Genomic DNA, 72,089 nt, shown 5'->3' with positions numbered 1-72,089 from the left:
CAGGACCCTTTTATTTTATTAATATAAAATTGTTTCTCAATTATTACTATATAATAATTAAGATTTTTGGTGCCGCAAAGGCACCGATTGGGCCACATGGCGGCCAACAATTGGGCCACATTAAATTTTGGTTTTTTGTTTTCTTTAATCATATGTTTTACTTTTGATAAATTATCTAACACAATCGAAATTGACAGAAATTGCGTTAACTCACTGCTTTAACGTTCGGAACCAATAACGCTCATGTTTTACCCACTGATCATTGCAAAACTCGAGACCGACAATGCTCGGGTTTCACCAACGTACGAGTTTTATTGATCGAATAAACACCGGTTTAAATATTTTGTATTATAATATGTTAATCTTTCTATATTTTAAATCGCCGAATTTATATTTTGGGTTTTAACACTTTGATTTTACCAACGTTGTTTATACGGTACAGTAATGAGCGTAACCGAAACCAAAGAAATTTGGGTCGGCTACCTCTGTGACACCCGGAACCGACAATGCACGGGTTTTACCAACTCACCGCTAAGGGTGTTCATCGGATCGGATAACAGATTATTCGGTTTATTCGGTTCGGATTTGAAATTTTTAGGACTCTATCCGAAATCTAATCCAATCTGAATTAGGGGTATTCCTATCCGATCCGAATCCGATGATTTCAGATCAGATTATGATAATCCGAAAGAATCCGAATAACCTGAAATAAATCAAACATTTAAACAAATATCTAATTAAATAAAAATAGAAAGCCGGGAAATAAAATAAAACACACACAAAGAAAAGTCAAACTTCAAACAAAAGTCGAATTTAATCCATAATCCATCATTATTCCAAAAATCAAAACATATACGAATGAAGCCAAACTTCAAAATAATTAAATCACATGTTATTTATTCGGATTATTCGGATATCCGAATAATCCGAACTTTCCAATTATTTTGTAAAATCTCTATCCGAATCCAATCCGAATTAGTTATTCAGAATATTAGGATCGGATTATTTGGGTTTCGGTTTCGGTACACATTTCGGTTATTTTGGGGCTTAGGATTTCATTAACACCCCTACTCATCGTTGCAAGCCCAAACTTAACCAATACTTGGTTTTGCCGATCGAATAAACATTATTCTAAATAGTTTATTTGTTTATATGTTAACACTATTATTATAATAAGTATAACATGTAACTTTGGTGAAACAAAGATATGATTAGGCCAAGTGGCGGTCCTCCATTAGGCCACTTGACTTTTTTTTTGTTTCGATATCCTAACAAATGATAACTTTGTTTTTGTTTCGAACTCGCGTATGTGGCAGATACTGATCGAACTCGCGTAAACTCACTTCGTTTTGTTTTAATTCCGGTATTGTAACAAACTAACGAAAAACCGACCGAATGCCAATTTTTGTTTTTGTATTTTTTGACTTAGTTTTGGTTACGTACTGAACATGACAAATACCGACTGAATTTGCGTAGACTCGCCTTCATAAGGCTCCATGATCGACAACGCTCGTGTTTTACCAACACGCCCCGGCGCAACTCGCCGGGCAAAATATACTAGTTATTCATATAAAATATATGGTGAGATTAATTTTTAATTTAATGAGATGTTAGAACCCATTTAAGGGCTATTTGGGTTTGGTAAGACCCATACACGTGAATTTGGGTCAAATGCATTAGAAGATTCTATTTACAAATAAAGCAATCTGGTGGCTTGAAAAAATGTATGAAGCAACCAGAGAAATTTTAATGGTTTTGTAAATATATATATATATATATGATGAGTATCATTACATAACTCTTAAATTATTTAAGAACTTGAATAGATGAGATAGTTCATGCGAGAAGTGATATTATAACGAGAAGTGCGAGAAATGAATCTGGAGCATTGATTAATGGTCTACAATAGAAATGACATTATCGTATTTAAAAACACATATTTATGACATAAATTTAATTAAAAAATATAGACATGTCTTTGATGTAGGCCTCATTAAACAAAATATTAATGTATTCATCGGTTATTTTTTCTTATGCATAATCAATGCTCATAATATGATTAATACTATTTAATTTTTCTCTTTAAAATTTTGTAAATAAAGTACATATATATATATATATATATATATTGGAATTTATGGTTGTGTAACTGTTTATTTGTTTTTAGAATTTATTCATAAAGCACATAATTTTTTCAACATTATGTTTTATGTTATGAATTTTTTTTCATATAGTACCTACGTAGAAAAATTAGAAACATAAAATTATGAGTAGGGGTTTTGGGTAAGTGTAATAACCTATAGTTGTCGAATTGTGTTATATATAGTTCTCCTTTCTTTGTCATCCGGCTACATGCACTCTAGTAACCTGTAACATCCTGTTTTCGATAATATTAATAAAGAAAATTTCGTTTGTTATTAACGTGTCGTGGATCAGTTTAGCTAAATAGACTATAAGAGAGTGGGCTTAGACATTAAAAGATGTAATAAGTGTTGGTAGTGGGCCTTAGGTCCATGGGCTTAAGGGAGTATAAGTACTCCTTAAACCCTAATCCTTTCCATTTTTATCTATCTCTGCACCATAGCCGACACCTTCAAAAACACTTTCCTTTATCCCGAACCAAGAACCGGAGGAAAAGACCCGAACACGTTGGTTCTAGAACATTGTGACGATCCAAACCAACATCAAGACTTGATCGTGTTCGTAGATCGACTCGTTTAAAGGTACGTTTATAACGAAACACTTGTCGGCTCGTTTAGTAATCCTAGATCTATGTATAAATGGTAAAATCGAATCAAACGCAATGATTTTCAATTAAATTCGTTAACGATTGATGAAATTATTGTTAGCTTGAAGAGCCGTATGCATATATCAATCAACCGCACCATATAAACATAATGATTCGATATTTAGTGGGTTACGTTTGTAGGCGACGTGTATACTAGCATATTGGTACCAAAATCGTGTTGTTTCGTTGTGATTTGAAGGATAATTGCAAATCTGATACGTGTTGGCCAATTGTGTTCTTGACGATTTTGACTTTGACATCTGAGTCAAAGTTTTGGATAAGACTGATACACATTCGTCATGACTGAACAAATCGTGGGACATTCGTTAGACATCCATAGTGAATGGGACACATTCGTGTGTCTTGATAACGAATGAACCCCTCATTCTACCTATAGGTAGAGATGATCATTCAAACCGGTTCCTGGAACCGAACCGGTAGACCCGAACCGGAACCGAACCGGTTCCTACCCGTTTTTTGTAGGAATCGGACCCTATCTGATTCAACCCGATGATCCGTGACCGGTTCTTGCGTTTCTGAGTGGGGGCGGGTAGGAACCGGAACCAAACCGGAACCGGTTCCTAACCGGTTCTAGCCGTTGGATCGAGTATAGCCGTTGGAAATCGTTTTTTTGGCCGTTTTTTGACCGTTGGGGTCAAAAATAGCCGTTTTTTGGCTCCCCCAAGCACCCCACTACTAGTATAAATAGGTATTTGGTGTCATGGGTTCATCACAACACTCAAAACGCAAATCCGAATGCAAAAAATACAAAAAAACGCTATTACAACGTTTTGAGTTCTCTAATCTCTTGTTTTCTCTTCTTCTATGTTCATATTTGTTGTTATGGCTGCCTCACAATCATCGGTTGGTCAAGGTTCCAACGCCGAACCAAGTTTCGTTCGTATTGTACCTCATAATCGTAATCAAGAGATTTGGTGCAATTGGGATTTGGTTGAATTGAGTGACCATTCATTGAAGGCTCGGTGCAAGTTTTGTGGGGTTTATTTAAACCCACTTTCGAATTCAAATTTGAAGAAACACATCGAAAAACCGTATTGCAAGGCGTTGAAAAAGAACGTCGATTCGCAACAAACGCAAATGGATAGTGAAGGCGGAATATTTACATACCAAATTGATCGAGTTCAAGATCGTATGGCGAAGTTTGTGATTCAAGAAGCTTTGCCGTTTAGCCACTTCGACAACCCTCGCTTAACCGCCATGATTCGAGATACGCTTCAACCACAATACACTCACGTAAGTCGTCATACTCTTAAACGTTATTGTTTAAAATTGTGGAAGAAGGCCAAAGAGGTACTAATTGCATATTTTGAAAATATAAATACGGGAATAAACTTTACTAGTGATGTTTGGTCGGCTCCACATGGTCTACCCGAATCTTATCTTTGTGTCACCGCTCAATAGGTAGACCCGTCATCGTGGGAAATGATGAAACGCACCATTGCTTTCGAACTCTTTGAGTATCCACATACGGGAGATAATTTGTTTGAAATTTTAGATTATGTTATAAGAACTTATAAACTAGAAAATAAAATATTTTCAATGGCATTTGATAACGCGTCGAATAATACATCGGCGGTTGATAAATTAAAATTAAAATATACGTCGATTTGCAATGGTGTATTTTTTCACTCAAGGTGTGTTGCACATATCATTAATTTAATCGTGCAAGACGGACTTGCTTCGGATGAGGTTACATCGGTTATAAACGATTTTAGACTAATGATACATGAAGTTTTTAAAAAAAGTAAAAAAAGACAAATGGATTATAGAAAATTTTGTAAAGATACGGGAAGAAAAGCTTTGGGAGCTAATTGGGATGTACCTCATCGATGGAATTCCACTTGCATAATGTTTCAAAGTGCTTTGAAACAAAGAGAAACTTTACAAATGTTTCATTCTAGTCTTGCCGAGAATGATTTGGCAATCCCCTTTTCAAATGAGAAATGGGAAATTATCAATGACTTATCGACTTTTCTTGAAGTTTTTAAAACATCAACTACGAAACTATCGGGAACGTATTATCCGACAAGTCCCTTGGTTCTTTCGGAGTTATTTTTAATGGTTAACAATCTTAAAGAATTTGAATATAAAAGTCCAATGTTTTCAAACATCATATTACCAATGAAGTTTAAATTAAAAAAATACTTTCTTGAATTGCCACCGGTTTTTACTTGCACCGCCGCTTTAAACCCAATGTTAAATGTTACGGGGGTTGAATGTGTGATAGATGAAATTTTTTCAGCCTTAGATATGCATGAAGTTGACCCAAACTTTTCAACAGAGGCAAAAAATTATTTTAACTTGAATTTTAAATTTATGTATGACTTTTATTTAAATAAATATGGGTCAAACATACACATGCCTATGCCGGGGGGGTCTTCATCAAGTTCAAGTGCTACTAGAGTACGAGATCCCATGATTAGCCTTATGAACACCGTTCGCAACGTAACGGCTAAAAAACAAAGGGGTAACACCCCTTCAAGCGAACTAGGAAGGTATAGTGCAAATGATTACTCTACAGGTTTATCCGAAGAGGAATATGGCACTTTTGATGTTTTGGCTTGGTGGAAGGTAAAGGAAACCGAGTTTCCGATTCTTGCCACCATGGCCCGTGATTTACTAACCGTCCAAGCTTCTACGGTAGCTTCGGAATCCGCTTTTTCTCTTAGTGGCAGGGTAATATCGGTGAGAAGAACAAGACTAAATTCGGAGTTGGTGGAGATGTGCATTTGCTTAAAGGATCATTTGGACTCAATCGATCGTATTCAACACGTAACCACTCTCGAAGATGAAACACCACTTGATGTTCGAGTGCACGACGAACAAGAAGGCATTTCTACAAGTAATTCCGAGGAAGAAGTCGCCGCTCAATAATTACGACGAACAAGAAGGCTTTTCTAGAAATAATATGTCACAACTTTATATTTATAAGTTTAATGTTTTGTTAGTTTGTTTTTGAAGATTTTAAAACATGTAACCTTTTTTTTTGAACTTCTTAAAGTAAATAAAATGAATTTTATGTTAATTGTTTTTTTTTATTTTTCATGTTATACAAATACGAATCGTAGTTTAGAATCCAAATCGCAAACGAAAAACGAAAAAAAAAAAAATTTTTACACTGTAACCGGTTAGTACAGGAACCGGTTTAAGAACCGGTTAGATAGGTTAGGGGTCCGAGGGTGGGAGAACCGGTTCGGTTCCCTAACCGGTTCGAGCCTGGAACCGGTTTATAATGGGGTTTTGAATATAGGAACCGGTTAGGAACCGGTTCCGGTTCCTAGTCCCAAACCGTTTTGAACATCTCTACCTATAGGAATCACGAATGACCTTATTAATTCGTGATCCGTTCATTCGTCATGAGGAGACAACGAATGGAGCCATTCGTTATGGGTAACTTGGCGTGCTCCTGTAACGAATGAGCCTTACATTCATCTCAATGAAAGCACGAATGACTTAGCCATTTGTTATACTCAGATAACGCCATTCGCCTTAACGAATGGGACCATTCTTCATAGCGAATGGCACTTAGACCAGAATGAAGATTTCTTAACGAATCAGACCATTCGTTATAACGAATGAAGTCATTCATCATAGCAAATGAGTTAGCGAATGTCATAGCGAATGAGTTATCGAATGTCATAGTGAATGAGTTAGCAATAAAATATTATTAAAGAGTTCTAATGGAAATTTTGTTAACCCTAGCCAGGGGCTTTGCCCCTTGGACCCCTCTAGGGGCTGCCGCCCCAATAACCCCGCTGCCAGGGGCGCTGCCCCCGGAACCCCGATCGTTGAGGGTTAACTAGAAATATGATATGGGTAGTGATAGTTAATTGATACGTGTTATTGTTATACAGTTATTCGTGCATAGTTAAAGAAAGGAGTTACCATTAACTTTGAAAGGAACCGAATTCAGGTGAGTTTCTTGTAACATCCTACTTTTGGTTATAATAATAAAATAAATTTCGTCTATTTTATAGTGGGTCGTTATCGGTTTAGATAAATAGAATATGAGTTGGGCTTGTGTTGGTTAAATGGATAGGAGTTATGGACTAGGGTTAGAAGGAAAGACCATGGGCTTAAGCCCATGATCCATAAATATATAAACGATAATCACCATTTAATCCTTCATTCACATATTCCATACACCATCCAAAACACACACTTAAGCTTTCTCTCTAGTTTCTTCCTTTTTCTAAACAGAAACCAAGAAGGAGACCGAGCATCGACCCGAGGTAATGATAGTATGATATTGTACAAACTCAAACCGTTAGATTTAGTCACGAAACGACGAGCCGACACCTTTAAACCGTTAAAGTCACGAGATCCGGGCGGAATCGGGTATAAACAGAACCTAAGATGAGCTTAGGGGTTACCCTAGCTCAGATCTGGATCAAACGGGACGAAAAACGAGTAAGATCTTGTTTTTCCGGCGAATTCCCGATTTTCTGGAAATGGCGGCACCGGAAAAGTGGTACGAGGTTAAGAGATGTCAAAGAATGTTCTGACATTCTCTGACCTAACCCTAATTCGCTAACGGAGGATTAACGAACTAGAGGCAATTCGCCAGCTGATTCGCTAAGGAAAGAATAACGAACTAGCCTTAGTTCGTATCCTGATTCGTTAAGGAAAAGATAACGAATTCGCTATGACCCTTCGTTAACAGAGATAACGAATTAGAAGGTCCAATTCGTTACAGGGACTGATTCGTTATATGGACTGGTTCGTTATATGGACTGATTCGTCAAAGGACCAGTTCGTTAGAGGGTTCAACTCGTTACAAGGACCAGTTTGTTATAACAAACCAATTCGTTAAAGAACCAAGTAACGAACTAGAAGTTTAATGAAATGACATGGCAGTCCCTGGACTTAGAAAAGAATGATTTAATTACAAAGAAGCCCTTGAACTTTTAAGTTAGCAAATTAATTAATGATTTAAAATTCTAATGGAAAATGTGTTACGACAGTTAATGGAAATAAAATTTTTCCAAGCTGACCTGGCAGCTCGAACCCAGCCAGGGGCTCTACCCCTTGGACCCCTCTAGGGGCTCCCGCCCCTAGAACCCGCTGCCAGGGCGATGCCCCCGGACCCCCGTTCATTGTGGGTTATATAAAGATAGAAATACGATATGAGTAGCAATAGTTAATTAATACATGTAATCATTATACAGTTAGCCACGCGCAACTCAAGAAAGGAATAACTATTAACGGTGAACGTAACCGCATTCAGGTGAGTTTCTAGCCCCGCTTCCTTGTTATGTTTCCGGGGCTGTGTGCATACTCGATGTGATTAGTTAATACACTTACCTTAAATAGTAAGTGTATGTCTTATATGATTTATGTATGAATGAATGCTTGATGATGCACGAACAATCTTCGGATATTGCATGTACCGTCAAGGGATAGTTTAAAGATATGATTGATATATATATATATATATGTATGTATGTATGTATGTATGTATGTATGTATCTATGTATGTATGTATGTATGTATGTATGTATGTATGTATGTATGTATGTATGTATGTATGTATGTATGTATGATATACAAATGATGTATGTGCTATAGAAGTTATAATTAAGAATGTATAGAAAGGTATAGAAGGTATGGTTAGAGAGGGAACGGACCCTAATAATATCCGCGAATGAAGGGAATGGACCCTAATAATATCCGCGAACGTAGGGAACAGACCCTAATAATATCCGCGAATGCAGGGAACAGACCCTAATAATATCTGCGAATGTTTTAGAATGAGGTATATGTATACGTGTATGTGTGAAAGGAAAGAAAGAAGGTATGATATTATGAACGTACGAAGGAAGGTAGAGAACTATGTAAGTATATGTACCTTCGGGTGCGTATATATGAATGTGTATGGACGTATTGTATGTTACTTGATTAACTAGAACTCACTCAGCGTAGCTGACTTTTAATATGCACGCAAGTGAGTAGAATGAGACAGTTGGCTTGAGCGAAGGCACATGGCAGAAGAATAAGAGTCTGGCATCTGAAGACTTAAGATGTTTATGTTTAATGTTATGATATTTTGAAAGACACGAATGTTTATTTTAAGACAAGTTATGGATTTATATGTAATGTTTTATGAATGTTTTAGTGTTCCGCGAATGTTTTAATTTACTCTGATTTTCTAAACTGTGTTTATGAGTAAATCCAACGTCCAATGTAGGGCACCGGTAACGGGGCCTTACATATCTAGCCCCATTCCTTGTTATGTTTTCGGGGCTTTTTGCATACTCAATGTGAATGTTAATACACTTACCTTAAATGGTAAGTGTATGCTATGATGATTGATGTGATAATATGGTATGAATGTCATGAATGAATGCCTTTCGGTGCGTGAACGATCTTCGGATATTGCACGCATCGTCAGGGAAAGTAATGTGTAGTATATCTAATATGAGATAAGTATGTATGAAAGTATGTAATGAAATGAGTATGTACGAAAGTGTGTTTACATAAGGAAAGGTATATATGGTTATCGGATGGATGGAATGTATGGTTAAACTGGGAACAGACCCTAATAATATATGTGAATGTAGTGAACAGACCCTAATAATATCTGTGAATGTAGGGAACAGATTCTAATAATAATTGCGAATGTAGGGAACAGACCCTAATAATATCTGCGAATGTAGGGAACAGACCCTAGTAATATATGCGAATGTATGGAACAGACCCTAAAAAATATATGCGAAGGTTATAGGGCGAAATGCTCTTTAAAACGTATATGTATGGATGAAAGTATGTATGTATGAAAGAAAGGTAATAGGCTAAATATGAATATGTATCTTCGGATACGTATATATATGTAAGCATGTGAATGTATTGTATGTTGCATGATTAACTAGAACTCACTCAGCTAGCTGACTTTTAGTATGCACGCAGGTGAATAGGTTAAGGCAGTTAGCTTGATCGAAGACGCATGGCATTGGACTGAAGACACTGGCATCTTGAAAAAATGTTATGATGTTATTATGATTTGTGTTTTATTTTGAAAGACAAAAGATGTTTAATTTGGAAATATTTGAATGTTTTTGTAATATATGTTTGAAATTTATTATTCCGCGACAAGTTTTAATTAACTATGATATTTAGAACTGTGTTTATTTGTAAATACAACGTCAAAGTAGGCCACCGGGTCCGGGGCCTTACATAACCATCTTTTCAATCTTCTTCTTCGTATACAATACCCAAATTGTCAAATTGTTATTTCGATTTTGAGGTTGGATACTTCAGATTGGTCGATTAGGGGGTTATTTGATCCTATTGTTAGGATTTCTCACGTTATGGATTGTGACTGGACACCGACCATCGGTGGAGGCAGTGTTTCGGCTTCGTCTTTGTGGTATAAACCCTAAATCGCCTGTTTGTTTTACTTTTTCCAACCCGCCGCGTTTCATTGTCGGGTTCTGGTTCGAAACCCTTGTGATGGTTTGGAACCGTCTGTGAAGGTTGTGTTTCACTTGTCTGTTACTGCTGCTCAGGACCCTGATGTATGCATATGCATATGCTAATTCGTCTATTACTCTGTGGTGTATAAATGTATACCATTGTTTATTAATATTATTAGGTTTTGATATGTTTTATAGGTCGGTAGGAACTTCGTTAGACATTAATATCAGGTGCTGCAGTCGCAACCTCTGAACGTTGTCTATTATTGACTAGGCCGCAAGTTACGGCTTTATGTTTGTTTGGTCGGTCGGTTTGATTTGGTTGCTAACAACTATGATGAATGATGATCATGTAACTACGCCTATAATGATTATTGCCAGTCGTTGCCAGGTTCCAATTCAGAAGCGTTGGCAGTGAGGAAGTCATGATGGTTGTTTGTGATATATATATATATATATATATATATATATATATATATATATATATATATATATATATATATTATGTTGTTGAACAAATGTAGCCTACATTTGTTTATTAAATCCTCCCTACATGTTTCTACTTTATTTGTAGAGATTACTTCGAGTTGGTTTGGTTGATAAACGCTATGTGACATTCGTCATTTTCAAAACCCAAAAACCCGACCCATTTTAAACTTTGTTATACCTCGGATCCTTTAAAAGAATGTTCTTCATGTTAAAATCATGTCCCATACTTGTTATGTTGCTTTAACATTTTTAACGTTGTTTAATTCGTTTATTTTATGCTCGAACCAACACAAACCAAAGTACAAGGACCATTTTTGCCAAAAATCAAACTTTTCCTCAACATCTAAATCATATTTTATTTAGCTAATTATTTTATTTATTTAATTTATTTTAAAAACCAACCAACCACATTGAATGCAAAAGTGGTTGTAAGATGATTTAATGTCCAACCACACATGCAAACTTGTCCCATCCTCCTTGCCTATAATTACCAACACTTCTCAACATTTTCCAATTTCTCATCTCTTCCTTTCTCTCTAATTTTTGGATTTGTGGAAGCAAATTAAAGTGTTCTTGCCTAAGTTGACTTTAAAAGTTAAACATAACAATTGCTTGTTTTTCAATCCAATTTGAGTAATGTTTTGGGATGTTTTTAGTTTGTATTAGTCTTATATATATGTTTCATTGTTTCCCTTCTTCAACCTTGGTTGATTAAGGTGTTTATGTCATCCTAAGGCACGTCTTTGCTTATTAAAGGCTAGTTTGATCCGATTTGGAATTTTTTACTCGTTTAAAAAACACAAGTTGTGTTTCAAGCGACCGATTCTTGTATTTTCTTTTTAAGTTTCTGTTTGTTGTTAGTTCTTATGTTTTGGAAATGTGGCAACTAACCTCGGTCTCATACCGAGCCATGGACAGAACCAAATCCGAACTTTCGCTTCAACTCAAGATTTTACAAAATAAAACCACAATATGAATTCAAGTTTAGTTTATTTTACTTTTATTTAATATTTATTTCTGGACACATCCCCAATTCTAAACTCACTTATTTCTCGGACTCACTTGATAAGAACCGAACTTTCCGGTTCGCCCGCTTATGGATCGGCTCGTCTATTTCAACACTCGCTTAACTTCCAAGTGAGTAATCACACTCCACCCTTTTTACGCTTATATACTTTTAGGGGTGGCATGCGTACCATATTCATACTTACATGTTTTAAGACCTCATTATTAAATCCACAATTCTACATTATGTGTTTATAAAAATATTTGCTCGATCCTTGTTTTTGCCTCAAATTGATTGCATGCACGAGTGTTTATTTTAATGTTGTTGTTGAGCCTTAATAAGTATGATCATACGCACCCCCAACTATTTTAGCCTTGTGCTAATAGAATAGGAGCCTCATTATCCAAGTATTTTAGTTGTTACCGAATAGAAAGGATCCTCAGTTATTTATTTTACATTTACAATGGTTGTTGCTATATTTTATTTACACATATGAATTGTGATTTTGCCTCATTATATATATACAAAAAAACTAGTGTATTGCTCACCAACATTCTTGTTGATCAAATATATTTTTATGCATGCTACAGGTTTACTTTTAGGTTGCTTACGAAGATTGAAGATGCATCACTTAGATTATACCTCTAGAATATTTAATGAATTAAGTATTGTTGTAATTGTTTGTATTTAATCATTGAGCAAGTTGTATTTGAGTTATTGAATGAAATAAATGAGTTGAGTAAATATTGTCACCTTAATAGTTTCATTGTGTTCTTGAGCAATCCGTAGTGCCCTGATGTTCCACCACCTTTGGTCGGGGTGTGACTCGCTATTATGATAATATATTTGAGTCGTGTATTGTTGGAGTCTTGATGGCTTTGCCGATTCATCATTTGTAGAAATTTAAGAAGAAGCTGTTATTAAAAAGATTATGTTTGACACCAAAAATTTTGAGAATTCCCCAAATTATGTTCTTCCTCCAACACCTGCTAAAATTCCTCAAATTTCATAAAATAATAACAGTGGTTTAGAGAATCTTTAATTGTCACTTATCTTCCTTCAAAAACCTTCAATCATTCTAAGGTTTTAGAATTGATTTATGATGTGAAGTACTGGAGTTTCTTAAATTTTGATGTTTTGATTTGGCTTTATGTTAATATTTGTTTTCCTTGATTAATTTTGTTTGTGCAGAAGGATAATAATCAACAAAACAATATTTTCAGACTCGGCCCGGGCGTCGACCCGGACGCCTTACCGGGTCAAAGGTCGGACCGACCCGGGAGGGCGGACCGGTGTTTGACCCGGATAACGTCATAAATAATTTATATATATATATATATAATTCATATACATATAAAAATAAATAATAACAATAAATAATAATAGTAACAAACTTTAATGTTCATTTATGTTTCATACATTGTTTTTTGAATATATATGATGTATATTTGATCAATAAAGACATCAATGAAGCTTGGTTGGTTGGCTCATTGGTAATTATTAAAGCTTCTACCTAGGAAATGACCCGAGTTCGAATCCCACCATGCACATTTCATTTTGGATTTAATAAAAATGGGTTTTACCGGTCGACCCGTCGGGTCACCGGGTCCGGGCCGACCACCACCCGGCAAACCCGGCTGGGTTTTTCGAAAACGGGTCAAATACCTCACCCGGCCCGGTTCTGAGACCGGGTCCCAGTCGGACCGGTCCGACCGGCCGGGCCGGGCCGGGTTTCAAAACAGTGCAACAAGAAATTTAAGAAAGTTCAGAAAAGTCTAAAAAGAGATTTTATCCCGTGTTTGTTGTTTAAATCCTTTGTAATGTTTCTACACATTTTAATCTTTTTGTTTGTAGAGAGATAGCTTCGATTAGGTTTGGTTGATAAAGGCTACGATGATAATGTATCTTAGCCATGTAGCGTTGGAAGCCTGATGGGTTTGCCAATTTTAGTCTTTCACCGTGTACTCGAATTGACCTCCCCGACAACGCGGGTGTCAAACACTAGTACAAAATCGGGCTTCAGTGACACACAAAAATCGTCATCGTAGGTAGTTAGTGACGATTTTTTCGCTAAATACGTCACCAAAGGTCACGCCATTGTAGATGTTGTTTGGTGACACACAAAAAATCGTCACTGTATCATATAAAAGTCAGTCACCGTAGAGTAGATGTGTCACTATAGACCAGTGATTTTTTTCCAATTTTATCAAACATTGTCAATATAAACCCTTTTCAGTGACACATGTTTTTCTTGTTAGTGGTAATATATCAACAATTGGTCACATGAAATATTTTTTCAATGTGACGTTTTGCTTGAAATTTGTCACATTACACTATGTTCAGTGTGACTATTGGTTGGTATTTGATCACAATTAGAAACCAAGTTGTTAATCTAAGTTGTGACTATTACATACCTTCTAGTGACATAACACCAATGAAAATGTGACCTAAAATGTTTAATATAAACTTGTCTTATTTTAATTGTCACTATTGTGTATCCTTTAGTCACACTAAGTTTCAAAATTTCTTGTTACATTTCCATTTAGTGACATATAGTACATAGTTACATGACCCTAACACACTTGTTGTCACACTATTATTAAATAAATGTGAGTATTTTATTATTTTTTATGACAAATAATTTTGAACAGTGTGACTATATCTAGTTAGTTATCACACAATTTTTAATCTAAGTTGCGACTACATACCTTCTAGTGACATAACACTAATGAAAATGTGACCTAAAACGTTTAATATAAACTAGTCTTATTTTAAGCGTCACAGTTGTGTATCCTTTAATCACACTAAATTTCAAAATTTTTGTTACATTTTCATTTAGTGACATATATTTCGTAGTTACATGACCCTAACACATTTTTTGTCAGACTATTATTAAATAAATGTGAGTATTTTATTATTTTTTGTGACAAATAATTTTGAACAGTGTGACTATATGTAGTTAGTTATTAAACAATTGTTAATCTAAGTTGTGACTATTACATACCTTCTAGTGACATCTCTTATTTTAAGTGTCACTGTTGTGCCTTCTTCAGTGACATTATCTTTGAATATTTGTTGTTACATTTCCCTTTAGTGACATATATTACGTAGTTACGTGACCCTATAACATACTTGTAGTCACAGTCTTTTCTAAAGACTGTGACTGTTAATCGGATGCAGACACAAATATTTAGGTAGGCAGTGATTATATGTAGTTAGTTATCACATTATTGCTAACACACAATTACCAATATATACCTTTTAGTGACACTTGTAGTTACACTATCTTTAATGAATGTGACCATATATATATATTTTAGACACAAATTATTTAGTAAAATGTGACTATATATAGTTTATAATCACCCAAATGTAACCTTTTAGTGACATGATAATTTAAAATGTGACCAAAAATGAATTATAATCACATGAATTTGATTGCAATTCACATTCAGTGACATTTGCGAAATAAGTATAATAATGGATAATATATAAATGAAACGATACAAAAATATTATTAAAATAAAATGAAATTCTTCTACATATATATAAATTTTTAAACAAGGGTAATTACAAATATGCATCCTAATCTAAATCTCACTAGTTGAATTAATTAAGCCGGCTTAGCTGCTGCATTAGTACTACTCCTGGTGAACTTCAATCTAATATTATTCAACTGGACATATTCTAATTTTCCTTTTGTTTCAGGTGTTTTTTTTACCTTTGAATCTTTCGGTTGATTCCGATGCTGACATCAACATGTTTAGTACTTGTCCCGTTTGTGAAGTCGTTGACCTTTTGATTTTCAATTTGTTGATCATCCTGTGTCAACACCATTTAAAAAGGAAAAAACACCTCAGTTGTTTGAAATAGTTTAATAATTTAAAGACCATTATAGACAATAATTACAGAAACTCACATCAATAATGCAAAGATCCTTCGACCAAGGAACAAAACTGCCAACTGCATTCCCGACTGTTGGCACATCAGGGATTTCATGAGGTAAAAATGTTGCATCTTGTATCGATTGGTCAATCGACACTTTGTAGCAGTCCTCTTGGACTGGAACATTGTGACATGTTTGTAGACATTCGGACACGTAAATCCTACCAGAAGCGACAACGTTTCTCTTGGACACAATTGCTAGTCGACACTTGATAATCTATAATAATTTTTGTCATTATATCATTAGGAAAAAATACAAAGACATATTTGTAAAAGTACATACCCGTTCTCCTTTTGGTGAAGGAGTATTTACTGGAACAGGTGAGCTTTCCGTGTTCTTTTTGACGGTTTTGGAAAGTCCTAAATAACAATTTATAATTCCCACAATTAATTAATGAAGATTGTAAATTACTGAATTATTCAGAGAATAACTTACTTGATTGACTTTCTCAAGTGTACAATGTTTCATTTTGCCTATAGTAGAAGTGGATCGGTCATTCTTACCTAACAAAGTTGTAGTTTTTATAGTTGGCGTCCACCTGATTGACTTGGAGACTGATTTCCAGGACCTGTCTCATTGCCCTGATTAAATACTCATATTTAAAGTAAAATGTTATAATAGAATTGAATTAATAAAAATAATAATAAAATAAAATAATAAGTTACTAGAGTTATGTTAACCTTTGTGGACTGTTTCAGTTGAAGTATATGATCAGTAACGGTGTCGTCATTTCTACCGAATATGCAGTTTGATTATTTTGGGACCCACTTGATTGAGTCGGAGACTGCTTTTCATGAGTACAATGGATTAGCAATGAATTAATTGGTTTAAATTTATAAAAATATTATAGACAAATTCACTTACTTGCTGTTGATTCGGTTTTGTCCCCACCTGAATCCCCTAAATAGTAACGCTCTCATGTCAGCTTGTTGTTTATCAAGCGCATTTTTCATCAACATAAGTTCTTCACCTTGTTTCTGTCTTTCTTGTCTCTCTTTTTCCTTTTCGTCTCTCTCATACTGGACCATAAGTTGTAGCTCCTTTATTTTTTCTTTTGTCGATCTTCTAACTCGGACTGCGAAGATACATAGAAGACATTACTCAAGTTCCTACCCCTCTTACGCAACCACGTTTTTCGTGGCCAAAGACTAGTGTCATGGCATCCTCGCCTTGATCAACCTTCAACTCCCCAGCAATGATTTTTTGTTCATTTTCCAGCTACACAAAATAATATGTAAAATCATTCAAGTTCAAATAATATGTAAAATCAATCAACTTTAGCAAGACGACATGAATAAATTAAAGACAGTCTCCCGAACTCACTAGTTGCTCTCCCAGCGTTTTAACCTCCTCATCTTCTATTTCACCATCTTTGTTTTGATGGACTTTATAACACATCACACATTGGGAGGGAGGCACATCTTTCTCAACTTCGTTGTTTGCAAGCTTGTTATAATTTATAAGAAAAGTGCATTAGTATTAAATCACATAATCTTTTTCTAAGTCATAAACATCTATTTAGGGAATTTTTAAAGAATAAAACATTTACCATTTTTTCTTCAAGAGTAGCATATCCACCTCTTCCCAACCGGTGGTTGTAACGCGACTTCGCCCGAGCTTCCTTGCATATGTCCGACGAATCCTTCTTGAAAATTAAATCTCACATATGTCAATTCTAAATTAAATTTTATAAATATGAAAATATGATAAATAAAGAAATTATATATGTTGATGATGATAAAAAGATAGACCTATACCTTGAATTTGTCGGATTATGTATACGCGACAAATTTGTCCCAGTGATATTGGTTAAGGATTATTGTCCAAAACCGTCTTGGAATTCTAGCTAACTTCTTTGGTTTTCCTAGGATGGGGTGTATGTCCCGTTTATACACCCTACTTCTAAAGCTTCTTAAGAGCAAACCGAGACGAGTCATAACAACTTGTCTTTTGTCTTCGTATACTTCGTAATAACGTTGAGATAACAATTAAAATTAGAAAGGAATATAATGTATGCAAACAAATAATTGAACAGGAATTTTACCGTAATCTCTTCCCACAACTTATCCCTTAGTTCTTTGGATGCTTCCCTCCATGTAAGAACACTGACATTCACTTTCTCCCTGACCAGATCTCCTAAGAAACTCACGAATTCAGATCTGTACTTTTCACTCAACCTGCCAAACGCATCGAACTTGACTTTATGTTTTTTCCAACCAGAATTTGTGTAGGCACTTCGCATCTTTGGCAGTCTGGTCAATCCCCTTTTCTTTTTATCTTTGGCATCATTGACTTTATGTTTGTTATCATCATCTGAGGGACTAGTACCAGAGTCACTCGAATAATCGTGAAATTCTTCATTAAACTGGTCTTCCAATGCATCATTCTCTTCATATGTTCCTTCCAATTCCATGACCTATGACACAAAGTAACATGAAAATGAGAGTTGTTGATCGCAAATAAACATATACAAATCGTCACAAACCTTAGTAGAAGAAGATGATTTCTGAAAATCGTCAATCGAGTTCTAGAATAGAAACTGCCAACAGATGTGGAATGAATCATTATGAGCATGTTTCCGTAACAATAGGAGTGTAATTTGTTCATGGCGGCAATGTGAAATTTTCAATTTTTGTTAATTTTCAATTAAACATTAATTAACGGAGCCATTTTAGAATCCTATTAATATTAAACAGTCATTATTAAGCTAGATTTGAAAATTTTCGAGGGAAAGATTTTGAGAAATTTGAAATTATGGTCGACCATTCAGTTTTAGTTGTCATTAATTATCATTATCTTTTTATAATTTGTAAATGTTACTCTTATAAATACATAATGTAAATTTATATAATGTTATTCTTATAAATACATTAATTATCATTATCTTTTTACAATTTGTAAATGCTAATGTTACTCTTATAAATACATAATGTAAATTTATATAGCGAAATCCGACCGACACCAATATTTTTTTATAACCGACCCAATCTATTTTTATTACCAACCCCAATCTTCCTATTGTCATTTAGTTTTTAAGAATATTAGCTAACATTTTTTTAAAAATTTATAATTTTAAAAAAATTATAACAAAAACAGAAGTTCTTATAATTCTATAATTAGGAGTTGGACTTAAGTATTTAACCAAATCTAATTCCAAAATAAATTGATCCATTAATTAAAAACATGGCCTTTTAACCATTTAATTAACCCAAATCCAAGTTCCAATTTTTAAAAAAATAAGTCATTTCTTATCCGACCCAACCCGATATTTAACAACTCCGAATTTGATCGGCATTTAGCTCGGCATTTAACAAATCCAATTGGGGATATTATAGTCCAATTGGGATAACAGACTCTGGGATGGGATAACAGATTCCAATGGGGTATAACATAGTTCAATTGGGGATAACAGTGTTCATTTGGGGATAACACTGTCCAATTGTGGATAACAGTGTCCGATTGGGGATATTAGAGTACAGTTGGGGATAACAAAGTCCAACTGGGTATAATAGAGTCCAATTAGGGATAACAGAGTCCAATAAGGGATAACATATTCTAATGGGGTATAACATAGTTCAATTGACAATAACAGTGTCCAATTGTGAATAACAGTGTCCGATTGGGGATAATAGAGTCCAATTGGGGATAAAAAAAGTCCAATTGGGTATAACTAATAGACTCCAATTGGGGATAACAAATTCCAATTGGGTATAACAAAGTCCAATTGGTTATATTAGAGTCCAATTGGGATAATAATATCCAATTGTGGATAACAGTGTCTGATTGGGGATAATAGAGTCCAATTGGGGATAACAATGTCCAATTAGGTATAAGAGAGTCCGAGTGGTATAACAGAGTCCAATAGGGTATAACATAGTTCAATTGGGGATAATAGAGTCCGATTGGGGATAACACTGTCCAATTGTGGATAACAAAGTCCTAATGGGTATAACAAAGTCCAATTAGGTATAAGAGAGTCCGATTGGTATAACTGTTGGTTTTTAGCAAGATTATCAAAGTCCAAATAAACCAATTTATAAGGAAAACCAGCGGAAATTAGAGTTTTAAATCTTGTTTTGTCAATACACATAAACTCGTTTATGTTAAACCCAATCCAGAATCCATATGCAATTAACATGTTATCAAGAACAACCATAGGGTGTTTCAAGAACATACCTTCAAGTCTAAAATTTGAAAGGGATGAATAAGTTTGAATGACTAGATTCCAATGGAGAAATCCTCAAGCTTGTATACCCGAACAAGCTCCAACAAACACCAAGGTTGCTAGGATCCTTACACTTCTTGCAATCTCCTCTTGTTCTTCCTTTGGGTTTTCGGCCGAGAGAAGAGAAGAGAGAGTTGTGTGTGTGAGAGAGAAAGTGGAGTGAAAAATGAGATAATTATCCTCAACCACTTACCATCCTTGCATGTCATTGAAACAAACAAAAAAGGAGAGAAAGGGAGAGGGAGGGGCCGGCCCACATGGGTGGGTTTTCCACCTAAAACTCAATTCCAATTTTGTTTATTTCCTTTATTAGTTATGATATTATTATGTTATATTCAAAATAAAACATAACATATATAAGTAACATGCAATACGTCACTTAACCAACTAAGCAACATCTCTTATGTATAAATTATCCATATAATTTGTTTACACAAAAATGCAATTATTTAGAAAACTCATTTTCCAAATGTTATAAGTGTTGATAATTATTACTTAGATCATATCTAACAATAAATATCGTGGCGTTTGTCTAACTTGTTATTGGGTATGACCCGACTTGAATCATTACGTACTAGCCACATCAACTCAAATATGTGTCTTGGGCAGATCGATTCCAACAATCTCCCACTTGCACAAGATAGATAGAAGATTAATGCAAATAGCAAATACCGCCTAACAACGGTTTACTATCCCTAATACGCATGACGAAGTGCCGATTCAATAACATCATCCCTTCAAGTCCCTAACTTGAAAATGATTTAGGTGAAACTATCATTTATCCTTTTGCCACAAATGTCATGTTAAATCCAGAGACACAGAGTGATTATCCTCTATTGATTTAACTTATCATGCCTTAGACATAACGAATAAGAGGGACAAATCCCCTATTGACTACATATGTCTCTAAGTATCACCTTGTATTATACTTGAGCTTAGCCTTATGTATTGACATATTTTAGAGCAGCGAAGAACTAAGTCAAAGTATAATAGTTGGTGAATATCAAGACCCAATATGTATCTCAGGTCAGAGGATACTATGATGTTCGCCTTTACTCAAATTTACTTATGACCACAATTTACAAGGATTCCATGCAGTAAAGTTTGAGGGCGGGTCAGTCCAATATTTATCCCATAAATATCTATGAACCTTTGCAGCAACCCGTGCTATATTCATACCTCATGAATATCTACCAATCCAAGTTCATAATAGTCTTACCTTCATATTTGTTCCCACAACTATGATCGACCACGGACGGTTTAGAATAATTAACTTATTCACGGATTTAAACATGCTAAAATGGAACATAACTCAAAATATATAACCATAACCAAAACCACATGATTGAGTTAAAATAAAACTGTTCCGATATCCAAATACAAAATTTTGATCAAATCCAATCACTAGAATATCGAAGTCCTAAGGCACAAGTATGACCTTCATGCTTCGGCCTTTCGAGGAGCTTCGTAAGTGGATCCGCAATGTTTTGATTAGTGTGAACTTTGCGAATACATATCTTTCCTTTTTCAACTTCATCCCTTATGTAGTTGAATCTCCGCTCAATGTGCCTAGTCTTTTGATGTGCACGGGATTCCTTGATTTGAGCAATCGCACCCTCGTTGTCACAAAAGATTTCTAGAGGGTTCTGAATGGTACGGACTACCCGTAGGTTGGCAATGAACTTTCTAATCCACGTAGCTTCTTGAGATGCCAAGGAGGCGGCGATGTATTCTGATTCAGTGGTGGACAAGGCTACCACGTCTTGTTTTGCGTTCTTCCAAGAGACAGCACCACCATTTAGAACGAAAACATATCCCGATTGTGATCGAGAGTCATCTCGATCAGTTTGGAAACTCGCATTCGTGTAACCCTTTACAACGAGTTCCTCCTCACCAGAGCCATATATTAGAAACATGTCCTTAGTCCTCCTAAGGTATTTCAATATGCTCTTAACCGCTATCCAATGGCTAGTTCCCGGATTTTGTTGGTATCTACTTGTCATGCTCAAAGCGCATGACACATTCGGTCTAGTGCATATCATGGCATACATGATGGATCCTATAGCATACGCATATGGGATACCATTCATTTTGTCTTACTCAACCTTTGAGCTTGGACATTGAGATGCACTCAATATTGTTCCTCTTTGAATAGGTACCAAACCTTTCTTAGAGTTTTCCATATTGAACCTTTTCAAGATTTTGTCAATGTATACACTTTGATTCAAACCTATCAACCGCCTTGATCTATATCTATAGATCCTTATTCCCAGAATATAGGCGGCTTCACCAAGATCCTTGATGGAAAAGCAATTTCCAAGCCAGTCTTTTACGCCCTCCATGGTTGGCATGTCATTTCCAAACAGTGGTATGTCATCGACATATAATACCAGAATGGTAATGATACTCCCACTAGCTTTCTTATACACAAAAGCTTCATCAGCGTTTTTGATGAACCCAAATTTCTTAACTTCATCATCAAAACGGTGATTCCAACTTCTAGATGCTAGCTTCAATCCATAGATTGATTTCTTCAGCTTCTGGATCGACAAAACCTTCGGGCTGAACCATATAGACATCTTCCTCAAGGTATCCAATTAGAAAAGCAGTTTTGACATCCAATTGCCATATCTCATAGTCGTAATATGCGGCTATGGCAAACAATATCCTTATAGACTTTAGTATCTCCACGGGCGAGAAAGTTTCATCATAATCAACCCCTTGAGTTTGAGTGAAACCTTTTGCTACAAGTCTAACTTTATAAGCATCCAAGTTTCCATGCATATCGGTTTTCTTCTTGACAACCCACTTACTTCCAACCAGTTTGGAATTAAGAGGTGGCATAACCAAGTACCATACTTGGTTATCATGCATGGATTGCATCTCAACGTTCATGGCTTCCAGCCATTTATCACAATCAGATTGTGATATTGCATCTCAGTATGTGGTTGGTTCATCCGAATCTACCACATAGCATCCATCCATGAAAAATCCATATCTTTTAGGTGGGGTTGCTAATTCTACCAGATTTGCGAACGTTTTGTGTGTTTTGATCAACCATTTGATCATTTTCAACAACCTCTTGTTGATTTCTAGTGTCAAACAAACGTGTATCGGCTTGTGGTTCTCGATCCTCCTCGAGTTCCACAGTTCTATTAGTTCCTTCCATAAGGAACCTTCTTTCCAAGAACTCGGCCTTTCGAGCAATAAACACTTTATGCTCGTTTGTATTGTAGAAATAATATCCCATCGAATCTTTGGGATATCCTACAAAGATACACTTAGTGGATCGGCTTTCAAGTTTGTTTTGGGTGTTGTTCTTGACATAAGCCTCACAACCCCATACCTTTAAATATGATAATGATGGAACCCTTCCATGCCATATTTCAAAAGGTGTCCTTTTCACTTTCTTGATTGGTGCCATATTTAGAATACGGGCTGCGGAGATCAATGTGAAACCCTAAAATGATAGAGTTAATGTGCTTCTAGCCATCATAGATCGAACCATATCCAATAGAGTTTGATTCCTCCTCTCGGACACACCATTATTGTAACGACTCCGGCAAATTCAGGTATACCCTAGCCGGTATATACTATTTACATGTTATTTAATACTGAATATATGAACTATAATGTGTTTATACGAGTATATAAGATTCACAGTACGAATTATACTCGAATGTACAGCTAGTCGTATTGAAATTACGATTAATCGATGAACGGTTATTGAAACCCGAACGAATCGGGGATTTCATTATAGACGAAATATATGATGTTTAGTAAGGTTTACGAAGTATTAAAGCTTCGGGATAAGTGAATTATAGCACAGAAAAAGGATTTCGATTTAATGGTACGTCGGTACGTTAAACGAAACCTTTAATATCAAACCAAGCAAGAGACGATCGATCAAGCCGAAAAAGATGCACAATTACCGACAATATGATATGTTAAGTCAATAAATGTCATGGTTTAAGTTTTTAAAGTTTTTAAATCGGTTTTATATAAATTTTATTTTTAAGCCGAAAAACGACCGTTTTGGCCTCGTTTTGGGCGGAATTAAACGTTTAACCAAAAAACGAACTGAACCAGATTATCCACAACATTATCCAGATTGCGTAATCTGAACTTGTGGCCAAGATTGGAGGTGTGGGCCCACCCCACCCTCCTTACTTACACCGATCGGACCAAGGGGGAACCCCTTGGCTCCCATTTTCTTTTTTCTATCACCACATTCTCAAAATCCTCTCAACCTTTCACTCATTCAACCAAAAACCTTTGATTTTTAAGAAGATCCACAAGGTATAAACATGTTATTATGGTTTGATCTTGCTTTTTAATTCCAAAATCTTGAGAAAATGAGGTCTCAAGTGAAAAATGGGTGAAAACCCGAGATGAAACCGATTCTTGCATGATCAAGTGATGTATACAAGTTATACAAGGGATCTTGGTCCAAGAAAGGAGTTAAAAGAGTCAAAAACAAATTTTTACGGTTAAAATCTTTGTTTTGATGTCTTAACCGAAACCATGAAAGGAATGGCTTGATTGTGGGTATAACTTGCTTGGTGTGGTGTTGTTGTGCTTGTAGGTGTTGTATCTAGTTGCTAGCAAAGGCTAGAAAGCAAGATCTTTGCGATCTAAAGCTAGAAACACAAGGTAGTTCGGTTTTTCGTATGATTTGTGTGATTTGGACAGATTGTGGTAGACTTAGAGTTGGGTCATGAAATTTCACAGAGATGATCTACACATGAAAATATGAGATCTGTGAAATTTTGGTAATTTTTGGATAAAGTATGAATATTTGGTGAATTTAATGCTCGGTTTTGGCTAAAAATGGTGAAAAATAGCTAAACATCATGAAAAATTCTGGAAAAATTCAGATAAGCTTTTTATAACATATAAAAGTCACACACAAAATTTCAGGTCCATTGGAGAAGTCTAAGTAGGCTTTTCGGTAAAACGAGTTCTAGGGTTTTCTAGCTCGGTTTTGGTGAAAATGGCATGAAAAATGAGTTTTTGGTTCTGTAAAAATTACTGGGAACTATGTGGATGGCAGGAGTCATCCCAGAAAAATTTGGGATTTTTCTAAGGTTGTTTGGTATTTTCGACATATTTGGTGTTTAAATGATGTTTAAAAATAGATAAATAAATGTTAAATATAAAAATTAATTCTGGAAATATTTTTATAAAATTCCTTACTGTCAAAAACTGATTTGTGCAAAATTTCAAGATCCGAGACTAAACGGATAATTATTTGTGCTAAACAGAACATAAAAACAAACTTTTAAAGCTTAAAACGCGTAAACCGGCAAAGTTCGCCTAAGCGAGCTGACTGGTGTATAAAAACCCTAAAAATGGACTATTTTCATGAAACTAAGTTAATCAAGTAAAAATAAATCATCCGAAAGTAATTCGGATGATTTGGGTAATTTTACCCGATTTAGTCGTTTCCGGTATATTAAAGACGGAAACGGGCCCCGCGGCCAAACGGGGTGTCTAAACCGAGCTCTAATTTCACCACTTTAATTAAAATATCAATAACAACTATTTTCGGGTCGTATGTGGCCAAACTCATTTTTGAAAACATAAAGACGAATAACCGTGCTAGGCAAGCAAAACGAGAAAACAAACTAATGGTAGTTTTGACTAAAGAACTCTAAGTGATATCACAATCTAAGTCCTGAGAAGTGTATCGGGGTTAACATTGTCCCCGGATCGTGTACGGTACTGGGTTAACAGTGTCCCCGGACGTACCGGTTAACACGAATTTAAGTTATATTAATAGAAATTGTGTAGTAACGACTTAGGGATCGTATTACAGATCCGGACAGGTAGCCGTGCACAGTATTACATCTCTGCTCACCAAAAAGGTGAGTTTCACGAGCCCCTTTTTACTGAACTGTTTTAAATATTTTCCCGGGGCGGAAAGCATGTTTCTATCAAAATGTGTAAGTACATGCTGATCGCATGGAAATATTTGTATTTATATAATGTTTATTGTACGGGAATCGTACGGTAAAGTGTTAAGATGGAAATTGTCTGAGTTACTAATATTGTAAGGCCCGAAACAGTGCTCTGGGTTAACAGTGTCCCCAGAGGTTCTTAAATGTGTTTCTGGGTTAACAGTGTCCCCAGAGGTTATTGGAAATGTTCTGGGTTAACAGTGTCCCCAGGGGTTATTTGATAGGTTTCGGGGTTAACAGAGTTTTCACTTGTGGGCTCAGCATAATTACATCGCTTATTTATGATTATTATAATGATTTGTTATGGTTTATTTAAATTAGTGAAACTCACCAACTATTCGTAGTTGACCCGTTTTCTTTACATGCTTTCTAGGTACACCCAAATTGGAATGAGTGATACGTGCTTGATGATGTGTGCTATTTTGTGGAAGATTAAGGATCTATATTTTGCATTAAATATGTTAATGTACTATCGGTAAAACTTATGTGATAACACTTAGATGGTAACGAAACTCGGAACAATGTAATTCGTTTAAATTAATGTAGTGGTGTTTTCTTTATAAGCAATGCTGTTGATATCAGATGTGTCTGTTGCATCCCGTGTACGTTTCCGCTGCGGTTACGGGGTGTTACAATTATGCTGCAGTGTTCCAGGTGGAGTAAGTTGTGAGACAATCCCGCAACTCCTAAGATGATCTAGAAACGCATCATTGAGGTATTCACCTTCTCTATCGGAACGTAATACTTTGATTGTTTTGTTGAGTTGATTTTGTACTTCATTTTGGAGGACTTTGAACATTTCAAAGGCTTCATATTTGTGTCTTAACAAGAACACATACCCATAGCGACTATAATCGTCAGTAAAGGTAATGAAGTATCTTTCACCATTCCGTGTCATTGTCTTAAAAGGACCACATACATCCCAATGTATGATACCTAATAAGTATTTTTCCCTTTCATGCCTAATGAGGTGTGTTTAATACTAGACCCTAACTCGTTCCGACCCATGACCCGTTTCGACCCAAATCTAATTAAACATAGTCGTGTTAGTAGATGAAGGGTTAGTAAAGAGAGAGGATTTTCGGTCAGCAAGACGAGTTGATGGAAAACACGCACGGTGTTAAGACTAGGTTTGACCATATGTGGATCCCACGTCGTTTATACCCGATCTACTCTACGTTTTCAAGGCTAATCGTTCATAAAAACGTAAAATTTAAGATAAAGGGCATACCTTTTAAGTGTTCGGTAGGTCTCGGTTATCAACAAATCTTGTATTTAGCTTCTTGACTCGAGTCTTCCACACGTTTAGTATCTTCATGTTCGTCTTAGTTTTTTTCTTGGTATGGCTACAGATTCTTATTCTTGACCCAACTCCATTACCTGCAACAAAACATGAGCATAATAATATATATTGAGCGTTGGTTGAAGCACGTATTCAATACGTTTCCCTTAAAACAGATTTCGGGTCTCTACTAAAGAGACCGTCTGTCTCCCAGGGTACAACAGCCGAAGTAGTATGTACAGTCGGGAAAGGCTACACGCCCGAGGTTTCATCGGGTATATCGGTGTTCTTGAAAATGAATAGGTTAGAATAATATGATGAAGGAATCAAGTAGAGAGTACTCCTCTCAAACGATATGGATTTTTGAGTAAACACCCTCCTTGAGGATATGCTACGTGCTTGTGTTTTAGACTTTGGAGGAAGTTGGGATGTTCATCTCATCTGGCAGAGTTATCCTATAACAACATTTACCACTCAAGTATTGGTATACCACTATTTGAAATGCTTTATGGTAGACGATTTAGAACCCCAGTATGTTGGGGAGAGATTGGTCAGAAAGAGATGGGAAGTTTAGAAGTTTTTCAAGAAACATCCTCAAAGTTCGATCAGATTAAGGCTAGAATGAAAGCTTCTCAACACAGACAGAAATCGTATGCTAATAAGCGGCGATGACCGATTGAGTTTAACGTTGGTGACAATGTGATGCTCAAGGTTTCACCTTGGAAGGGAATCATTCGTTTCAGGAAGAGGGGAAAGTTGAGTTCAAGGTACATTGGATCGTTTAAGATTAGAGATCATGTGGGTGAAGTGGCTTATAAGTTGGATTTGCCCGAGGAGTTAGAGGGAATTCATTCAACCTTCCATGTTTCTCATCTGAGAAAATGTCTAGCTAATGACACGTCTCACGTGTCATTAATGGATTTTGAGGTTGATGAATGATTAAACTACATTGAGCAACCGATAGAGATTGTTGACCGCAAGGAGAAGCAACTTCGTCACAAGGTTATACCCTTAGTGAAGGTGATATGAAAGCATCGTAAAGGATCGGATGCTACTTGGGAAGCTGAGGATGAGATGCGCAAGTTCTACCCTAATCTGTTTAAGTAATATTTAAGTTTCGGGGACGAAACCTCTTTAAGGAGGGAAGACTTGTAACATCCTTAATTTTTTAATATTAAAAAAAGAAAATTTATGGTGCGAAGCGTGCATTAATATTTAATTAAGATTAAATATTATAAAGAATATGGACTTGGATAGTTAAAGACGGAATAAAGGGTGGGATGGGCTTAGGGTCCATGGGCCTTGGAGAGTATTAATACTCCCTTAAACCCCTCTAAAACCCTAAATCCTCATTTCCATCTTTCCATAATCTCTACACACTCAATAACACACACATACACCTACACCATACACGGCCGAGAGAGAGAGAAAGATCCGAGATCATACTAACATTGATTCTAGATAGATCTTTGATATACAAGCTAAATACAAGATTTGTTGATAACCGAGACCTAATGAACACTTAAAAGGTATGTCCTTTATCTTAAAGTTTACGTTTTTATGAACGGTTAGCCTTGAAACTTGAGCGTATAGTAGATCGGGTATAAACGAAACATAAAGTAGCAAACTTGATGTTAAAATGAACTTAACGAACCTACAGTTATGAACGACTAATTTAAAGAAAACCCTAGATCTAGCCTTAAACGTTTTTAGCCCTAAAGGTTTGAACTTTATGGTTGCATGGGTCACGTTTTGGCTGGGAACGGTTAGAGAATTGGTTATGGGTTAAAACCGACCCATACTAAAGTGTTAAAGTTGTAAAATGGGCCGAGTATCGTGATAAACGGACCCAACAGCTTCAGGTTGGTCGATTACATTATAAGTCGATTACAAGCCTACAATCGCTTACAATATATATATATATATATATACTCGCATACAAATCAGACTCGATCTCAAGTTATATTCGCTTACAATGGTCTCATCGGTTACAATATAAAGAACTTGATCACAATCTTAGAACTCACATACATTAGACTCGCATACATGGGCCAGTCGCTTACAATGCATGAGTCTCTTACAATGCATGAGTCGCTTACAGTGCATGAGTCGCTTACAAACATGGACTCACTTACACATGGGAACGCGCATACAATGTTATAGTCAAGCACAATGATCTAATCGATTACATGTTGAATTTGTTTACGTGAGGGCTAATCGATTTCATTGTCCAACACTCGATTACATTATGGTGACTTGACTACATTAGGATAATCGGCTACATTATGACTAAAATACCGCATTAGATTACAATATTGGAACCCGATTACACCAATCATTCGATTACATGCCAGAACTCGCTTGCAAGGCTAAAGTCAATTATATCCTAAACTCGATTACATGTACCTTGGCCGATTGCATTTATTGAATAACAAATCAAGGTTCAATTGACTCGATTACATGAGCAATTCGTTTACAAGGGTACCCTCGGTTACATTGTAAACTGGAATACGTACAATACTCAAAACCAATATACGTGTTGCCATGCAACGATGACCCGAGTACTTAGAAACACTCAATTGTAATCTAATGAACAAGAGTAATTGAGAATGATGAGAGTTAAGGATAAAATAATATTCTAAATAAAAAGTAATCTAACATGAGGTCATTAGATTAGACCAGACTTAGCCATTTTGGCTGAAATACAAATAGGACAAGTATTGATATGTGTAACTTATATACAGTTAGCAGAGCTCAATTAAAGAACGGATTAACACTTAATGGAGAAAGAAACAGGATCTAGGTGAGTTTCTAGCCTCATTTCCTTGTTATGTTTTCGGGGATGTGTGCATACTCAATGTGAATGTTAATACACTTACCTTAAGTGGTAAGTGTATGTCTTAACGATGAATGTGATAATTATGCTTAAATTATGAATGCATGCTTGACAGTATGTGAATGACCTTCGGGTATTGCACGTATTGTTAAGGAAAGTATAGCGTAGTATGTATGATATGAGTATGTGAATAAGAAAGTATGTCTGTCTAGGATATGTATGATATTATGTAAGATATGGATGAATGTGATAATGGAAATGATAATGAAAGGCATGGTAAGGTTAAAGGGTTGCATACCCTACTAATATATGCGAAGGATAAAAGGTTGCATACCATAATAATATATGCGAAGGTTAAATGGTTGCATACCCTAATAATGTATGCGAATGTTAAAGGGTTGCATACCCTAATAATATATGTGAAGGATAAAGGATTGCATACCCTAATAATATATGCGAACGTTAAAGGGTTGCATACCCTAATAATATATGCGAAGGTTATAGGGCGTAATGCTCTTTAAAACGTAAGGTATGAATATGAAAGAAAGAAAGTATGAAGGTAAGTAAGTATATTATAAACGAAAGTATGAAAGTATGAAGTATGTATGAAAGTATGTAGTTATGAATGTGTTGTATGTTGTATGATTAACTAGAAATCACTCAGCGTAGCTGACTTTTAGTATACACGCAGGTGAGTAGAATGAGACAACTGGCTTGAGCGGGGGACACATGGCAGAAGAATAAGAGTCTGGCATCTGAAGACTCAAGATGTTTTATATTTAATGTTTTTGATTTTAAAAGACAAAATGTTTGTTTAAGACAAATTATGGATTAATATGTAATGTTTTATGAAAGTTTTAATATTCCGTGAATGTTTTAATTAACTCTGATATTTAGAACTTTGTTTATGAGTAAATCCAACGTCCAACGTGAGGCACCGGTAACGGGGCCTTACAATGATGGTAGAAACATATGTATGTCCATCGCTATTGTAAGCATATTATAGTAAATCTCTTGTGATTTACTTAAATTCAATTAAGTCGGTGAATTTTCAATGATGAATATCCAAGGATTTAGATATCTCATTACCATATATTAATTCATATTTTACAATTCACACTTAGTGAATTTCCAATGAGTTAATACGTCATTAACATATATTAATTCATATGTTACAATTCACACTTAGTGAATTTCCAATGAGTTAATTCATCATTATCATATATTAATTCATATGTTACAATTCACACTTAATGAATTTCCAAGGATTTAATACCACTTTCTTCTTTATTTCATCTTAATATATTCACCTCATTATTCTATTACCCTCTCATGATGTGATTATATATTTAATGTGTCATCTTAGACTTTAATCTTCGCAATAACTCATAAGTTGTATCTTATACGAAATTATTTTTTACACTATCCATCAAAAATCCATATGGATAATCAGACGACATTTACACATCAAATTTCAAAGTGTTATTATCTTCAACACTTTCATCATCCGTCATGAATCATCTCAGTGATATCATTTTATATTATGTATACAAGTACTCCCTCAAATAGAATCCATGCACACATATCCTCATATCCTCGTTTCACTTTTGAAACCATACTCTTAAACAAATATGTTCAAATAACATCAACTTGTTACAATTACTACACTTAAGTAGCAAATCTTGAACAATCAAATCTTGTTCACACAACAAGAAGTTGTTGTCACCATAAAGTATCCTTGTGAACGTTATCTTAGTTTAACATATACAACCTTTAGAAAGAGTAGCGAACTATTTTTCTAAAAAAATTTAAAATAAGCAAAACTTTGTTTTGAATCATTCTAAATGATTTCCTTAGTTTTAAAAAATATTATATTATTAATATAAAAAAATTTATAAAATCAAATATCAAAAACTAAAACATTAAACAGTTTTATATGATTTAGATTTAATATCTATGTACTTAAACAGTTTCTAGCACACATGTCTAAAAACAAAACATGTTATAATGCGCACATTATAAAACTTAACATTTTCATATAATAATGTTTTCAAATGATAGAGTTTATAAAAAAACCATTTATAAATGTTTCTAATGCACACACTAGAAAATTAAATGTTCACATGAAACATTTTCAATCAGTATGGTTTATAAAATAAACAATTCTAACGTGCACGTTATAGGAAAGACAATACATACATGAACCATTAAACATTATGACAAAACCTTTTAAATTGTTGGTTTTCTAGTGTATTGCCCAAAGATCGCTCCATTAACATCGAGTCAATGCTTGAATTATTAATAAGTTAATGGGAGGAATATGTACATACATATGTGGAATCTTTTGTGCACTATTTCACCAAAACACACATGTACGTCTCATTACAATATTTTCTAACACATCTATTAGAAAATTAACGTTTGCACAAAACGTTATAAATAAATCGTATCTTACACCCATGTTAGATATTTAACGTTTTCAGGAAACGAATGGTTTACTTAAAACAATTTCTAACACAATTGTTAGACACAAACGATTGCAAAAATCGTTAAACAAAACTAATAAAATCCCAACAGTTTTCCAGGATCATTCTAACACTATAGTTACATTACAAACGATTACACAAATCGTTTTCTAAAACCAAACGGTTGATCAAATATTACGTTTTCTAACACTATATAGGATTTAAGATTGCATCATGATCTCTATAATCCAAACACATCAAGTTGTACTACGCACATAATTTCCGAAAAGAAAATATTTATAAGATTATAATATCTAAAATATTTTTATTTCAAACCATTTTGTGAACCCAAAATCCTTATAAATAAGGTTTTAAGATTGTAGCAACAATCTCTCGAACTCTGTTTTAAGATTGTAGGACATCGGACACAATAATATTAAAAGTGATTAAATAAAATAAGTATAACGATACTCTAGTTATACAAGGGAAATATCGTAGTAGAATACCGTATACAAAACCAAAGTAAAATAAATATAAAGAACAATTTATATAGATTCATGTCAATGTCTTTGGTGAGAACTTCACCAGAAACTTCTTGACTCGAGTCTTCCACGCGTTTAGTATCTTAACGTTCGTCTTAGTTTTTTTCTTGGTGTGGCTACAGATTCTTATTATTGACCCAACTCCATTAGCTGCAACAAAACATGAACATAATAATATATATTGAGCGTTGGTTGAGGCACGTATTCAATATGTTTCCCTTAAAACAGATTTCGGGTCTCTACTAAAGAGTCCGTCTGTCTCCCAGGGTACAACAGCCGAAGCAGTATGTACTGCCGGCAAAGGCTACACGCCCGAGGTTTCATCGGGTATATCGGTGTTCTTGAAAATGAATAGGTTAAAATAATGTGGTGAAGGAATCAAGTAGAGAGTACTCCTCTCTAACCATATGGATTTTTGAGTGAACATCCTTCTTTTTTTTTCTCACCAAAAGAGGCACAAAGCCTACAAATATATACAACAGAAAAGAAAACAAGTGTCTCACTTAACTAGTGATTTAATGTTATAATAAAAACTCATTAAGTGTCATTAAGACACTTTACTCAAGAGTTTTACCAAACCAAGAGTTTTATATTATTATTATAATAATTAATTTTCATTCACCTTTTCTTTATTTTCCAACAAATAGGGCTTTGTAGAGTTTAACCGTATCCATTGTTCTTGGAAAACTGATTCTTTTTACCGACAAAATGAACATGACTATGTATGATATTATGATTGTAATATTATAATTAGCTAATATATTTTGTTAGTTTGTAAAGGTTTGAATTCCACGTGATACATGGAGCTTGCACACCCATGGCATATTGTTACCAGAATCATATTTTCACATTCCAGAAGTTCTTGATTGGTGTTCTCTCAATCTTAGAAATTTTCCTTATTTTTGTTTAGTTGTTGTGTAATTCAAACAATTAAGTTGGTGCAATGGAAGATTTTTTTTTACTGATAACAGGAGTTGGATCATTTAGTCAGTATTGAGAAGTTAGCCTTTTATTATAGCTTGTTAATTAAGTTATATTCAACAGTTTAGTTCAGTTTTGTAAATAACAACGTTTTCATCCTTTTTTTATTAGATAAGATTATGTTCCTTGCAACATTTGTTCATTCTGATGGATACAAGTCAGATTTACAAAACAAATCTTGGCTGAAGATTCTGCAACCGAGTCCTTACACTCTGGAGGATTTCTATTTCGCCTGCAGGTTTTCTGCTTTTATAAGCATAATGATGACATGCAGTTCTCAGTTCTCTTTATATTATAAGCATATACAATGTCTGAGTACCATTGATCTATTTTCTATATAGATAAGGCTATGAAGCATGTCCATCAGAAGCATATGGAAAGTTGAGGGTGGATATGTTTATATTATCTAGTTCTATAGTTGTCTAAAGAATGATGAAGTGGTAAATTACTAAGTTCCCATCCTTTTGGAACTAATCTTAAACGGTTAAGAATTTCCTTTATAAAGTTGAGTTATTCATTTTACAGGTTGCAATTTAAGAAAATGAAGAGAAAATATTACCCATGGAACGAATGCATAAAATTAAGAGAAGTCAAGGTAACATCACTCTTTTAGATCTTATCTTTAAACTGTAGCTTGCATCAAATTTATAAATTAATGTCGGTAGGTTTTTTTTTTTTTGTGGATGTTGCTTAAGTTTGACTCGCAGCTTACACTTGTGAAATTTGTCAACTTTACCATAAAGAGGTAAATGTTGTTAACAAGTTGGTATGCATTTTTTATTCTTGTTTTTTGTTTGTTCCATAGTTTTTATTTATGGTTTTAATGCCGGAATGTACTATTATAAAACTTTATAAAGCATACTTATATAATGATGTTATTGTTTAGTGATCCTCTTGATTATTGTTTAGTGATCCTCTTGATTAAAAAGGCTGTGATAAAGGAAGTCGTGCCTAAAGTGTAAGTCATTCATTTAAGTTGTTCTTTTTTCTTAAATAAGCAGTTATAATTCTCTTTGATCTGTAGGTATTTTGTTTGGGAGTTTGGTGTCTAGATGAATATTGGTATTATAATCTATCCTGAAAATGCTGATTAGGTGCTCCTGAACTAGGAAAAACTCAACTCCTGCAAGCTGCAGCTTCAATTTTGCCACGAGGTATATTCTTTAAGCAGAAACAAGTAGCCTTGTATGCTCTTAATCTTGATTAAATTCGTTGTTTCTATCATAAATTTTTCATGATTATATTATTATTATTGATTCATTATGTATATTATGAAATTTGAAGAGGTTTGTGTTTTATATTTTTTTAGCCATACAATGTAATAGTGACGTTTGATAGGAAGGTTGTTGGTGCTTTTGTAGTCATTGACATGGTCAAACCTGATGTTGCACACGTGATATTTTTCTTAGGTCACTGTACATTAAGAGTATTATAGTTACACTGGATAACTGGTCTACTGCAACTGCCATAGCAAAAGAGGTGATTGAAAGCGCATATGCTGAAATTGATCCTTTGGTCGGGTAAAGTGAGAGGATAGAAGATTCGCGGGTAAAATTGTTTTACTCATGTTGTCATGTAAGTATACAAATACAAAAAAAACATATTCCGGTCACTTGTGGGTTGGTTGGCAGGTCGGAGTGCTGGGTGTGTTGACTACTTGACAATGGAGCCCGATAATAATATTCTTCAAGGTTTGACCTATAGCTCAATTTCTTCATTTGTGTTATATTTTAAGCCCAAACAAGTTTGGCTTAATGTATGTAATGGTGGTATGTAATAATGTGTAGTGTGTTTTTGGCAGGTATTGCTTTCCATCCTCTCTCTTTTAACAAACCCAACCCCTAATCCAAATACAAAGCTAGTGCTTGTAGCTAAACAAAGGAGTATGCAATGGGTTGATTTTCAGAATTTTTTAGTTTTGGCTTTTGACACGTGTTGGCTAGAATAATATTTTATTTTATTTGTTTATTGAACTTGAATGATAAAATTTTGTTAATATTAAACATCTTTGATAGAAATTTTAGTTTGATTTGTGTTAGCATCTATATTGAAATGATTATCTATATTGAAATGATTTTGTAAATATTTGTGTATATATTATATATAGTTTTCTATTATTGTTTTTGTGACAAGAAATAGCTGCAGTAGTCGCAAAACAGAAGTAGTGGTCGCAATAGTTGCGACCGCAGTAGTGGTAGCAAAGAGTTGCGACCGCAGCAGTGGTAGCAACATTTGCGACGACTTTAGTGGCAGCAACGTTTGTGATCGGATCGGCGGTAGCAACCTTTTCAACAGAAGCAGTGGTAGCAACAAATAAAACAGCAGTCGCAAAATGTTCGCAATAGAGCAATTGTGATCAGCATTTTCCAACCGCAATTTTGGTGGGAAAACAGTCGCAACAAGCCATTTGTGACCGTTTTGTGACCAGAAATGCCGTCGCAAAAGGCTTGTTTTCTTGTAGGGATATTGGAATATCAGTGATTAAGAAACATCCAAACATTATTATAGGTAAATCCCTAATTATGCAATTATATGTATATATGTGTTTTGCAACTTTTTTATAAGCGGACAAACAAAATAGCTCTATTGATTTATTCATCAGATCAGATTAAAGAGCCGGGTTATGTTTATTAAAAAGTTAATAAAATATTTATATTTTTGGTGTTAAGTACAACTTTACCTTTTCTTTTTTTTTTTAGATTGGTAATTTTAATAAAAATACAAACATATAACTAAATAAAACTGGAGCTAAAGTTAGTATATGAATCAGTAAATGAGATTTTGAGAAGTAAAAGACCGATCTGTTCCTAATCGGATTGGTCCCATGTCCAACCCGGACCGGCCATGAAATAAAAAGTTGGTGATTGGTTAAGGATTTAGATTCAAAAATAGGTTGAGATTAGGATTTTTTTTTCTTCATCCAAACATCCTTAATGTGAGGATGGAGAAAAATATGAATTGCCACTGTAGGGGTATGGTACTAAAACCCGGTTCTACGACCCTAAATCTATTATGTTTGGCTTATTTCATTACATGGACTAATACGATGTTATTGGGCCGAGGGGGTTTTGTGGAGGTAACCCTAACTGGGCTAGGCCCATTAGGGTACCATGATGGTGGCCATGAGACTCTATATAAGGAGGTCTCCACCTCCTTATCATAGGGTGATGCTCAGTAAGAGCCACCACCACTTTTTGTGTCTGTGAACAAGAAATCCTCAGGATATCTTAGCAGTCGCCTCCACACCCCCGAAACTATTGCAGGTCTCGACATTGCAGGTCGTCGGCGCAGCCGCATAAGAAGAAGAAGATCAAGACGTGGTTCGTTCATCTCGAAAATCCGTGGAAACATCGTCATGGATCAGGTAAGATTCATTTCGTGCTTCGACATTGGCGCCATCCGTGGGACGGCAACGAACTGCCCTTCGATCTTCATCTCGGCTGTCAGATCTCTCCCAAGAAAAAACGCAGATCTGGAAGTTTACAGAAAAAGGCTTCAAAGCTTGTTCTATTTAAAGCTCAAAAAGATCCATAGATCTAAAAAGAGGCTTCCAGATCTGGGCAAGAAGGAAAATCCGTGATTCGAATGATCAAATCTCCGAATCTGTGAATCTGTAATTCAGGATCTCCGAATTTGTGATGGTTTTAAATCTGCTCCGAATCTTCAGATCTGTCCAGATCTTATTTACAGATCTTGGTCTAGATTACAGACCTGGATTTTAGGTCTAAAGTTGCAGATCTGACTCTTAAATTGCAGATCCAGAAGTTACTAGACTTCCGCCGCCATGTACGCACGCTCGGGGGTTCTCATTCCGCAGCCGTGCATGTGCCGCCGCGGAAACCACCATCTGGGTTTTGCGCAAGAGACCTCCGCCATGCACACGCACTTGCGAGTCACCACTCTATCGCCGTGCATGCGCGCATCAGGCTACGCGCCAAACTTCAAGGTTGGGAATCCTCCTAATATCCCATATGGCTACGCGCCAAGGTTGGGAATCCTCCTAATATCCCATATGGCTACGCGCCAAACTTCAAGGTTGGGAATCCTCCTAATATCCCATATGGCTACGCGCCAAGGATGGGAATCCTCCTAATATCCCATATGGCTACGCGCCAAGGTTGGGAATCCTCCTAATATCCCATATGGCTACGCGCCAAACTTCAAGGTTGGGAATCCTCCTAATATCCCATATGGCTACGCGCCAAGGTTGGGAATCCTCCTAATATCCCATATGGCTACGCGCCAAACTTCAAGGTTGGGAATCCTCCTAATATCCCATATGGCTACGCGCCAAACTTCAAGGTTGGGAATCCTCCTAATATCCCATATGGCTACGCGCCAAGGTTGGGAATCCTCCTAATATCCCATATGGCTACGCGCCAAACTTCAAGGTTGGGAATCCTCCAATATCCCATATGGCTACGCGCCAAACTTCAAGGTTGGGAATCCTCCTAATATCTCATATGGCTACGCGCCAAGGTTGGGAATCCTCCTAATATCCCATATGGCTACGCGCCAAACTTCAAGGTTGGGAATCCTCCTAATATCCCATATGGCTACGCGCCAAGGTTGGGAATCCTCCTAATATCCCATATGGCTACGCGCCAAACTTCAAGGTTGGGAATCCTCCTAATATCCCATATGGCTACACGCCAAACTTCAAGGTTGGGAATCCTCCTAATATCCCATATGGCTACACGCCAAACTTCAAGGTTGGGAATCCCCCTAATATCCCATATGGCTACGCGCCAAACTGCAAGGTTGGGAATCCTCCTAAGATCCCATATGGCTACACGCCAAACTTAGGGGTTGGGAATCCTCATACCATATGTTCACGCATCACATATGCTCACGCGTATTACACATGCTTACGCATCACATGCTCGCACATGTCACAGTCTACACGCACGCGCACGCAACATCTGCTCGTGGCGCATAACACAAAACCAAAGTCTACGCGCACGTGCATGCAACATCTGCACGTGGCGCGTGACATAAAGTGGCCCGTAAGTCGCCTCACGCGCTGGCTTTATTATTCACAGCTCATAAGACGCCTCGCGCGCAAGCTGTTATTATTCTTACCGCCCATAAGTCGCCTCACGCGCTGGCTTTATTATTCACACAGCTCATAAGACGCCTCGCGCGCAAGCTGTTATTATTCTTACGGCCCGTAAGTCGCCTCACGCGCTGGCTTTATTATTCACAGCTCATAAGACGCCTCGCGCGCAAGCTATTATTATTCTTACAGCCCATAAGTCGCCTCACGCGCTGGCTTTATTATTCACACAGCTCATAAGACGCCTCGCGCGCAAGCTGTTATTATTCTTACGGCCCGTAAGTCGCCTCACGCGCAGGCCTTTATTATTCACAGCTCATAAGACGCCTCGCGCGCAAACTGTTATTATTCTTACAGCCCGTAAGTCGCCTCACGCGCTGGCTTTATTATTCACACAGCTCATAAGACGCCTCGCGCGCAAGCTGTTATTATTCTTACGGCCCGTAAGTCGCCTCACGCGCAGGCCTTTATTATTCACAGCTCATAAGACGCCTCGCGCGTAAGCTGTTATTATTCTTACGGCCCGTAAGTCGCCTCACGCGCAGGCCTTTATTATTCACAGCTCATAAGACGCCTCGCGCGCAAGCTGTTATTATTCTTACAGCCCGTAAGTCGCCTCACGCGCTGGCTTTATTATTCACAGCTCATAAGACGCCTCGCGCGCAAGCTGTTATTATTCTTACAGCCCGTAAGTCGCCTCACGCGCTGGCTTTATTATTCACAGCTCATAAGACGCCTCGCGCGCAAGCTGTTATTATTCTTACAGCCCGTAAGTCGCCTCACGCGCTGACTTTATTATTCACAGCTCATAAGACGCCTCGCGCGCAAGCTGTTATTATTCTTACAGCCCGTAAGTCACCTCACGCGCTGGCTTTATTATTCACAGCTCATAAGACGCCTCGCGCGCAAGCTGTTATTATTCTTACAGCCCGTAAGTCGCCTCACGCGCTGGCTTTATTATTCACAGCTCATAAGACGCCTCGCGCGCAAGCTGTTATTATTCTTACAGCCCGTAAGTCGCCTCACGCGCTGGCTTTATTATTCACACAGCTCATAAGACGCCTCGCGCGCAAGCTGTTATTATTCTTACGGCCCGTAAGTCGCCTCACGCGCAGGCCTTTATTTTTCACAGCTCATAAGACGCCTCGCGCGCAAGCTGTTATTATTCTTACAGCCCGTAAGTCGCCTCACGCGCAGGCCTTTATTATTCACAGCTCAATTATTATTTTCAAAGCTCATAAGACGCCTCTCGCGCGCAAGCTTTATTACTTTCACAGCTCGTAAGTCGCCTCGCGCGCCAGCTTCTTTATTATTTTACAAGCTCGTAAGTCGCCTTGCGCGCCAGCTTCATTATTCTACAAGCTCGTAAGTCGCCTCGCGCGCCAGCTTCTTTATTATTTTACAGCTTGTAAGCCGCCTCACGCGCCAGCTTCATTATTCTACAAGCTCGTAAGTCGCCTCGCGCGCCAGCTTCTTTATTATTTTACAGCTTGTAAGCCGCCTCACGCGCCAGCTTCATTATTGTACAAGCTCGTAAGTCGCCTCTCGCGCCAGCTTCTTTATTATTATAACTCGTAAGTCGCTTCTCGCGCCAGCTCCACTATTATTATAGCTCGTAAGTCGCCTCACGCGCGAGCTTCATTATTATTATAGCCTGTAAGTCGCCTCGCGCGCAGGCTTTTATTACAACATGTCACCATCATGAAGAAAGCCTCTCAAAACTCAGACAATAAAGACAAGGCCAAAGAAAAGGGAAAAAACCGCCTCACACCTTATAAAGTCCAGCGCTCCACCTAGACGCTTGCGCGCCCAGGAGCAACACTGGACTTGGGGGGGCTAGTAGGGGTATGGTACTAAAACCCGGTTCTACGACCCTAAATCTATTATGTTTGGCTTATTTCATTACATGGACTAATACGATGTTATTGGGCCGAGGGGGTTTTGTGGAGGTAACCCTAACTGGGCTAGGCCCATTAGGGTACCATGATGGTGGCCATGAGACTCTATATAAGGAGGTCTCCACCTCCTTATCATAGGGTGATGCTCAGTAAGAGCCACCACCACTTTTTGTGTCTGTGAACAAGAAATCCTCAGGATATCTTAGCAGTCGCCTCCACACCCCCGAAACTATTGCAGGTCTCGACATTGCAGGTCGCCGGCGCAGCCGCAGAAGAAGAAGAAGATCAAGACGTGGTTCGTTCATCTCGAAAATCCGTGGAAACATCGTCATGGATCAGGTAAGATTCATTTCGTGCTTCGACAGCCACTTCATCTTCAACATACCATTACAGCACTCAAATTCATTAAGTTTCAAAGCTATCTAGTGTTCTCTGCATTATCATCTTCATCTTCATCAGCAACCGTAACGCCACATGAACTAGAAGATGAACAACCTTCCAAATTCAAATCAAGTGTTCTTGAACCACAAAAAAATTCATACAAAACAGGCCCTGTTTTCCCATCTATAATCATCTCTTTATCTTTCTGGTCACTCTTCCTTGCTCTCTTCTTCATTAACGTTTTGCAAAGCACCCATTTATTCATACCCTGCACGAAAATATAACTCGGGTTTTCAAGATTAATTTCGCAATATTATTCAGCAAACAGTTGAAAAACTGAATGTGCAATATTATTCTTACCTGAGTATGGTTAACAAGCTTGTACTCATGCATGATCCAATTGGTTTTAGACCCCTTTGGGGACTTGCCTTTGTAAAAAACCAAAATTTTCTTCATACCAATCACTTGACCGGTTCGAGAATCAACAATATGTATGTCTAAACCACTTGATTTCCAGTAGCCGGATGCAACGACGCGGTTGGCTCGTTTTAGCTTTCCATTTGGATATTTAAGATCCGTGCTGCTAAAGCAGTACTTTTCCTGCTCCAAGTCACCTAAAATGATAAAACAGTTTTGAGTTGACCTGGAGCAGGAAAAAATAACAGAATCAAGAAACATTAAACAATATTAAGCATACCGGGTAAATTCCATGGATCAGACATGAAAACGTCTGCTTCGGGAATAGGGATCGGTAGAGGAATGGATTGTACCTTGCGTTTTAAATAATGCACAACAAGTTCTTCATCGGTCGGGTGGAATCTAAACTCCGGTGGCAATATGAGGATACCATTTTCCATGTAATTGAACCTTTCCTTTTGTTGGGTTTGAAGGAGAAGAAGATGAAGGAGGAATGTGTTGAGGGTTAGAATTCTGAAATTGATGGAAACATCATTTTTAAATATATTGAGAATGATTGAAAAGTGGGTTCCAAGAAAGAAAGACGACTCTTTTTATACAAATAAAAAAAAGGTAGAAAGAAGAAATTGTATATGTTTCATCTAGAAACCCAAATAAGCTAATCGTGTCTTAATAATATAACCCAAATTGAGAAATAGATGGTTCGGTTACGGTAACGTTTATATCTTTTACTCATTACGAATAATATGGTTATATGTCAGAAAAGTTTTGTTGTAACTTTTATAAATAAAACATTAGTTCTCGTTCATTTTTTTAAACTAAAGGTATATTAGCTTGAATCTGTCAATGTTAACCAAGTTAATTGAACCATCTTTTTTAACAACTAAATAGTTTTATAACAAAAAAAAAAGATGATAGGTTATGAAGATTAAAAAATCAAATCTACAGGTTGGTCAAAGATTTAAAAAAAGATGTTAGTTTTTAAGTTTAACACATCATCATTAAAGATTCAATGTTGGTCAACTCTATCCACCCCAGAAGAAAGAGAGATGAAGTGGACAAGTGCATATGAAATTTATGGACGGTGGCAAGGGTATTCTTGTAAAATGGTGTGTCACAAACCAAGTTCAGTTCAACGAGTGCATTCCCATTGCATGTGTGTAACTATTAAAATAATGTGTTTTAACTCACGTGACTTTAAATAATATGCTTATTCTGTTATTCATGACCCACTTATATATATAATTCCCGTACAGGTAATGTTGTCGTAAATGACACCCACTGTTTTATTGGATACTAAATAATAAGATGTTAGTTAAGAAGCATAATGGCCGATGATCGCCGGTCTAAATAGTTAATGAAACAATCAAAAACTTCAATTTTAGAAATGAGGATTTTGAATTCAAATCTCACTTATGATAAAAATAAATAAATAAATAAATAAAAAGTTTTAGGTTACGTCAAGGGTTTTCTAACATGAAGTGGGATTCTTTCTAAGAGGATTGGATGAATCCAGTATCCCTTCAATGATCCAAGTAGCCGTTAAAAAAAGTATGATGCGCAATAACCACATTATCCTCCTTTCAACATCTTTGTCTCCAAAACTGTAACTTGTAGACAGGTGAAAAAACCCTCACGACAAATCTTTAGGTTTTCAAAATTATATGTAATAGACCTTGTTTAAATTTTGTATCTGATCATAACTATTTTATTTTATCATACTAGTTATAACTTTTATCTCACCCACTTCTGAATATGTGGGATAAAAATAAACATTTTCGTAATTATAGAGGATATGTGATAGATAAAACAATATCTCTATTACTAAACTTTACAAGTTCAAGGTAAAAATTAAATTTAGGTGTTAAAAATTGCCGAAATATTTGAGTTTTGTAAATAATAACTAAAAAAAGAGCGTGGAGGTGTGGAAGAGTAGTTGGTGAAACGTGCAGAGTGCACGAATGTTTAACAAACGTTGGTGCTTGGAAAGTTGGAGTGGCAATTAAGTGGAGGAATCTCAATATCCAAACATCTACGTATATGTTATTTTTATATTTATATTATCTATATCTATACTATATATAAAGTATGAGTGATTAACTTTTTAAATTTTAAGAGGTACTAAACTTCTTGCTTTAATTAGAAACTATAATGCATAAGATTAATACATTTTAAAGATAATTTTGTCTTTTGACAAGTTTGTCTTTTAGCAAAAGCAAAATCATGTTACGATTTATTTTTAATTTATTAAAAAGTAATTACAAGTTTGGTCCTTTAGCTTTAATCACATTTTGCTAATTTATATAATAGTTACATATATACCCCTTATTTTAAACCAACTACCCCGACGACGTTTAAACGTTTAAAACTTTTTTACACGCCAATAACTTTTTAAAAACATTATACCATAAAAACGAGTATTTATTCTCTTTAATTTGAGTATGGTATTGCTATATTTTTTTCATTTTATAAACTTAACGTGTTACGTGATTACCATTAAAGACGGCAAACGAATCAGGCGGGTTCGGCCATTTGGGTCATGGGTCTGGGTCTATAAAGTTAAGGTTGGAATTAGTTGATACAAAAAGGTTAATTTGGTTTGAGTCGGGACAGGTTTGGGTTGAAAGGGGTCAAGTCATAACGAATTTTGGTTAAAACATTGTCAAGCGGAACGAGTTGCGGGTCAAGACGAGTTCAATGTAGCGTTACGTGCGCACCAACACCTGACTGAGCGTGCACAGTCGTTGTGTGACGTGCTTACTAACACCAGTTAAGATTCCAATGCCGCAATACGAGCATACTATCGTCGGGTTACGCGCGTACTATTGTGAAGTCACGCACATACAGAGACAGCAACACCAGTTACGCATCTTATGTCATGTTTGCATGCATACCTCGCCGCATTGCGTGGACACGCAGCTAGTTTATTAAAATAGCCTAGTCTTATTGTAAACAAATTAATGTGATTACTTTATTTAATTAACGAGGTAGGCTTTTTTACATCGAGTTTAGGCTCACAAGCCTTGTAACGTGTTAGGCCCGCCCGGGGCACCCTAAGCAAATCATCTGGGTAATGAATTTGCCTATCGGCTTCACCCTTACCAGCGAACCAGGTAGGCTGGCCGGGTAGCTGATCCCCGGCTACATGTCACCAAAAAAAGTAGTGATGATTTTGGCAAATGGCCGCTGGCTAACGGCTATAAAGCCGTTGGAAAAAAAACACATATTTTACCTAGTTAATATACTTAACTTTAACTCTAAATAGTAAATACCTATTTCACAATTTATTTTACAGACATTTCTTCATTTTTAAACTCGCATTCATAATCACACTCTACGGATAGAATACCATCAAGAGTTTGTATCAACGACGAAGTAACGGCCTTGGCACGCGCTTTAATGAATGCATCAGATAACCAAACGGTCTTAGAAGCCATTATTTGGAAGAAAATTTAGTGGAATTTCAACAAACTTTTGGTTTGGTAAATCACACGGTACACCCAATCTTTTCAAAGTGGAAGATTTGAAATGCAAATTTATCGTGTTAAACACGTGGGAGCGTGAAACGAACGAACTCATTTATGTGGATTTTAAGTTGGTTTTTTGCCATTGTCAAGCCACATGTGTGGTGGTAATTTCTGACAAATCAAAAACACAATATATAAATAATAAGATATGAGTTGTTATGCCTATCATGTTTAATAAACAAGTCGAACTCGTGTTAATTATTGATAGAAGGTGAGATGGTAGAGAGATGGTGGTTGTAGTGTGTGCAACCACATCACTTGCCCAAGTTGGGAAGGAACAATGGGGAATGGACGAGTGGCAATGAAAGGAGGATGGCATGCGACTTGGCTTAATGGTAGATTGCGAGAACATCGTTCCCACATTCGGTACCACCCAAAAATATATATGCCCAAAAATATATATGTACATCCCGAGCTTCGAAATGACACCACGTAACCTTATCCGAGAACAAGTGAATGGCATAAAATCAAAAAGATGAATCTTAATCGATAAATCATGATGACTAGAGTAATATATTACTTCTTTTAAAACGGTGATGGTATCATTAAAGACTAGCACGACGTTAGAATGAAGACAAGAGTTACAACTTACATAAATTCGTTGTAGAGCAACAACATTCCACCCAAGAAGTATTACATAACTTTGATCTATTGGTGATCTAATTAAACGAAAGCAATATCATATCTAAGACTATCTCCTAAAAGGCAAAGAGTTTCTAGCTTTCCGAATCATCCATATAGTTGATAAAAGTCTTCAATTTGTTCTTTTCATGAACCCCAGATAATTATTTATCGTGTGTAGTAAATCCGAGCATTAAGGGGAGATGAGAGTGATAGACCTCTTATCAAAGATGTCTTAAAAGATGCACAACACCTCTCATCAAAAGATTATGAGAGAGAAATTCAATTAGTAATCATTTTCCATACAAAGCAGTTAATTTTCAAAGGCACCCAACTCTCCCGTTAAAAGTCGCAACCATGATCTTCCAAATCCTTTTCAGCCATGATTAGAGGTGCACAGAATACCCAATTCCGGACCCAACCCGGAACATATTCCTACCCGTACCCGACCCGTGGGTACGACCTGGTATATGATTTCTCCCCTGAGCCGTACCTGAAACCGGAACCGGCCCAGACCCGCCGAACCGGTCAGAACCCGACCCTACCAGAAATCTGAAAAAAAAAAACAGTTAAATTCCCGTCTATGCCCGGAACTGTTAATACCTTCTATAGGAAACACATGATACCTCCTCTAATACCTTCTATAGGAAACACATGATACCTCCTTGAAATACACTTGTAGTAGTTTGCTAAAGCCATTAATATAGTTGGTACAACCATGTTATGTATCATTAACCAATATCACTAAAACACTTATATAGGATCCAAAATTTACCATAAAACATGTTTTAAGTTTCCCCATTCTCTTCATCATTTAGTATGAATACATAAACACCTGTTTCTCCTGAATCGGGTATCGAGAAAACGACAAAAATCTTATATAAATAAATTAAAAAAAAGCTGTTATTTTTCATCTCCTAAGTCCTAACCATTATTATTCCCATCAAAACTTCCCTGCGCACTTTGGCGTCTTTTTTCTACCCACATTTTAGCCTCAGCAACAGCTCGTTCCCGATCAAGATCTCGGTTCACCATCCTTGGAGTTTGAGTTTCCCGAGGCGAATCTCCTTTATCAGAACCTTCTAGATCCGCACATCTGCTTCGACCTGACCCGCCGCCTTCTTCATTCTTTGAAACTTTACCGTTTCTCTCACTCGGGTCATAAGTATGGTTCGCAAGATAAGATAAGGCAGTGACCACGTCTCCAATTAGAGGTCGAGCTGCAGCCTGTTCTTGGATGCACATAGATGCCATGGCTAGAGCTTGATACAGACCCCTCATTGGAAATTGACCTTCGAGCCTCGGGTCAACTAATGTTGCAAACTTCTTTCTATCGTTGAATAAGGGTCGGGCCTGTAATTACAAAACAAGAATTTTATTTTAAAATGAGTCAATTCGGTTTGTGTTTCATCTCCGACCAAGTGGTAAATGATAAAAGGGCAAATACCGTAAAAACCAAAATAGTTTCTGTTTTTTCCCTCAACAACTTTATGCACATTAAAGTCCCTCTACATATTATATTTGAACCAAAAAAATATATTTTAAAATACATCCTATTGTTTTGTTTACGTGTTTGTTTTATTCTTACGTTGCTTATGTTATTTTTTATCCTAGTTGTTTTCTAAAACAATGTGAATGTATCAGTTTTAACATATAAAGTGACTTTAACGTGCAAAAGGTTGTTGAGTGACAAAATAAAATGGAAGTTGGTTTTTTATGGTATTTGCATATAATAAAACCATCTAAAAAGATACCTAATCAGGCCTAAACAGGTTGAACGGTTCAAAAGGCACCGAAAGTATAACTTTAAGGCATAAAACTCCTAAATTATTTTAATTTAAAAAATTATGTTATTACCGAGATAATAAAACTTCTGTAATCATATTTGACACGGTGACTATTGATTTACGAATAGTTATTATGCACAAAAAGTGACCTGGATCAACTCAACCGGGCCTGTTTCGACCTGTTACACGATCACCTCATTATATCACTTTGATAAAATGAGAAAGAAAACGTAGGATGGAAAAGAAAGGGTTACCCAAGTGACAAGATTCTGTTGTCCTTGTGGTGCGGTGCTGTCAATGGTTTGCCGGCCCGTAATAAGCTCTAAAAAAACCACCCCAAAGCTGTACACATCAGACTTAACCGTGAGTTGACCGGTCATTGCATATTCGGGAGCACAATAACCATACGTTCCCATGACCCGTGTAGAAACATGAGACTTGTCTCCAGTGGGACCCAACTTGGCCAGCCCAAAGTCAGAAAGCTTGGGCTGAAATCCCTCACCAAGCAATATGTTTGATGATTTGAAATCCCGATAAATAACCGGAGGGTTAGCCTTGTCATGAAGAAACTCCAAACCTCTCGCTGCGCCCACTGCTATTTTCATCCTAGTGTTCCAGTCTAATGCTTTTCTATCTGGTGGAAGATCTGCAAACGGCATATAAAACATCGAGTTGGATTATTATTATTGTTGTTGTTATTGTTATTGTTATTATTATCATCGTCATCATTGGGGTGGGATCTTGTACAAACAGGCTAATAGTTTTTAACTTAAAAAGTCTAAGAAGCATTAAAGTAATTATGATAATACTTGAGTAATTATTAGTACGCTATATAGTTTTAAATTAGAGGAATAATAACTACTCTAGTTCATTTTGTTGTAGCGTAACAATAATTACTCTAACGCGTCTTACACTTCTCACGATAAAAGTTATTTGTATTTGATCCTAACACGCTATTATATATATTAAAAGAAATGAAAACGATAGTTACCAAAAAGATGATCTTCTAAGGATCCCAATGGCATGAATTCATAAACAAGAAGTCTTTGGTCACCATCAGCACAATACCCGATTAAATTAACTAAATTGGGATGATGTAACAAACTTAGCATAAGAACTTCCACAAGAAATTCACGGTTACCCTGGAGCCCGTTTCTATCCAATTGTTTCACAGCTACAATCTGTAAAAAATAGTTAATCAAATTTACATTTTAAGCAAGATCACATTAATTTCCTTCATGTAATCAAGATTACAAATTACGATAAAAAAATACATATTAAAAAAAAATAAAAAAATACCTGACTGCTACCCTGAAGGCGACCTCTATACACGTGACCGAACCCGCCCTCCCCTAAAAAACAATCCGGGCTAAAATTACGAGTTGCAATTGCAAGCTCACGGAACGTGAAAGTATGAGCAGCAATTTGAGCATACGGGCCATCTTTCGGCCCTTCTTTCGGGCTGTCTTTCGGGCCCGAAGATTCCCTCCTTAAACTCACATTATTTCTAGATTTCAATCTATCGGCGCTTGCGAATCCAATCAAATTACATAAATTTAATAAATACATAAGTGTCCATCTCAACTATTATTCAAGTACAATTTCTTAATAGCAACATGTCATAAAAAATAAAAAATAAAAAAGGAAAATGATGTCTTAATCAAATAACATGATGGGGTCTACTAATACGACAAGTACAATCTACATCAATCTGAAATTAATAGTCAACTGGTCAAAAGTCATATAATAAGACATATAAAAAATCAAAATTACAAAGAATTAAAAATAGATCAGATCAAAGAATCAAAAGTATGAACATACCAGAAGGCAATCTTGAGATGTTTGAAGGTGTTGGCGTGTGGATTTGAGGGCGATCAGTGACAACCTTTTGAGGGATTGATTTGTCTTCAACCCTCGAATCAAAACATGAAAACCAACCCATTAATAATATTAATCGAAGTGTGATTAAAAAGGTATTGAATTTAGGATGATGAAATCAGCAATCTTGATTGAAACCCAGATGGAAAAACCTAAAAAGATTAAGTTTTGAATGTTGGGTGTGTGTGTGTATGTCAGATCGATTGATGGAATAAGGAGGGTGTAGAGAGCATATTATTATTATTATTATTATTATTATTAAGATGCGTCTTTCATCAATGACACGTCGTCTCTCTCATTCACACTCCATTTTGACCAAATGAATGGAATGCATATGCATTTGATTTTGGATGTTCTTAAATAAATTATATTTGATATTTCGGTGTCTTTGATTATTATTTTTATTGTTTATATGTTATTTGGTACGTACTAGTGTATTATGTGTTTTTATTTATTTTGTTATGGGTTCTTAAAAAAAAGGGTGTTCAAATTGGTATTTAATTAAAAGTTTTGTATTGGTAATAACTAATAACACATGTCTCTATTACAGAACTAGTTTTAAGTATAAATACATAAATACAGGTACTCGCATGTAAAGTTTTAAGTAAAAGAGAGTTATGTACCATCTACCTTGATGTATTGCTAACTTTCATTATACGTGTCGGAGACCAAATACAAGAGCATTATGTTTTGTCTTAAAACTATATGGTCAATTTTTGTCATGTGCTCATTTAGATGCTAAATTGGGGTTATTTGGGTGATATTAGAAGATAAATTATTTAAAGGGTTTAACTTTTATCCAAATTCATATACCAAGTATGGATACGATTACTCTATATGATAGAAAACAAAAATACTCTATATGATAGAAAACAAAAAAAATGAATGAAATATTATTTGTATATATAATTAATATATATGATAGAAAACAAAAAATTGAATGAAGTATTATCTGAAAGATAATCCGATTTAATTACTCAGTAATAGTTACATAGTGATTCTATTTGTATATATAATTACTGAATTTGATATAAACAAAAACTGAATGACAACATTATTGAACGATGATACGATTAACCCAGTTTGTTCAACTGATTTGACACGCTCTGTTAATTCAATAGACCGAGTCTTAGAATTTCAGTTGATCAATTCAGTTGTTCAGACGGCTGAAATTAGTTTCATCGTTTCCAACTAATCACGTCTTTGTTTAATTACTCGCATCTAGTTTTCTATAACTGACATTAACGGCTTGTATAACTCATAGTATTCAAGTTTGATCGGCGAGGGTTTGAATTCGAGTTCGAATCTGATGAATGATTAATCTGATGTGTAGCTTCTTCAATAGGTTTTTCATAATTCATACTTTGTTAGCAAAGTTAATGTGAAGACACAAGTGTTATATGAATAATTACAGATTTATCACCGTCATTTCCTTCTATTCGCAGAGTTTGTAAACTTTCAAATTTGTATCATAACGCATAAAAACAACAAATAATGATTGAAGAAAGACTTTGTGAAGTCAAATCGTTGGCATTTTATTGGACCATTTTATTTATTTATTTTTCACAAGTGTAAGATAACATTAATCACGTCAAGTTCTTATTCGGAACCATGAGTGAAGTCAAGTGGGCACAAACATATTTAAAGTTTCAGTACACTTTAATATTCCACATCCGCTCTCTTTTCTTTCATCTTGTTAAATGATTAAAAAAAATTCAATTCAGTTTTTACAATAATTTTTATTTGTGTTCATATAAATTATAAACTTCAAATCATGATTCTTATTTAAATGTAAATGTGATTACAAACTAGTATTTATAGACAGAAAAAAGAAAAGAAAGGACGAATTAACCCTAACTAGTTGATACCAAACTCATAACTAACTAATATGAACTAATTGATAAACTTCAACATAAACACCGGCTAGATAGCCTCATAGCAGCCTTAGTTGCTTAAGTAAAAGAAACATTTAGATAAATTCCCCGTTATGCCCATTTATGTGGGGATGCTGCGGAGACAGCTCTTATGCACAACATGTTACATTGCGTCGGTTATATGGCAAAGCATTAGCAATTGGTGTAAGATTTATAAAAATTTGCTTTCTTGGTTAGAGATAGGGCTATTCACGAACCGAGCCGAACCAAACGCATGCTTGCTCATACTTGGTTTGGTTTGAAAGTGAGCCGAACCGAGCGGATTGAATTTAGAGAAACGAGCGATATTTTGATGCTTGAACTTGGTTTGGTTTGAAACGGGGCGTCTTGGTTCGGCTTGGTTTTTCTTGAATTCATACACATTTTTCAATTTTATATAAATAATTAAATTTCAAAATATCGATAATTCAAGACTTTTAACTCTAAAATGTCTAAACTACCAACTTTAAAATGTTTAAAACTCAAAGTTAACAACAAAATATATATAAAACGAGCGACTATTGTTTAAATTTAAACTTCGAAGTCAACACAAAAGAGAGAAATTTGAAAAACTTAAAAAAATAATATACTTTTATATATATACATAAAATTTATATATAAAACTAATAAATAATTCGAACAAAACGAACCGAACCAAACCGAGCGATGCTTTACTCGTGCTTGGCTTGGTTTTAAATCAAACTGAGCCGAACGACTCACTTCCAAACCAAGCCGAAATCGAATGGGTATTTTTTAAAAAAAATTCGAGCGAGCGACGAACGAGCGCCGAGTAGTTTGGACAGCCCTAGTAAAATATAGATAATCATAAAAAAATTGACATAATTCACAAGATAATTTTTGTTAGTGTATATGAAAAGATAATTTTTGTTATATATGAAAGGCTAGAAACAAACTATAATTCTCGAGCAAAGAAGTCAAGATAGGGAAAATTGTTGAAGACATCAAGTCATTAGAATTTTTATGGTTCTAAAACATAAAATCATTTTCTTGTTTTTATAAAAGAATGAGAAGAAAATTCAGTATTCTGTAAACTATATGAAAAAAAATAAAAAAAATGAATGTCTGACTTTTTGTAATATTTATTTATAGTTCAGTACTTCAGTGGCATTATTTTGTTTTGGAAGTCTTTTTATGAAACCAAAAGACAAAAGAGAGCGACCATGTTGAATCCATGTCATCCGCTCGTCACTTTCAACATCATAGTTTGTCAAATAAAAATGATTTTAATATATATAGTGTAAAGAGATTTATTCTCCTTTTCAATATACTTTATATATATATATATATATATATATATATATATATATATATATACTAGCCAGTTGCCTGCGCGATGCAGTGGTGTACGTACAAACGCAACCGGTGTTAGTACGTTTGTAATCCCGCAACGGTACGTGCGTAACCCGACGGTGGTATGCATTTAACGTGGCATCGGGCGTGTAAACGGTGCCAATAATCGCGCCACATAATACACGCGAGCAACCCGGTATATATAAACAATGTCATCCACGTAACTGATGCTTGAACGCGCATAACAGGTGGCGACAAACCAGAAGCCAAGATGAAATGTACAATAATTTCAAATAAACTACTTTAACCCAATCCTTTTTAACGGACCTGTTTCGACCCGAAAACGTTTTAACCAAAAGCCCGTTTTGACATGAACCCTTTCGATCTAAACCCATCCCGACATGAACTAAATTAACCCTTTTGTATTAACCTGTTACAACCCTAACCCGTTCCAACACCATTAGTCGAGCATGCCCGGCCCATTGCCGGTAATAGCTGGTAATCATGTAACATGTTATTATTTTAAAAATTAATAAACTATAACAATACTATACTCAAATTAAAGATAATAAAATGCTCGTTTTTATGGTGTAATTTTTTAGAAAAAATATTAACGTGTGAAAAAGTTACGGCCGCTAAAATGTCGTGGGGTAGTTGGTTAATAATTAGGGGGGAAATATGTAACTATTTAACATATTAACAAATTTTGATTGAAGTTGAAGGACCACTACACTATTGTATATTATTTTTGGATATGCAAAGACTATTTTACCCCTACATTTTTAAAATTCTATGCATTGGTACTTGTATAATATGCAATAAGAGTGGTACCTCTTAAAATTTAAGATGTCCCTCACTCCTATATTATATATAGTATAGATATATATGTTATTCTTATTTTTTAATATAATAAAATGCAATAAGGAAATTACCAAACTACCCTTAAATGCAAGTTAAAGTAAAGCCACATGTAATTTTTCTAATGGTTCTTATTATTCTTACGAAACATCTTATTCTTATTTAAACTCTTATATATATATATATATATATATATATATATATATAGGGGTGAGATCTAGAGAGAACTCCTCTTAAAGAGAAAACTAGAGAACTAATAAAGAATTTTTTTAACTATTTAAAAAAAAATTATTTTGTGATTTTTTTTCTTTCCTCCTAATAAGATGATATTGATACTAAAAAAAAAAAAAAAACTTGTCGGTGTAGTACTGTAGTGCATATGTGCACTAATGCCTATTGCATATATACAATAGTGTTTTATTGCATACTAGGTTATTAACCCGTGGGTGCCACGGGTGGAAATATAGAAATCGTCTAATAAACATATATAATTTTAATCGACAATATTGTCCGTTCTTGAAAGTAAGTTCATTGAACTTGTCTAAAATCGAATGATATACAAAGTCTATTAAATCATATACTGGATATAATGAATTGTTAATTAAAATATCATCGGGAATTTGTACATTCATTCGTCGTCATTTGGACCCCCCAACATTACCTTCACCTATATCCAATAGTTAATTCGCAAATTATTTTATCTTTTCAACATGTAAGGATTGACATCCAACTGTGAGCCTCGTGTTTTTTTGATAGTTTAAGTACGTTTCACTTTGACAAGATGTAGGAAGAACTATTTGAAGTGTAATTTAAAATAAACACGAACAAAAGTCTATACAATTTAACTATTTATTTAACAAAAGTATTATAAATTTAGTATTTACAACTCCCTAAATACTTCCTTGTATACAAGGTTTATACTTTAATTTGTAGTATTTCGGTGTTGTCAAAGATTAATATAAAAAGGAATAAATTGGTTTTTTAATAGCTAACAATTGAACACTTAGAAACATCAATTGACTTATATGACTTGTTAACGATTCATAGATTCATAACTTGTATACACTCTAATCTTGACTTGAACTTGTTATGACTTGAACTCAAGATGCTAATAACCCATATTAGCTCAAACATGTTCTAAATCTTGACAAGAACTTGCACAACAATACATTTTGGCATGCCTAACTACATATCCATATGGCTGCTAATAACAGTCCGGATGTGGCAACCATTTGATATAGTGACGCATTTTTTTTCCATTAGTAAGATACTAATCATGTATAAATCTTTTAATACATACAAAAGGTGAACTAAATAATTTTTAGTGGTTCGTAAATATATAGTAGTTCTCATTGAGCCCAACATTATGTATAAATCTTAAATTATTGGTTTTAGTTATTGATCTATATTAATAATCTTTATATCCACGAAGATAAGTGTCTCCAACATATGATATATTGATAATACAAAATCAAATTGCACAATGACCTTGGCTAGAGAATAGTTTATTATATTATAGAAACATAGCTTTCTTTTTACAGTATTCTTTGGAAATGAGTTTAGATAAGCACATAAATGTGTATTATTTTAAAATATAAAGTTTGATAATATTGGAAAGTATACAAATTTGTTAAATTTCGTTGACATTGGTGATTTAATTACCTATGATATTAAATTTAAATTAAAAATATGGAAACATATTAAATAGAATTTGACCAATAATGATAACCAGATAAATATATTAAAACGATTTTGAAAATGATTCAAAATCATGGAAATTTATTAAATACACTTTGACCAACAACAATATAAGATTAATTATATAAAAATCAATTAAATTAAATGAATTGTGAAAAATACAAAAATACATGAATAATAAAAATATATACATCTAATATTGTACAAAAAGTAAGACATTTTTACAACAAATACTCCGTCCATGACATTAGCATTTCTAGTTGGGAGCCATATGGTGAAATGATAAAATTAAATAAATGTTAAATAATATATTATTCTAACTAAACGGAACTTTAGTTATTAATCGGAATAATCATAATTAAATACAATAACAATTATTGTAAAATAATAGTAAAAACTACCAATTATGGAATATTTGAATTATGTGAACAAATGTAAAATTGTTGTTATAATATATAGCCGGAATAATTACCAATAGCCGGAAAAATTGATATTGCAATTACTATAACCTGAATAATTAACAATAACAAATATAATTTAATTCAAATGGAAACATAGCTTTCTTTTTACAGTATTCTTTGGAAATGAGTTTAGATAAGCACATAAATGTGTATTATTTTAAAATATAAAGTTTGATAATATTGGAAAGTATACAAATTTGTTAAATTTCGTTGACATTGGTGATTTAATTGCCTATGATATTAAATTTAAATTAAAAATATGATAACATATTAAATAGAATTTGACCAATAATGATAACCAGATAAATATATTAAAACTATTTTGAAAATGATTCAAAATCATGGAAATTTATTAAATACACTTTGACCAACAACAATATAAGATTAATTATATAAAAATCAATTAAATTACATGAATTGTAAAAAATACAAAAATACATGAATGATAAAAATATATACATCTAATCTTGTACAAAAAGTAAGACATTTTTACAACAAATACTCCATCCATGACATTAGCATTTCTAGTTGGGAGTCATAAGCTGAAATGATAAAATTAAATAAATGTTAAATAATATATTATTCTAACTAAACGGAACTTTAGTTATTAACTGGAATAATCATAATTAAATACAATAACAATTAATGTAAAATAATAGAAAAAATTACCAATTATTAAATATTTGAATTATGTGAACAAATGTAAAATTGTTGTTATAATGTATAGCCGGAATAATTACCAATAGCCGAAAAAATTGATATTGCAATGACTATAACCTGAATAATTAACAATAACAAAAATAATTTAATTTCAAATGGATGCAACAGAAATAATAAAAATAATAAAACCAATAATTTAAATGGCAAAGAAATGAATGAACAATGAAATAATGAATAATATGATAATCAGGAATTATAGTATTTTCCATAATACCTTACCAGAAACCCGTAATAGTTCAACATCTCTATTAAATCTTTGATTTTGATATAGAACCTAAAAAGATTATAAGAAAATTATATAATAATTAAAATCAATACAAACAAAAAAGGGAAAAGAAAAAGAAATGTTAAGGAAATAATGAATAATATGAGAATCGGCCATTAAAGTATCAAATAAAACCTTACCGGAAAATAATTAATCTTTCTTACCGGAATTGGTACAAGATGGTGATGTCTTTTGACTCCATTTTCCTATTGGTTAAAAAATAAAAAAAACACAAAGTTGATTTCTGAACGATATGAATTTTAAGCCGAAAAATACATTACAAAATGGGAGGAAATAAAAAGAACCAAATTTAAAAACCTTAAAAAGAAAGTAAATCGTTGTTGCTAAGGAAGTTTGGATAGTGTAAGAATGAGCGTATGAATGCTAAGCATTTATACATGAATTTCGTATTGTATTAGAAAGAATAATTTAGGAAAAGTCAATTAACTTAACATAAGGACGAAAATAAGGTAATTACGATTAATGAATTTTTAAATTTTTAAATTTTGAATGAAAAGTTCATAAATTAGGGAACAATGGTGAAAACCTTAAATGTAATGTTCCTAAAATAATTCTATACTATATTTAAATTTAGACTATATTTATATATAGGGAATTAAAGTCTCTAAAGTTACTAACGTAAAAATATAAATTAACTTTATGCATTTACTATTATATAAAAATATGTATTTGAATGCCATCAAATATAATGATTGAACAAATATAGTAGGTTATATCTAAAATACAAATTTACGGTATATATTTATATACTGAATACCCTGATTGAAAATTTTAAAATTATTGAAAATAATGTAATAGGTCATATATAAAATATAAAATTACGGTATATATCAGCATTTAAATAATTCTAAACTTAACATAAGGTGTGAAAAAATAACTAACTAATATGGTTTTGATTTATTAACATTAAAACATTTTAAATAGAATTGAACTGTATTATCAATTAGAATAATATGAATTAGAATTTGAATATTTAAAAGTATAAATCAAAACAATATATTTATATCAATGTTTACTTAATTAAGAAGCATTAAATGGGTTAACAGTTGTATTTATAGTAAACACTTAAATGCTTAATCAAATATTCAAATCATTATTCAAATAATATACAACTTATAATTAAAATATACAACTTTTAATTAAAATATACAATTACCGTAAATAAATAATTCCATAATAAAAAAGGTGATTAATTGATAATTTACGAAATTATACTAAAATGGGTCAAAATTATATATTTAAATAATTAACTGCTAATTTAGAATAAGTTAATGGGTCAAAATCCGTTGTATAATTGTTAAAACTTAATGACCGTAATTAAGTCAGTGGGTCAATGGGTCAATGGGTCAACGGGTTAACACCCGTAACAATAGTAAAACTTAATGATTGTTAATTAATTCAAATTTACACCATAATTTATACAATAATTAACTTAAATTTACAAATTAATTATATTCAAAGAATAGATAATAATTAATTCAATTTTACAAATTCCGTAATTAAACCATTTCCTTAATTAAATGGGCCATCCTTTCCTAAATTTAACATGAATTGTTCAAACCTTTACAACTTTATGAATTTGTACAAACCTTTACATATATATATAATAACAAAATATTAGCAAAAAAATATAATAATTATACCTCAAATCACAAAACTCCATTGTTCTTCGGTTTTGATGTTTAGCTTCCCTTAAGAATGAGTTCTTATTATTAAAAAACTTGGCAACATGTCCGATGAAATCTAGAAATAAAATATATAAATAATTATTCATATAATGAGGGTTATTATGTTTAAAGTTAGTCACAAAATGTTTAATAATCAAAATGAGGTGGTAAAAAATAAATACAAATAACATATAGTTCCGTTATGTGGAAAGTTTTTGGCTTTTATGTCATCAAAAGTAACAAATTTCAGCCCATACAAGTGGCCTTCAAATTCATAGGAATTAGAGAGATGCGTCTCGGCTGCGAAACAAAGTTTGTGTGGGCAATCGATCTATTTGTAAGTAGACATATTTGCACCGAGCGAGGCCTTCCGAACAATCAAAGATTTATTCTCTGCAAGCCAAACATCATGTTTGGGAATGCAAGGCTTCCTTACATAGGCTTGCATTCTGTTGCCCTGCCACATTATTATTAAGATTAGTAAATAGTTGTATGAATAATATAGTAAATTAATGAATGTGTTAAGAATACCATTTCGTCTTGAACAATCATTTCGATGGACCAATCTTGTGCGGGCTTTGAGTTGTCCTTCAGCCGCCAAAGTTTCAAAATACGGACCTTTAGGATACATTCACTGTTAAGAACATCGAGTTGGTTCAACATGGTGATATTTGTTGGCTCCATCTTGCTAGTAAAATTTAACAAAAACACAAAAAAATTAAAATTAAATAACAATAACAATTTTAAGCTTCAAAAATGAAATATGAAAATGGAAGATATATAAACAACAAAATCTAAAAACCTTGGCACAAAGCAACTCGTTTTTGCTAAAGATACCTTAATGGTGTAAGAATTAGCCTATCAAATGTACATATTTATACCAAATGAATTAGGGTAGAGAAAATTATATAAGGAAGGTATAAATGTTCTTGATTAGAAACACAAATTTAGGAAATTTCAAAAATTTTCAAAAAAATTATAGTAAGAAGGAATAGAATTGATATCGTAATTAATGGATTTTCAAATAATATGCAATGTTACATAATTAGATTCGAAATACAAATAATATATTTACAAATTTTTGAATTTTATGTAATGGTAGTTCTGTAAAATGCAATATTACATAATGTAAAAATGTAAGTTACTAATTATATAGTATGTATGTAATTCATATAAGGTGTGAAAATAAAAAGTTACTAATTGTTGTAATATATTGACAATAATAAGCGAATGGGTGAAAGGGTCAATGGATTTGTATTTTAATTCTAAAAAGTAAATGACTGTAATGAAATCAGTGGGTCAATGGGTCAACTAACGTAATTATGGTAAAACTTAATGATTGTTAATTAAATAAAATATACATTCAAATTTAGACCATAATTTAGACAATAATTAATTCAAATAGGAAGGAGGGAATATCAAATTTAAAAATTTACAAATCCGTAATTTCCTTAATTTCCTTAATAAAATGGGTAATCATTTCCTAATTTTCTTAATTTCCTTACGAATTTGACAAATTTAATTTAAATAATATAATATTTTAACAGAATTATAATATTTTATATCGGTATCTCTCTCTCTCTATATATATATATATTATCCGTAATCTCTTCTATTGATAAAATAACAAATAATTAATTAAATTATTTATTATATATTATAGTAAAACTTAGTTCAAATAGGAAGGAGGGAATATCAAATTTAAATATTTACAAATCCGTAATTAAACCTTACCTTAATAAAATGGGTCATCATTTTCTAATTTCCTTAATTTTCTTACGAATTTGACATATTTAATTTATTTTATTTAAATTTAAATAATATAATATTTTAACACAATTATAATATTTTATATCGGTATCTCTATATATTATATTATATATATATATTATCCGTAATCTCTTCTATTGATGAAATAACAAATAATTAATTAAATTATTTATTATATATTATCTATAAAATTAACACAGGTGGTGAATGAAATCAAGCAAAAAATAACAAAGGTGGTGAATGAAATCAACCAAAAATAATTAAATTTTCAAAAAGAAATTTTGAATATTTGGTATTCAAACTATAGCTAAATAATATTTCGTATTATTGTCTTGACTTTTTTCATTTTTGAATACTTAAATATTTCGTATTCAAACTATAGCTAAATAATATTTCGTATTTAATTAATCTAAATTTACACTTTTAGCTAAATGTAATATTAAAATATTACATTATTATTTATTATTTAAGTATTCAAAATGAAAAATTAAAGATTAAAGGAAAGAGGAAAGATAATAATTTAATAGCATTGATTAATCTTAATTTAATATATTATTGATTTATTTTATTAACTTGAAAATTAGAGAAGACATTGATATAAATGGAAACTATGAGAATTAATCAATAGGAAAGGGGTATATGGACTTAAAGCTTATTGCTTTAATAGTATAGTTAGATAATATAACACAATTGCATTATCCAATACACACTATTGAATATATACAAACACGATACTAATAATTGTATGCAAAACACAACACTAATGCACATATGCACTATATCGATTTTTTTTTAATTTTTGTATATAATATAACACTATTGCAAATAAACAATATAAACAACTATATATATGCTATTCAACACTATTTCAAATATCAAAATGCACATTATTGCACATATGCATTATAAAAAAAGTCGGTGTATTGCATATATGCATTACTCGTTAATTTTTTTTTATTTTTTTGTGGTGAAGAATAACAACATATAAGAAGGATGAAAGAAAAAAAAAATTTAAAAATATTTTTTTTAATTAAATTAAAAATACTTCATTATTAGTTCTCTAGTTCTTTCCATAAAATGGAGTTCTCTCATGATCCTCTCCCTATATATATATATATAAACTTTCACTATAAACACATTAACATTATATAATAGTCATTTTCGTTCATATGATTTGCTACTTTTACAATTTTATTTTAAAGTTTGAAATTTTGTCAATTTAATCCTTATAGTTTTAATCTTTAGCCTATAACATATTCCGTCTAACGCTATCCAACTATGCCGTTTTTAACCTTTTCTTTTATTATATAAACCAAACAAATTCATTAAAAATTACTAAAAATTATTATAAATTAATTAAAATTGTTTTAACTTAAATAAAATTATAAATAATCGTTTTTCACCTAAAAACTAATCTTGGAGTTTCCTTTAAGTTCGTGAAAACCCGACTAGTAGTATACTACTACTACTATTATTATTATGTACAATTTCGTTAACTTTATAACACTCAAACATAATTGTTTCAATCGAGATTGAATTATCATTAAGATCAATATTTCATAAACATTATAATTCTCTTATAAATGAGAAATTACTAATTAAAATAATAATAAATCGTTAAAAAATTACATCTAAAGCTTGAAAAGAATATTATAATCTAAATGCCTTAAAATATTAAAATATACTAAATTCTTCATAATCTCTAAAATAAAACAAAATCATTTAATTTCTATAATCCAGCTAGTTAGTGTTTACATTTGTACTTTCTTTCTTTTTATATATAGTTTGTGAGGTTCGACTGTTTCGGTTCCTTTAACGCATCATCGTTTATTATTCTAAGTTATTTCTAAACTTCAAATGTGAGTTTCTCACACCCCTTTTTTACTCTTTTATTATTTTTGGAGGTAGCATATGTACTTTATAAATTCAAGGATTTATGATTACGTTTACAAACTACAATTCATTACACGGACTTGTGTGTTTACTTGATTAATTGCTCGAACTTACTTGCGCATGGTAGCCTCAATAAGTATGATCATACGCCCCCCCCCTTTTTGCACTCAAGACCATGTTGTTATGGGTGGAAAACGATCTCATTATCCGAATACGTTGGTTGTTACCAACTGAAAAGGACCTTACTTGTGCGATTATTACACTTGTCTCATGGAATTGTATGGTTTTTATGTAATTATATCAAATTATATGAAATCACCAACTATTAAGTTAGTTGACATTATTTTATACATATGCTACATGTACCATTATTAGAGGATGACATAGATGAAGACACTAGGATTTAGGTTTTTTAAATAATAAACAAAGTTGATGTTCGCTTTATTTTTTCCTTTTAATAGTTATTTGAAAAACTTGTGTTCTTGAGATTTGAATGAATTAATTATAATATTGCCACTTAATAGTGTCACATGTGTTTTAAGCAATTTGTACGTTACACTCGGGCGTTTCCGCTTAAAGCTGGGTGTTACATATATATATATATATTAAAATCAATTAAAAACCTTTCACTAGAAACACATTAATATAATAATGGTCATTTTCGTTCATGTGGTTTGCTACTTTTACCACTTCAGTCCAAAGTTTAAAATTTTGTCAATCTAGTCCTCATAGTTTTAATCTTTAGCCTATAGCATTCCCCGTTTAACGCCATCCAACTATGTCATAAGTTTAAGAGTATTTTTGTCTTTTTCTTTTTTAGTTTTTCAATTATGTTTAATTTAATTAAGTTTTGTTTTTCTATAACCCTTAAAGCAGAACCAAGCCTTAATTGTTCAAAAGCATCAGGCATCGATCAAATTGTTCAAAACCCTAGATCACCGACCATGGTTTTGTGCTCATGTGGTTGCCTACTGTGATTCACACTTCATATACGGAGAATAACCCAGGAAGACGGTTATATTGCTGCAGCAAACATGTAATTTGTACAAGATTATACAATTCACTTTACTTTGATATTGGGGTATCCCCCCTAATTTATGTTAATTGCAGCCAAGGAGTTGTGGCTTTGTTGTTTGAGTGGATCCTCCAAGATGTCAAACATGTGCTAAAATGGAATTGAAGACCAAAAGAATGAAGTTTGAATTTGCTTTTGTTTTGGTTGTTTTTTTTTTCTTTATGTATGTTTCCACTAAATATTGAAGTTGTCTAGCTACGATCTCTTTGTTTTATGGTCATGGAACCACTGTATTATCTTTTGTAGTACTAATTCTATGAAATGAAAATGTATGATCTTTGTTTGAAGATGTGGCTTGATTAAATATAGTTGATTAACAAATCAGTGTTTAGTCAAGTCAAAATAGCACTAGCCACTGCAGTTGACTTTTGTAAAGTCAAAATTACCTAAATACAAATAAATATCAAAATGCCCTTTACATAAAGACCAAAACAAACCAAAATGGTCTTTTCATATAGACAAAAATGCCATTTACATATAGACCTAAATATACCAAAATGGCCTTTTCATTAGATCAAAATAGACCAAAATGGCTTAAGTCATATAGACCAAAGTAGACTAAAATGCCGCTTTCATATAAACTAAACCAAATAGACCAAAACAGATCAAAATACCCTATTGGCTCATTTGCGGTCAAAACATATCAAAATACCAGTGTGCGGCTTACTCATACAAACTGCAAAGGACTTTTGTAAAGTCAAAATAGCAAAATGTGCAGATTACCAAAATGCCCTTTATCCGGCTGCATGTTCAGATAAGGTAATTTGCACAAAATCAAGTGTGCAGCCGAGGTAGTTTGCACAAAATATGACAATATACAATATACATTAAAACCTGACAATATACCAAAATGCCTTTGTCAATGTGCAGATTGTTTTGGATAAAAATCAGCTAAGGATCAAGTATCCAAATCTGTAAAGTGAGGTATAGTGCTATGTTGATAATAACGAATATGTAATCGAAATCTTAATGTACACAATGATTTGATCACGAGGGAAAAAGCCCTTGAATACGATAATCTTACTTCGGTCAAAACTTAACAAGGTAATCTTTGGTCGAATCACTTCGGTCAAGGATTAACGAGGTAACCTTTGGTCAGATAGTACGTGATTATAGTAATCTCCGGCACAAAAAACCCCGGACGGTGAAAACTATCACCGTCTAGTTTATTAATCGAATAAAGGGTGTTACAATCGGTGGAGATTATGATTAGCGATACAATATTATCTAAGTGTGTGTATTGCTAGCCTTGCTTGTCCCTGGATGATTATGAACGTGTACTATATATAGGTGGTGTGCCCTAACTGATCATAACTCAATTTAAATAGGAAAAGAATAACAAATATCCTAATTTTAGCCTAGAATCAAGCCTTTCCATAATTATAGCTCTTTCCTTCATTATCCACGCGGTATATTAATTTGATTGCGAGAATATAGCTTTGACTTGGTCATTAGCTGTTATACCTGCCATAAATATCAAGATAACAAAGGAAAATCGTTAATAAATAATAAGTACTGAGGATCATTGATCCTGACAGGATCTGCAACATATTCTAAGGATAATTGATCCATATTATATGCCATGATAACATATCCACAGTGTCAAATTTCCATGCACTAACACAGATCAATTACCATAACCTGATTTGTTCCAACATCAAAATATTACAAGTTTAACATCCAAAGTAAAAAGACCCTAACATAAAGGAACATAGTACCAACATACAAACTACAATATTACATAATCAAAACAGTTTAACATTCAAATAACACCCTCTAAACTCCAGAACGTCTGTTGTTTTCCTAAACCTCTTGCTACATCAGTTTGTGTTCCTGAGCTTTCTGTTTCTCCCGTTTTCCTTTTCTTGCAAGATATCTTGGTGTGTCCTGGTTGCTTGCAATTATCACTAGGGGTTAGCAGAAATTAACCAAACTAAACCGAATAACCAAAAAAATTAAACCGGAAAACCCGAACCGAATCATTAACCGACGGTTAATTTTTTAGTTTTTCGAAAAACCGATTTTTGGGTTTAAGATGTTCCTAAACCTATGTTTTATATGTGTTTTTTAAGATGTTATGGCCGGAAACAAAACACCAAAAGAATCTACCATTGACGGTAATGAAAATTATGAAGATGATGAAGATTGTGTACAAACTTTGAAGATGAATAAGATAATGAATGAAAATTCGGACCAAACTATTAGTGTTTTTTTTACTAAGAACTTTATTGAATTTTAAACTCTATTACTCAAACAACTTTGTATTTGTTTGGTTCCACGTAACACGTGCCCATTTTTGTATTTTGAATTCAATATATATGAGGTACTCTATATTTTTGAATTATTTTTTTTGTAATGTCTACTGGCAACAAAAAAACCGAGAATATAGCTTTGACTTGGTCATTAGCTGTTATACCTGCCATAAATATCAAGATAACAAAGGAAAATCGTTAATAAATAATAAGTACTGAGGATCATTGATCCTGACAGGATCTGCAACATATTCTAAGGATAATTGATCCATATTATATGCCATGATAACATATCCACAGTGTCAAATTTCCATGCACTAACACAGATCAATTACCATAACCTGATTTGTTCCAACATCAAAATATTACAAGTTTAACATCCAAAGTAAAAAGACCCTAACATAAAGGAACATAGTACCAACATACAAACTACAATATTACATAATCAAAACAGTTTAACATTCAAATAACACCCTCTAAACTCCAGAACGTCTGTTGTTTTCCTAAACCTCTTGCTACATCAGTTTGTGTTCCTGAGCTTTCTGTTTCTCCCGTTTTCCTTTTCTTGCAAGATATCTTGGTGTGTCCTGGTTGCTTGCAATTATCACTAGGGGTTAGCAGAAATTAACCAAACTAAACCGAATAACCAAAAAAATTAAACCGGAAAACCCGAACCGAATCATTAACCGACGGTTAATTTTTTAGTTTTTCGAAAAACCGATTTTTGGGTTTAAGATGTTCCTAAACCTATGTTTTATATGTGTTTTTTAAGATGTTATGGCCGGAAACAAAACACCAAAAGAATCTACCATTGACGGTAATGAAAATTATGAAGATGATGAAGATTGTGTACAAACTTTGAAGATGAATAAGATAATGAATGAAAATTCGGACCAAACTATTAGTGTTTTTTTTACTAAGAACTTTATTGAATTTTAAACTCTATTACTCAAACAACTTTGTATTTGTTTGGTTCCACGTAACACGTGCCCATTTTTGTATTTTGAATTCAATATATATGAGGTACTCTATATTTTTGAATTATTTTTTTTGTAATGTCTACTGGCAACAAAAAAACCGAAAATAACCGAAACCAAAACCAAAAATAACCAAAAACCGAATAACCGAAAAACGATCGATTGATATTCTAAAATAATCGATAGCTTCAGTTTTGTTTCACCCAATAACCGAACTGTGCTCACTCCTAAATATCACATGTAACTGTGCCACCATTCCTTGGCAATTTCTTGGCTTTATCAACTCTCTAACTTAGTTCCTCAATTTCCACAGCAGATTTCTTAATATTCTTTTTTGGTCTACCAATCTAAACATGATGCTTAGGAGCACTCAATGTAGTGGGCCATGGGGATGGTAACCATTCTTACTAGCCATTGACTGGATCTATTGTGTGTGTATAAATAGTCTTCCATGTCTCTAACTAGTAAACTTCATCAACCCATTTCTCTTGCACACCATCATCCAATCCATGTTCACCCATATCAAAAATACATGCCACTGCATGCTTGCATGGAATCCTAGTTAAGTCCCACATTTTGCATAAGCAAGACCTTTGGTCAATTATCACAACATATTGCTCTTGATTTGGACCACTAACTTGATACTTTTAAGCCACATTTCAAATGACATTACACTTAGAGGCACCCCCCTTGATTTTTTTAAATGAAACTGTAACATTGGGTGTTAATGGCCCATTACATTTTGCAATTTTCTTGTGCACCTTCAGAATTCTTTTCATTAGGTATTCCCTAATGTACTCTAGGCAGCTAATGATAGGCATGTCCCTTCTTCTGTCAGCTGCCTGTTGAACACCTCACACATATTGTTTGTTTGTAAATCACAATGTGTCATAACTATAATAATAAACACAATTAGTTCAATTGACAAGGACGTAATCAACAACAAAACATTACCAGTAAAATGTGATAGTGACAAATTCCTTGGTGGAATTTCCTTCAACCAATCATGTAGCTCCTTATTTTATGTAAACACTCCTTCATCGCTTTATTAAATGTCTGAGGACTTGTTGCATTTGCACATTTCCATAACATATTCTTTGTAGCTTGACCCTTCCACTTTTCTTTCATTTTCTATTGAATATATCTCACACATTATCTATGTTCAGCATTTGGGAAAACTTTTTGTATTACAGATATTAAGCCTTATATTTAAAACAACAATATTTAAAAGTAATCTGATATAAAACATACATAATCAAGTGTTAAATAGTTATATTCTGCCTGTCACTTATAAAAGTGGAATTAGAGTTAGATGTCAAATCCAGATCATCTCTTAAAATCTCCAAAAACCATCTCCATGAAGTGCTATTTTCTTATTCAACTATTGCATATGCTACAAGGTATATCCCATTGTTGCTATCAACTCCAACGACAGTTAAGATATGGCCTGGGTATATCCCTTCATGAAACAACCATCTAGACCCAATAATTCTCTCTAACATAATTTAAAACCTTTCATCAATGGAGCTAAACATACATAAATCCTCTTAAAATGTCTAGTTGGGCTGATAGCATTACATTCCCTTTCAACATCTATGTTGATAGTTGTACCTGCCATAATTTAAACATTTATCTTTAAGTTACTGTGTTTTTAAACATTACATAAGTAAACAGTTTTAGCAAAAATTAAACATACATACATGGATTGCATCTAACCATCTCTTCATAGTATTCTCTAAGAACAGCATACTGACCACTAAAATCATGCACAACATTCTTTTTAGCAACTCTTTTAGCCTTGTAAATCTGGTTCGACGTGACTTGAACTTGCAACTTCCCTTGACTATTTTTTTTTTGCAATTTCCTCATACTTTCATTTGGGTTGTCTCAAAAATCTTCCTCCAGCTCCTTTGCCAACCACCCAACTATGCATAACCCAACAGTTCTAGTTTCTAAGCACTGATGCTCAGTGTCTAATGTTGCCACACACCATAGTTTTTCAGCCCCATCAAAAGATACATGTAGGGCCCATGGGCAAATGGAAGGAGGAATCTTATATCTTTTAGGTTTGGATTTATGGTTAGAACTATCCTCTTGGGTCCCACAATATTTGAATTAATATGTGTAATTCCAAATTTGTAGGTGAAGTTGTTTAGATTTATGTTTGGAATTAATAGGTAAGCGTTTATATTTGTCCATTAGTGTCCATTGTCCATTAACGCTCACATGTTCGTTTGCCCATTAATGTCCGTTTACAATATTAACGGAATAACATGGACGGACACAAACAAACTCAATTTCTTAATGGACGGACACAAACATGAATTTTCGTTTGGTAGAGTGTTCGTGAACCATCCATTTGTTCGTCAAAAGCTTAATGGACGGACATGAACATACTCTCGTCCGGCTCGATTCGGTCCGTGTACACCCCTAGTGTTTAGGGATTAACATACCGTAGCGAACATCTGGGTTGAAATAATCATCATGAAGTTGAGAATCCCACATTTGATGTTGTTCTTCACTAAATCGCAAGTTGTTATTCAATATATTGTTCTTGAATCCATTTTTCTTGAATCTTATAGTATGTTGTTCTTCCTAATAATTAGGGTTTAGGATTAATATATTACTCGAGTAAAATCTAAAAAGACATTTATGGCCTTGACGAAATGTCTAAAAAGACATTTATGACCCTCACGTGACAGAGAACCAACGACATAGTTAGAAGCCGTTATACGGGGGATGTAATAGGCTAAAGATTGAAACTGTGAGAACTAAATTGATAAAATTTCAGACTTTGGACTAAAGTGAAAAAAATAGCAAACCACATGGACGAAAATGGCTGGAGGAGAGCAGATTCTGAGACTGGGCCGAAAATATTCAAACAGAACATGTGGAAGTCCCTTCGTGAATATGTCCACAATCTGATATGGAGATGGAACATAAATGATGCGCACTTCTCCTCACTGAACTTATTCTCGAATGAAATGAACATCTTGTTCAATTTCATACGTTGGTGATTAACAGGTTTCCTGAAAGACGAATGGCACTGATATTGTCACAGTAAATAAGTGTAGCACGGGATAAGGGTGATGGATTTACAAAAGAAGATTGTGAAGCCAACATATATAGGCTACAACATTAGCAACACCTCGATATTCGGCTTCGACATTGAAGTGGGAGATAATCGGCTAGCATTTAGAAGGCCATGAGATAATATTTGACCCATAGTATACACAATAGCCAAAGGTGGATCAACGAGTATCCAGAAAACCTGCCCATTCGGCATCGGTATATGAAAGTAAAGAAGGAGTCACAGTTTTGCCAAGTCTGAGGCTGTAGGCCACTGTGCTTTTGACGTGTCGAATAATTCGTTTGAGGGTATCCTGATGAGCGGACCTAGAGGCATGCATGTGCACGCATATCTGTTGCATGGCATAACTGATACCATGGCGAGTAAGGGTAAGATATTATAACACGCCAACCATGCTCCGATAAAGAGTATGATCGTCAAATGGATTACCAGAGTCAGCACTAACTTTTCCGTTGGTATCAACAAGGTTTGCAATCAGTTTACAATATTGCATCCCAACCCGTTTACTAATATCATATGCATAAGAAATCTGTGACAAAAACATACTATCACCAGTGCGGGTAACAGAAATCCCAAGGAATAAACTTAGTTGAACGAGATCCTTCATGAAAAATTACGATGCCAAACTAGACATCAATTACTGTGGAAGTGACTCTAATAAGAAAGTAAGGAGTATATCATCAACATATACGATCATATATGTCATGTAAAACCCTCGGTGTAAGTTAAATAACGAGTTGTCACATGTGCTTTGTATGAACCCCAAGTGTAGTACATAGTCAGTGAACCATTTCTACCACGTCCACGGTGCCTGTTTGAGCCCGTATAATGATCTTTTACGCCAACATACATGGCCCGGATATATTTTACTATGAATCCATATGGTTAATCCTAATTAACTATTGATTAAACATTGATTAATCCCAATCAATTTGCGATTAATCCTTGTTAATCCTGATTAGTCCTGATAAATTTCGATTATTCCCTGATTAATTCTAATTAATCACTAGTCCCCACCCCACCGCCCGACTAGCAACTAGCAATTTTTACAACTTTGCATATAGGTTGGTACATATGGACAGTCACATGAAGCGTATTGTGTTGAGCCCTTTAATGATCTTTTATGCCAACATACATGGTTCAGATAGATTCTACTATGAAGCCATATGGTTAATCCCGATTAATTGTCAATTAAACATTAATCAATCACAACTAATTTCTAATTAATCTTGGTTAATCCCGATTAGTCCTGATAAATTTCGATTAATCCTCGATTAATTTGATTAATTTCTAGCCCCCCACCCCTCCGCCCGACTAGCAACTAGCAATTTTACAACACTTCCTATAGGTTGGTACGTATAGACGGTCACATGAAGCGTATCATATATAAAAGCATTAGTTACATCCAATTGATGTACCGTCCATGAACGCGAAAATGCAATAAATAAAACTATTTGAATTGTTGTCGGCTTGACAACCAGGCTAAAAGTTTCCCCACAATCAATATCAACTTGTTGTGAACGACCATCACAAACTAACCATGATTTATATTGCTAAAGTGTGCCATTAGAACTGAATTTGTGTTTAAATAGCCACATAATTCGTATGACATTAATTTATGGCCGATAGGGTATAAATTCATAAGTCTCGTTTTTAAGAAGGGAATTAAACATGTCAGCAATGGCATTATGCCATTCGGAATTAACAAGGCATAGGGCCTACAAGTGTGGATAATAGTTGGTACTTATTTTGTAAATATATTAGAGTTGCAAAGTACTTTAGCGGAAGACTTTGTTTATTATAAAATATTTATTTATTTTGAATACTCATTGGATAATAAATATCCAAGTGTTTAATTTACATATCATGTTTAATATGCTTAAAATACTTTAATAATTAAAAACTAAGTCATTTCCAAATAACGAGAATCTAACTACATAAATGTATCTTATTCCTTGCTACTTGTGCTAATTTGATTTCCTGTAATGTTGGAAAAAAAATATATGTCAGCTATACGCTGGTGAACACGTTGACACGAAAATATTTTATATATGAACCTAGTTATCCCATCGAGTATCTTATGACCCGACCCATCGTGTCATAGGAGATAACCAAGTTAAATCATTTATGTAAACCTTTAGTTCATACTCGAAACAATCAACGCTCTAGACCGGAGTATCAATTAAACAAGCTAAATCATTTATGACCTGACCATTAGTCAAGCCCTCACAACCCTATAGACTGGTTCAGTGGGACGGGAACTTGTACCACACATGGAGGGGTGTGCCTACCCTCTACCACATATTCAAGGATCCAAACACAAGTATAACTATCCCAATTGACAACAAATACTAATGTTTTTGGGATACATTATTCCATTTAAACTTTGTGTTTTGGGTAAATGACTCAATTATAGAGTTTTTAGATATGAGTGTATTCACCCTTGTAAAGAAATTAGACGTATTAACCTTTGTTATGATCAGTGTAGTTCACTTATTTATGCTTAAGAGTTACCTCGTACCTATAGTACGAGAATAACCTTTTGTAAATACTATATCAACGATCTAGCTTCAAACATTTAGTCTGTTTTGCATAGCTT

At 34.1% G+C, this 72,089-nt stretch overlaps 2 protein-coding genes across 3 annotated transcripts; both read right to left on the bottom strand.

Moving 5' to 3' along the window:
- Window positions 1–41,303: 41,303 nt before the first annotated feature.
- Window positions 41,304–45,142, bottom strand: LOC143559800 (NAC domain-containing protein 83-like). Its single transcript, XM_077048262.1, has 4 exons — window positions 45,003–45,142; window positions 41,986–42,218; window positions 41,649–41,902; window positions 41,304–41,556 (listed from the first exon to the last, which is right to left on the bottom strand). Exons 1-4 carry the CDS (start codon window positions 45,140–45,142, stop codon window positions 41,326–41,328), a joined length of 858 nt encoding a protein of 285 aa, XP_076904377.1. The 3' UTR covers window positions 41,304–41,325.
- Window positions 45,143–46,540: 1,398 nt separating this feature from the next.
- On the bottom strand, window positions 46,541–49,718 carry LOC143559803 (serine/threonine-protein kinase PBS1-like). Of its 2 annotated transcripts, XM_077048266.1 has the most exons (5): window positions 49,458–49,718; window positions 48,940–49,168; window positions 48,632–48,821; window positions 47,895–48,286; window positions 46,541–47,206 (listed from the first exon to the last, which is right to left on the bottom strand). In XM_077048266.1, exons 1-5 carry the CDS (start codon window positions 49,580–49,582, stop codon window positions 46,778–46,780), a joined length of 1,365 nt encoding a protein of 454 aa, XP_076904381.1. In that variant the 5' UTR covers window positions 49,583–49,718; the 3' UTR covers window positions 46,541–46,777. The 2 variants fall into 2 exon arrangements, with proteins under 2 accessions (XP_076904381.1, XP_076904380.1); XM_077048265.1 differs by lacking the exon at window positions 49,458–49,718 and having other exon boundaries at window positions 46,543–47,206; window positions 48,940–49,423.
- Between the last annotated feature and the right edge of the window lie 22,371 nt (window positions 49,719–72,089).

Source organism: Bidens hawaiensis, unplaced genomic scaffold (assembly GCF_021521415.1).
Source record: "Bidens hawaiensis isolate Kalapana, Puna unplaced genomic scaffold, B.hawaiensis_p1.1 tig00020041_1, whole genome shotgun sequence".
Lineage (NCBI taxonomy): Eukaryota > Viridiplantae > Streptophyta > Magnoliopsida > Asterales > Asteraceae > Bidens > Bidens hawaiensis.
Note: the sequence above shows the minus strand (reverse complement) of the source record. Positions and strands in the feature narration are given on the sequence as shown.

Bases quoted from the DNA above. Each gene is read 5' to 3' on its own strand.
- LOC143559800 (XM_077048262.1), bottom strand. From the start codon at position 45,142: ATGGCTTCTAAGACCGTTTGGTTATCTGATGCATTCATTAAAGCGCGT. The intron at 42,219-45,002 runs GTCTGTAAAATA...CATCAATTTCAG, and splicing joins GAGTTTAAAAATGAAGAAAT to AATTCTAACCCTCAACACAT. The intron at 41,903-41,985 runs GTATGCTTAATA...TTATCATTTTAG, and splicing joins TGATCCATGGAATTTACCCG to GTGACTTGGAGCAGGAAAAG.
- LOC143559803 (XM_077048266.1), bottom strand. From the start codon at position 49,582: ATGGGTTGGTTTTCATGTTTTGATTCGAGGGTTGAAGACAAATCAATC. The intron at 49,169-49,457 runs GTTCATACTTTT...TGGATTCGCAAG, and splicing joins TCAAGATTGCCTTCTGGTAT to CGCCGATAGATTGAAATCTA. The intron at 48,822-48,939 runs GTATTTTTTTAT...TATTTTTTACAG, and splicing joins GCCTTCAGGGTAGCAGTCAG to ATTGTAGCTGTGAAACAATT.